Here is a 72,089-nt window from a genome sequence, read left to right on the forward strand (position 1 = left end):
TCTCGTCAACCTCTCCAGGTTATCCTCTATACACAACTCACTTAGAAAAGAAGGGTGAGTACGGGTACCACTCTTGTCAGTAAAGAGTGTGTTACCCAAAAGGACCCACATGTTACCAATGACCTGAACCGCCTCCAGCTGCTCCTCACTACGACACCTAGAAATAATCTGGTCAGTATTGACGCCACCGTTCCTGTAGATGGCGTTCTAAGTCTTGACCTGTAGCTCCTCCGTAGTCAACTGTAACAACCCAGCTATCAATGTCCTATACTGGTCACTAGGGAGATCACTGGCAACCATATCCCCATCAACTCGAATACCAAGTATATGGTGTACGTCGTGCTACATGATGGTCATCTCACCAAAAGGTAGGTGGAATGTGTTCGTGTTTGGCTGCCATCTCTCAACAAAAGCAGAAATCAGCAGAAAATCAAGGTGGTCGTGCATAATGCTCGGCAGGTGCGGCAACCCAGTCTGCCGTATCCGCGTACTAATGGCAGCCGTAAATTGCTCTAGCCATTCACTTAACTCTCTACACACACCAGCTCTAGTCTGACACCGCAAAAATCGTCGATCTTCCCCATCCCAAATATATCGAGCAACATGGGGCCCAAAACTAGGAATAACGCTCCCATCCTCGCGTCCACCGTTCATTGGCCCCTGAACAAGCCAATACGCTGCAGATCGAGGTGGTCGTGAACTCGTAAATCTCCCATCAGGACCTCTAGTCACGACAGTCGGTTGCTCCTCAGCATCAGCCTCACCCTTATCTTCATCGTCCTCAGGTCCATCATCCTCGTACCTCGAACTCGAACCCGAACTCGAACCCCGAGCTAGGTGTTCTCAACAAAGCATTAGGCCAACCACCAGCTCCCTCTTGCTCATCCAAATGAGTCCTAGAATCATCCACTACCCTGTCGCGCTCCGGTACTGAACTACGGTCCCGTATACTAATCCCTCTGTCTCTCCTAATCGACGCGTTAATACCACGTGATATAGCATGCCGTGGACCAGAACCCTCGACTACATTCTAAATTTAGAATAAATTTTAATATTAATAATAAAAACATAATAGGTGATGCAAACAATTGAAAATAAAAGATATAAAACTAATATTAATAATAAAAACTAATGAGATATAATAATAACTTGTGCTTTTTAATCTAATGAGTTTAAAATGGCATTGATATAAAACTAACAATCTACGACCCGTTCTTGACTAACTTTTATACTTAAATAATCCTACATTGTATTGCCACAACATACAGTAATCACAGCATTTGCAAGAATGCAAACTATAATTCTAAACAAAACTTTACATCCAAATTCACAGAAACAGTTGGACTAAAACAAACCAAATATGCTTAAATTTGTTTCTTTCCAAACAATTCTACAACAATAATAAACTCTAATAATAACTACAAGAATAATAATAACAATATAATAAACAACAATAACAGTAAAAAAATCATTAAAAAAAACAAATTTAAAAAAAAACGAATTAAAAAAAAAATTCAAAACTCAGGAAACGCCCTGTAAAAGCCTAGTTCGTTCGAACAACCATGTAGTTGTTCGAATTTTCTAGGCGTTTCATCTCAACCGCTCAGATCTTTCGTACAACCATATGGTTTTTTGGACGAACTAGGCGTTTGAGCCTAGGATGTTCGAAAAAAAAACAGAGCGTTTGAACCTGATTTCAGAAAATAAAAAAAAAAAAAAAAAAAAAAAACCTTGTCTCCGGCGACCGCCTTCCCCTTGTCATTCCTCGTCATTTCCGCAGCTATGTAGATTGAGAAACCGGAGGTTAAAGGAGGTGGCGGTTGGTGGTTAAAAGAGGAGGTGGTGGTGGTGGTACTAATGGATGGTAAAAGGAGGAGGTGGTGGTTTAGAGAGAGAATTGTTTTTAAGAGAGAGAAGAGGGAGTGAGGGTGGTTAGAATAATAATTTATTGTTATATTTGATTGATATACTCCTCCCTCTTTTTTTTTTTCCTTATATATTTTGTTTGGGAATTGATATAGTTATCTCCAAGTTCCAACATTAACTAAAACACAACCAGATTCCTTTAATGTGTTAGTAATTAAAGTTGTCAATTTGTCATAGAGACTTTTACCATATTATTCACAAAAATGATCAGATCTTTATTTTGTTTCCTTAGTTGAACAATACGAAGTACTCCATATAATTAAGTTTATCTTGTATGTTTAAAGTTTCAGCAATTTTTCTGTGTGCCTAGTCACACCGTGTGATAGGGTTACTTGTAGGGTTATTTATTTAGGGGTTACTTGTATGAGTTACTTATAGGGGTTACTTATTTAGGGGTTACTTGTAAGGGTTACTTACTCAGTTGGTTAGCTTGTTTTCAGCTGTGGCAGGGTCACTTGTACGGGTTACTTATTCAGGGGTTACTTGTAAGGGTTTACTCAGGAGTTACTTATAGGGGTTACTTATTCAGGGGTTACCTGTAAGGGTTACTTACTTAGTCGGTTAGCTCGTTTTTAGTGTGAGAGTAACCCCTGACCGACCGAGTAACCCTTGAATAAGTAACCCCTGAATAAGTAACCCCTATAATTTACCCCTGACCAAACGAGTAACTCCATAATAAGTAATAACCCCTACTCGTTTACAAAAAAAAAAAAAGTTACCCTTACAAGTAACCTCTGACCAAATCAGTAACCCCCTACAAGTAACCCCGACCAAACGAGTAATCTGTTGATGATTTAGAGTGTTGTATGGTGCGCGCCCGCGCAAGGTAGGCGCGGCCACGATGAGAGCGCACCTAAACCGCGCATCACTCTGGAAATCATCATGTTGAATGAAAGTGGGAGGCGCGCCCGCGCCACCTGGTGCGCGCCCGCGCTGCAGACCGCGCTAAAACTGCGCCCCTCACTGACTTCAAGTTCATTTCGTAGGAATTTTGGGAGGAGCGCCCGCGTCGACAAGTGGCGCGCCCGCGCGGCCAGGAGGCGCGCCCGCGCCTATTTTTGTCGTGCCCGCGCTTCTTTCCAGTTCTACGGTTATTTGCTGACAGTTGTTACTCTTATTAAATAGGATTTTCGTGAAAAACAGAAGAGATAGAACATTCTCTTTATTTTCTCTCCCAAAGTATTCTCTACAATATTAATTGAGAAATCTTGCAAACTTCTCATTGAAAATCTCTTGAAATTTAGCCAAATTTGTGAATTATTCATTGTTCTTCAATTCTAGTGCTGAGAATGAAGTTTTCTGTCAATTGTATCTCAAAGAGGATTTCCGGCCCAAGCACCGTGTGGGGGAAATAAACCTCTTTAGGAAAGTGTTTACACGCCTTTGACAGTGTATCAAGATTTGAGACTCAAGTGGTCATAATTTTCTCATGTTCATGTTCATCATCATCAAGGATTGGAGTTGAGGAAAGTTAGAATCTTTTACATTAGTGTTCTTGTTTGTAATTTTCAGAAAATATTTTATTTATTTGGTGTTTGGTTGTAATACTTTGATTAGGTATTTGGTTGTTGTATAATTTGATTATTATACACTATTTTGGTTTTGTTCCCACAATCTTAAGTAAATTCTTTGTTTGAATTGCTGTAAAACCTAACATAATCTACCCCAGAATAAGTAACCCCTACCCGTTAAAAAAAAAAAAAAAAGTAACCCTTACAAGTAACCCCTGACCAAACGAGTAATCCCCTACAAGTAACCCCGGCCACATATAAAAATTTGTATTAAAATTTTTGTTATTAATCTTTTAAAATCTTTCAGATCAATTTTAAATTTTAAAATAACACTAACTTGATTAAATTTTAACATTATAAACGCCTAAAATAACCTACTTCCTCCGTCCCTAAATTATAATAAAGAGAATTAAGCCACTAATTTATGGACGGAGGGAGTACTACTTACCTGAATCATAGTGATCAATTTTAGTGACCATGATCCGATTTTAGCCAACTCATTAATTATATTGACCCGCATTGATATTGTTTAGACTCAAAACTGACTTGGATGTCAATTTTTAATCAAAAGTTAATTTGAAAAAGTTATCAAATTTATCATAAATAAAAATAGCGGAAAATTATACTTTTTTATATAGGATAAAAATTATACTTTTAATTTGACCTATTTACTTCAATTTTGTATTATACTCAATTTTAAGAATGACTAGACGTGACTAAAAGTTGACCCACGTCTAAGAATGACCCGATTTGAAGTTCATTCGACCGATATTTATTTGCTTTAAACTTGTTTGTAACCCGACTCGACACAAACTGAACCCAAAACATTACCCGACCCAAAATGACTCGAATCGAATCCGAACTACAACCGAAAAGATTTAAAGCCTGTCAAAATCCGAATTGAATTCGACCCAACCTCGACCTGAACTCGGCTTGTAAGTGAGAAAAAACCAACATGATCCGACTTGAATTTGACCTGAAACCTGACATGACCTGACCTAAACTTGACTTGAATACTCAATTTGACATCCCTAGAGCAATAATGTTATATTCTACAAATAATTAAAAGAGGTAAATCATAGATAGAAATGATCAAGTAAATAAAAGTACATTAATCAAAGCTAAGCAACCCATAAAACAGAAGTAACATTACATAATACAAGTACGAGCTATGTTAGGATGGATTACGAAGATGAGCATAAATTATGAGACCTAGCTCATAACAAACTCACCATTATAAGTCCTAACATGAATCCATTCCCTTCTAAAAATTTAAAACAAGCTACACTTAAAAAGCGACAAACACGTTCTAAGCATCGACGACGTACTCCGATCGATCCTTACTTATTTATATTTCGATTACCATAACTGTTGCATGCAGCATAGACACCGCAATCTTAGAGGCAGATCTTCTCCGCATATTTCGACGTTCTATAACATATAAGGTTTTTGCAACATTCTCGTGTAAGGAGACAGGCCGATCCTGGTATCCCACATTTGTGTGGATTATATTGTTCTTCCAACCCAAGTTGTTCTTTTGCTGCCATTATTTGCTGCACGTAAAATGCAGCAAGTCGTTCATTTCCACGTTCCTGTATCATAGCCTTCATAACTAGAGGCTTTGTCTCAGTTGTTGGTTGCACCGTGCCCATCGTAGTACCTGTATAATATCATTGCAACCAATTTATTAATAATAATATCAACATATATAGCATGTTAAATATTTATAAAATAAAATTACTTTTTACACACTAATCAAGTTAATTTATTTTTGTGAAAAATATTAGAACCAGAGAGTAGGAAGGGAAGGGAAAGAAAATATACGAGAGATAGTGAGCATAAGAAATGCTAGTAGAGCCAACTTAGAAGTGGATGTAATTGATTGCTTCTCCATGCTTGCTCTTTTCTTTATTTAATTTTCTTTTGCTCTTTTTTTTTATGTGGACGAACACTTAGAACACCAATTATCATCTATTTATACTACTATTCTGCCAAACTACACGAAACAAAATATACTCAAATTTATATTAACTAGTGTTCGGGCCGGGCGTTTCTCCGGTGTTATTTTGAGTATTTTATTATTATTATTATTATTATTATTATTATTATTATTATTATTATTATATCTCAAAAACAGATAAAGTCATACAATCTACCAAAAATTATAATTATTATTACTAAAGAGCTTCAAAGAATTTTTTGTATTGTCATTAAATTATAATAATAACATGACAATAATAAATAGTTTTGTTAATTTTTGCTTTTATTTCTAATATGTATTTATATATTTATGTGCATAGATAAAATGTGATTAGTTGCTAGCTTAGAGGTAATAAGTTGGTCTTCATTCAATGAGGTCTTGTGTTATGCATTTATGGTTAACCATGACATGAAACAAAAATATGCTAGAGGTATACGTGGCATCTTAAATGATGATGTGACATTATGTTGGTGTAAGAATGAGATACACGTACATTGACATTTTTAAAAACGCTTTTTAATATATATATAAGTATAGATGTTAGGCGGTTATTATTGAGTATTTTTTTTTAATAAAGGCGGTTATTATTTATTACTCTTATTAAATTAGCCTTAAATTAAACATTGCTGTTTCAGGAAAATAAAAAATAAAATAAAAAATAAAAAAAAAGCAGCTAAAAATACTCTGTAGCTTATACGAGTACGAGTACTAAGTATATATGCTGCCAGGCAAATGTTTGCCTATTGCTCCATGTATCAACCATCAACATGTGCGTAACACCACAGCCATGGCTTTTTCAACAGAAAGTTCATGCTTTTTTCTGGATATCAATCACACTATTAAATAAACAGAGCAACCGAGTATAAAATCGTTCTTTCACCCACGTCAAGCTCCCCAACGTCCAACTACCCACGTCACTCTATACAAAATTCCATTTATTTTCAGCTTGCCGGCGACCAATCCAGCTCCTTTGGTCGCCGGTGAGCGTAGTAAAGGTACCAAGGAGCTCCGGCAAAGTCCCCCACGGGCCCCACCACTAGTTTTCTCAAGTTGGTCCAGCTTTGTCTTGGTTCGTTCGAGCCTTGGTGCGGCAGTTGGTTAAGCCGTGATGAATAACAGGTTCTTCTTCTTGTTTTAACTTGTCTTTACTTCATCTTAATCTCTTTTGTATTTGTTGGAACAACAAGTGTGCAGTGTGTGAATTTTGTGAAAAAACTCAAAGTCCCACATTGGTGGGAAATGAGAGTTTTACTCTCTTTATAATATAGAGAGTGGGCTAAAGGGGTGTGGCCCTTGGGCTACCCACATTTTGTGGAGAGGGAGGACCTATATGGTAAACCATGTATCACACACACGCGCGCCGAGCTGGGCTGGGTCGGGTTTGGGTTATTAAACAAACTTAATTTTTGTTACCGGTTTGATTAATATTCAGTTACAAAACGTTTTACTGTTTTGGTTTAAATTTTTCCGTTACATTGCTTGATTCTCGTTGCTGTTTTACTGCTAAACGTTGCACCGTTACACTGATTTAATGCCTAATTGCAGTAAACGTTGCTAATCTTTCTCCCGTTTTCATGCTTAAGCTGTTACGTATCTTTACCTATAAAAGGACGGTTCCAGCTTTGTTTTTAAAAACACAAAAAAAAACAGAAAACCACTTTGCAAAATATATTTTCTCTTCCTCTCAAAACAGTCGAGCAGTTTCTTTCTGATTTTCTGGTGTTCCATTGTCCGGTGGTTCGGTGCAAAACCGCCGGTATTTTATACTTGTGGAAGACTGTTTTATCCTGGGGGCATCCGGTTTGGTACGAGCTGCTTGCACAAGTTTGAGACAGTGCCGCGAATGTTCTAAAGAGAGCGACATAGTCCGCGACTCAGTCTTATTCTCGGTAACATTGTTCTTACTATTTTATTTGTGCAATTCCGTATATAACAGTATTCTAGGAGTCCAAGCTGTAGGTAGTTCCTCAAGTTTAGTGTATTTTGTTTGGGTCTTGTGTAGTAGTTGTTCTCTTTAGTGTGTTCTAATGTGTTCCTTGGATGTCTATAAGAAGTTTAAGGAAGAGCTCAATCGACTCCTCTCGGAAGGAGATAACTTGAATGAGGAAGATAAGCATTTTATCAATTTCATTTCCAATTCGAATACTCCCAAGGATGTCTTGAACCTTGTAAAAGAGATGAAGGAAGAAGGGAATGAGCTTTATAAACAGAGAAGCTTTGATGAGGCTTTGGAAAAATATGGTTTTGCAGGGGTGATTCTTTCCAGGATAGCCTTAGAATTGGAGGAAGATATAAGGTTGTTCCATGACTTGGCTAGATGTACTCTTCTCAATTTGGCAGGGGTGATTCTTTTAAGAAGAAGGACTTCAACCAAGTAGGCCATGTTTGCTCAATTGTATTAGACTCTAACCCATCTAATGTTAAAGCCCTATTTAGAAGAGCAATGGCAGCAATTGAGCTTCATAGAAGAGAATTGGCATTTTAGGATTTTAAGCTAGCCTCAAGTTTATATCCCTCAAACAAAGAGATAGCTAAAAAGCTAAAGGAAACTAAACCTTTGGGCACTTATTGGTAAAGGTGTGCATCGTGTCGGGCCGTGCCGTGTCGTGCCACCGTGCTAGAGGAGGCGTGCCGTGCCGTGTCACCCAAATTCGCAGGCCAGCCCGGCACGGGCACCTGGCGGATTGGCCTGGCGGGCCGCTGCTGGGCTGCTGCCTTTTCTTTCTTTTTTTTTTATTATTTATTAATAGTTTATAACTTATAATATTATATTATTATTTATCTAAAATAAATTAAGTTTAATATTTATGTTTTATTATTTTTTATATTTAATATTTATATTTATATATTTAGTTTATACCATTACTTTATAGTTTAATGTTTATAATTTATTATATTTATTTTTGTATTCTTAATTCTTAATTACTAATTATTATAATTTTTTTTGTTATATTAATTTACAAATTATAACTTAACGGGAAAAAAAGGCAAATTGGACTTTGGATGTGAATAATGCATACTTCATATTATTATTACTTGAAAAAAATTGTACAATGATAATAATGATAAAAATCATACAAGGATATTATACAAAAATTGGATAATGATAAAAATCGTAAAATGATAATATTGATAATGATAAAAATCGTACAATATACAAAAATTGTCTATTCTTCTTCTTCTTCTTGGTCGTCTTCGTCTTCGTCTTCGGCTTCAAGGTCATCGGCTAGTTGCATAGATTGGGAACTAGCCGAACCCGAACGGTCGGAAGCGGAGGTTCCTTCATCGTTGTCGTTGTCGTCGTAACAAAAATTGTCTATTCTTCTTCTTCTTCTTGGTCGTCTTCGTCTTCGTCTTCGGCTTCAAGGTCATCGGCTAATTGCATAGATTGGGAACTAGCCGAACCCGAACGGTCGGAAGCGGAGGTTCCTTCATCGTTGTCGTTGTCGTCGTAAGAACGGTCTTGTGAGCGATTTTCCGCATACAACCAATCTTTGAAACACACGCACATTTCAAGTGTTTCGGGTTTTAAACTTGTTCTTCTATTGTCTAAAACCCTCCCGGATGCGCTGAAAGCTCGTTCGGAGGCAACGGAGGAGTCTTGGATACCAAGAATGTCTCGTGCCATTGCCGCCAAAGTTGGATGCTTCGTGCTTTGTTGTTTCCACCATGCAAGGAGGTCGAGGCTGTATATCTCATCGTCGTCCATGCCCTTGGTGAAGTCGTAACTCATGTATATTTGCAACTCCGAGACATCGCTTTGCGTTCTCCTTATTGATGAATCACCTGAAAACCTTGAAATCAAGTTAGAAGCTTGTGAAAATAAATGTTTGGCCTTCTTACTTACATTTTTGGATGGTTGGGAAGGGTCTGAGCGAGGAACGGTGCCATATTTGGTTTCATAGACTCTATATAAAGCAAAAGACTGATCCTTCACGTTAGTCTTATAAGTATCTACATCATCGTCAAGAAGCATGCATTGAAAGTAAATGTCAACTAACATAAATGTATTTTCATACTTTTGCCTAGGATTTAATATGGAAGCAAAAATATAAATCAAAGGAATTTCACTATAATATTTACGCCACTTTGTTTCCATTGCTGGAAGATACTGATCATAATCACTTTGGTTGCGATGATTAGCGAAAAGTTGGGCGAGTAAACATGCATTTAAAAGAAAGTTTTGAGCACAAGGATTATAAACAGAAGAAAAACAATATGTCATGTTATATAATAACTATAAAAATTGCATATATAGTTCACTATTTATCCCAATCATCCTCATATATAGCAGTGTTTGGAAATCTTCCGTTGTAAAAAATTGTCAACGGATTTCTTGTACTCAATTGTCTTGGTTAACATGTCATAGGTGGAATTCCACCTAGTTGGGCAATCGGTTTTGATTTTTATTGCTCTTATCTTTTGTTGTCTTAGAAAACTCTTCCATTCTTGGTATCTCATGTTTGAGCTATTAATAGACATAATAGCATCTCTAATTTTGGTGTAGTATAGACCAATTGCTCTAATTCCATCCTGTACACACAAGTTAAGAACGTGGCAAACACATCTAGTATGAAGTGCGTCACCGTCTAATATTACATCGGTCAAGTTTTGTTTGACATAATTAGCAGTATATGTCATTGAGGTTGCATTGTCAAATGTCATAGACATGATTTTTTCTCGAAGGTTGTATTCATTTATTGCTTCCATTAAATGGTGAGCAATGTTAATACCGGTGTGGGGGTATTCCAGCATTTTGAAATGGATTATTCGTTTTTATAACAACCATTGATCATCTACCCAATAGCAAGTCACACATAAATAGCGATATTTATAACCCCCTATCCCAAGAATCGGCAGTCAAAGACAATCTACAATTAAGTTTACTCAATTCGTCTTGTAACCGCATTTTGTACTCTAGGAAGTTTTTTCATGGCGGCGGAACGAACGATTTTCCTAGAGATTCTTTTATGTTGGGGTTGTAATGCTTTGTTAATGTAAGTGTTAAATGGGTCACTTTCGGAGAAAAGAAAAGGTTGTTCGGCGTGTACTATCATTTTCCCTAATTCATCCCTATCCCTCTCATAGTTGTAGGTAAAGCCGTGTGGATGGAATTGGGAAACTTTTGGCTGGGTTGGATCACTAGCTGGTTTTGCACAATTTCTCATGTGTCTACTTAAGTGTTCCGTCCTGGATTTGGATTGTGCCGAGTATGTATGACCACATGTTTTACATTTTGCTCTTGTTTGGTCTTTATTTAAGAGGAAATAACGCCATTCATCACTTTTGTGGCTTTTGATATGTACCATCTCACTTTCGGTTAACCATTCATCATGTGTGTTTGGGAATTGGGTGTTTGTAGAATCGGGAATTTGTTGGTTAGTAGTAGAACCGGAGGCATTTAGGGTATCTTGTTGGCTACCTTGGCTAGAATAAAAACTTCGTGGGTTAAAGAAATTAGGTGGGAATTGACCGAATTGTGGAAATTGGTTTGGTTGTGGATTTGGTTTGGTGGTGGAAATTCAGGCATATTATCGATGTTATAGGGTTGAAAACCGAAAGTACCATCGTGCCTAAATTGGTCAGAGCCTAGGGAAACGTTACCGGGGTCATTGGTTGGAATGGACGGACTCGAAATTTGGGGGCTCATGGATTAGGTGATTCCCTAGAACTACTACCACGGACAAGTCGGGGCTTTCCCCCTAGATGATGGGTTGTTCAATTCCATAATTAACAATAATAATTTTAATAATAACTAATTAACAATAATAACAATTAATAACAACAATTTTAACAATAATAATAACAATAATAATAATTAATAACAACAATTATAAAACAATAACAATAACAACAATAATAAATTAAAGATTAGTTTAGATCTAACGACCGTGCTTCAACGCTTTCCACTACTTACGATTACGAACTTTTAATTTTTTTCGATATTAAGGAATAATATTTAGAGAATTTAAGAGAATTATTAGAGAATATAAGAGATTAAGGATTGAGAATATAAGAGATTAAGAGATGGGATTGTGAATTTGTGAATTTGTGATTTGGGAAGTGAATGAAATTTGGTATTTATAGGGAATTTGGGGAAGAATTTGGGCAAAAAATGGCCGTTAATAGCTGTTGGACAACGACATTATAGCCGTTGGCACACGGGCTGTGCTTGCGGGCCAGCATGACGGGCCAAGAGGCGGGCTCGTGCCGGAAAAACCCAATCCCTGTCCGTGGCACGGCACGCCCGGCGACCACCGTGCCAGGCCGGGCTAGCTGGCGGGCCGTGTCGTGTCGCGTTGAATATCGTGCCGGGCCGGGCTGCACGCGAGCCAACCCGGCCCATGCCCAGCTTTACTTATTGGCCAGAAATATCTCATCCTAATTGGATTACGCCTCTTGGGTTAGAGCTGGGATTATCTTCCCCAAAAAGGAAAGTAATGGAGGCCTCAGAAGGAAAGAATGTCATTGAGCATTGTCAAATTTCCAAGACGTTCACCACATGTGCTAATTTAAGCAAGCAAAAATCTCCAAAAAAGGAGCAGTGTACTTAAGAAGGGATGAGAGAGGAGAGCCAGTTGAGTGAGACAGTTGGAGGCATAATGGATGCCAATATGGAGGATGGTGCAAGATTATCCTCCCCAAAAAATTTCAATCAGGCGGAGCCTAAATATCGGTTTGTTAACCGAAGAAGGCCGGGCTCCATTATTTTTATGTCAAGAAAGGACTATCTATCAATAAAGCAAGGGAAATCCTACCATTTCTTTAATTCAAATCAAGGATCTTTCATGTTTGTTCGAATAGCAACCAAGGCAAAGAATTTCTCAAAAGATGAAGAAAATCAAGAAAATGTGCAACCACATGCCCCCTCCACATTCATCGCAGACCAGGAGCAGCCTCAAGGTGGTGAGGCTAGTGTAATCTCGGAGGACTCTGGAAAACGAGTAGGGGAGAACCAAGAGAGGAATGATATCTTCATTGAATGCAAAGGAGAAGCTTCAGGTGGAGGAACTCAAAACAGGATAGTGAATGAACAACAACCTAATATATTTTTATGCAGGTCAGGCAATGGTTCCTTCTCATTAGCTCCTAATCCCGAGCAATTTCCCAAGAAATTTCGAGTAGCAAAGGCAAGGAGCAGGGGCGGAAGATAGTAGGGGCCAAAGGGGCAGGGGCGGGACCAGGAATTTTATTTAACGGGGGCCAAAGTAAAGGGAACTACGATGACGATAAAAATAATGAACATTTTCACACATCAATTTATTAATCCACATATCACAACAACAAAAATATATTTTATATAAGCAATGAATATAGAGTTATAGAACATATTCCAAAAAAATTACCATAGTACTACATGAAGAAAAACATACCTTATCATTTATCTTATATCATTTTAGTTGTGCTCGTCTCTCTTTCATCATATAAAAAGCATCAATGATGGCACCTTCACTAAGTGTTTCCGCTATCTCCTTTTCTATATACACTATTAAGTAGTCCTTTAAAAAATCGTCCTCCATCTTACTTCGAAGGTTTGTTTTCACTATCTTCATGGCTGAAAAAGCTCTCTCAGTTGTTGCAGTAGATGCTGGAAGAGTTAATACGAGACGAATTAACCTTGAAACAAGAAGATAATCTTTTATTTTTTCTGTAGTCACTAATCCTTGACATAAATCACCAAGAGTAGTTAAGTTCTTCAACACTGGATGAATAGGAATATCAAGCTAATAATGTTGCAATTCATAACTCAAATGATCTTTCTCATGTTATGTGAAATCAATAGGATAAAAATCTCGAGCTAGCTTGCAAATATGCTCTATATTGAATGACTTGTAACCATCTCTTGGATTCAAGGCCGCACTTAAAATGAGAAGTTCAGTAGCTCGCTCACTAAATCTTGCGTTTAGCTCTTGCAATTGACGATCTATAGCAGCCATAAATATATCAACTCTATAGTGATGTTCCATTGTCACATTGTCTTTTTGTCTTGATTGTTGCCTTATAGATTTAAGCACATCAACATAAGGAGAGTCCATGTCGGGAACTGTAACACCATTTTTCTCACAAAAAACTTTAACATTATGTAGCAAACTCTCCCACCCATCATTCCTTAAAGTTTGAAGTAATGTCTTTGTAGTGCAAACTAAATGCATTGCATTTACAATATCTTGGGTCTTCAATTGTAGTGCTTGACAAAGTCCATCGGTGATGGCCATAATCTCCTTCACAACATGTATGTTAAATACGAATTCAAATGACATTAACAACTTAACTCCATTAAGAGCATCTCCTCTCTGAGCATAAGTTGTTCCTTCACTAGCTATGTTAGCAAGAACTAAGCGAGTAGCACAATACATTCTTAACAAACTAGATATTGACTTGTAATGCGAGCTCCATCTAGTATCACCTGGTCGTTGTAATGTACCAATTTGATTGAGACCTTTTCCCGTCTCAAGCCCCTCAATCTCAACTAGATGTTCAATTTCAGCCAATTGAGTTGCTTGTAACTCGTCATGTCGCTTTGAAGAGCTAGTGACCACATTAACAAAAAAAATCAATTGTTGAAAGAAAGTATGAATATGTGGCACTTCCCTAGATGCAGCAACAAGAGCTAGTTGTAGTTGATGTGCCAAACAATGAATGTAATAGGCATAAGGACACTCCTTCATAAATAAAGCTTGTAACCCATTCCACTCTCCACGCATATTACTTGCACCGTCATACCCTTGACCTCTAATATTTTGAAGGTTAAGGTTATGATGAGACAAGACAGCACAAATTTCCCTTTTTAATGTTTTTGATGTAGTGTCTTTGACATGGACCAAATCCAAAAATCGCTCTCTTACCAATCCACTTCTATCAACATATCTCACTACTAATGCCATTTGTTCTTTCTTAGAAATGTCCCTAGACTCATCAACAATCAAACAAAACTTTGCATCACCAATTTCCTCACGTATACTCTTTTGCACTTTTCTTGCATAAACATGTAGAATCTCCTTTTGGATTAGTGGAGAAGTGTATTTGGCATTCTTTGGGGCATTATCCAAAATAACCGAATCAACATCTTTATTATATGATGCTAAAAGTTTTAGCATCTCCAAGAAGTTCCCTTGATTAATTGAACTAGAACGTTCATCATGCCCTCTAAATGCACAAGCTTGGAAAGTTAACCATTTAACAGCATCTATTGATGTCTTAAGGCGTAAACGATTCTTGACAATCTCCTCTGCAGTTACTTTCTCTGCTACTTTCTCAATGTGAGCGGATTGATTTTTGAGATTAAAATAACACTTTGTTGAAAAGTTATGAGCAGAATTGGAATCTTTCCCCATGTGACACAAAAATGCACAATCCTTCCCATTATTTACTTTCTTCCAATTTTTAAAGCCCTTCACTGTGAATGTATCCGAACCACATCTTCCAAGAGGCTTTTTAGCAAAAAGAAAGCAATAGAAACAATAAGCAGCATCCATTGTGGGAGAATACTCTAACCAAGGAAACTTCACAAACCAACTTTTTTGGAACCTACGTGGGTGTTTTTCGGAACCAGAGTATGGATAATTATCAAGTTTAGGTTGATATGGCCCAAAATCAATGTAAGATCTCCTAATCAAATCTTTTTCATCTGAATCATATGTCTCAATTTGCTTACGCAACCCAGGATCACGCATTAAAAAATCAAGACCAATACCTTCTTCATTAGGCATTTGCTCATCAACATTGTCATTATTAATATTACGTTCGACTTCTTCATTATCAATGATAATTGGCTGATTTGGCTCAACAACAGGTATATCTTCATCACCCCTGCCCTTTTTTTGTGGAAGAAAATAAGAAGTGATAGTCCTCTTTGTCATTCCTAAATTACAAAAATTAACAACAAAAAAAGCATAATCAAATCTAATGATTATTGGGCAATATATCAAGTATAATTGCAATTGTATTAATTATTCTAATTATTCACAATTTTCATATAATTGTTTGGATTTACACATTTACTGATTTACATATACAATTAGAGTATTAAACCCCAAAATTTCTAATTCAAAATCTCACTCTAACTATTTATTCAACACACTAAACCTGTAATTAATATGAAAATTGAAGTAAACAAACAAGATTAAGTAGAAATTGATAATTAAATTACCTGAATTAAGGAAAATCAACAACAGCAAGCAAGAAACTTCAATGGTGATATGTACTGTTTGTTTCGTCACTTTGGGGGTTTTCACTGCTTTCCTTTTGTAATTTTGTGTTGAAGTGAATTGTAATGTTTGCAAGTTGTTATTTTTTTTATTAGATAATTCTTTTATCTTTTATTTTTATTTAGTTGCAATATTTATATTTTGTCTTATCTAACAATATAATATAGTAGAATCTAGAAATATCAAGTACCAAACTCATCACATGCGTTAATATTAGTACATAAAGTGTGAGTTTGGTTTTGTATTAATTTTTTTTTATTTGTTTGGCGGGGGCCACATGAATTTTTTATACTTTTACTTGTACTAAAATCCAAATATTACCAATGTAAAGCAATTCACTTGAGGGGGGCCTTGGCCCCCTACTGTCTTCCGCCCCTGCAAATGGTCATGAAATGGTCATAGGGTAATAGTAGTTGTAATAGCGTTCTAAGGGAGTCTGTAGCTCGTGAAATGGTCATAGGGTAATAGTAGTGGGCTAAGTTTGTTTCCTTGCGTTTAATTATGTAACCGTTGTAAAAAAAAAAAAAAAAAATAATAATAATAATTATAATAATAATAATAATGTGTGTAACACCATTAATACTTAGCCTGAGTTTGTTTGTTTATTTTTTCTTCTTCTTTTGCTCTTACGTACTTTGATAAAACCATTAATGCTTGCATATTTTTCCTTATAATTATGTTTTGCTCTTACTTTGATGATACAATTAATGCTTGCCTATTTTTCCTTTTAATTTGATTTATTGATGGGGATGCATGAAGGAAAAAATTACTCTATTTTTTTTTTTGAAAGGAGGAAAAAATTACTCTATAATACTCCTTATGTTTTTATTTTATTTTTTTGGAAAATTATCAGGAATAATACGACTTTTCAACGGTTTTTCAAAAATAAAATAATCTTTTTATTTTTCTGAAATAAAATGATTTTTGACATGTATTTGCTCAAAATAGGACGTAATTGATTGGTAACCTGTTTAGTAGGTAAATTCTGACACGTGTTGCATTGTAATTCGTCAATTTTATTTTTTTAAAAAAATTTGCTTTTTAAAAAATGATTTTAATTTTTTTAAAAAACACCTTTAACAGCCCCCACCCTGTCAAACCTAGCCATTCTCGTCCACAACCACCACTACTTCATCCCTCGCCAATAACAAAGCACCTAGCCATCACCCCCACCATCGCCGGAAACCCTAATAGTAGCCCCGACGAAACCTCAGCCCGCCTTCACCCTATCCTCCACAATACAACTCCGACATACCCCCACCCTAGCCCCTAGCAGCTTGATCGAAACCACCACTCCATTCCTTCCACAGAGCCCGAAACCTTCTACCCCTCCACAATATAACCAGCTCACCTTAGCCCTCCAATTCCAAGAGCCCTGATACCCCACCCCATCAATGGACGAGCCCCGTAACATTAAACCCACCCTCCACTATGGTTGAAACCACTCAAAACAAAGTCAGGGTCGAGGAAGGGGTCGGGGTATGGGAAAGCATGATCGGGTGGTTTGGATATAAGAAAGGGTCGGGTTGGAGTTAGGGTGGGGGAAGCGTTGACCACTGGTGGAGGGCAGAGGAAAGAGGTCGGGGAGGGAGAGGGGGACCGCTACTAAACGGGAATGGGGAGGGGATTTTTTTTAATTTAAGGTTATTTTTTTATTTAATTCATAATTATTATTAGTAAAAGAAAATTTTTAAAATAAAAAAAATCTTGATCAATAACAACGTGACAAGTGTCCAGTTTAACCTGTGAGATAGGTTACGGGTTTTTTATCCTATTTATAGCAGATGCATGCCAAAGATCGTTTTATTACGGAATAATCAAAAGCTCATTTTATTTTTAGAAGACCGCTGAAAGGTCGTATTATTCTTGACAGTTTTTTTTTTAGTCCTATTAGACTTTATACGGTCTCTAAGACCCGTCTTTCAATGCAACTATATTTCTCCGTGGGTAAAAATTATAAAAAACGTGATATTAATAAAATATACCATAAGAAGAATCTAACAAGATCCTACTTGACTATTATTTTGGAAAAGATTTTATTAGGATTTTTTTTTTTTTTTTATATATTTCCTTTCCAAAATTTTCTATATTTCCTCTCCAAAATTATAAAAACGTGATATTAATAAAAAAAAAAAAAATTTCTTTCTATTCATCACATGCATTTCTATCCTTCTCTCTATGATTAACACTCATAAGTCACAAACCAATTTTGCCTGTAAGTTTGTGTCAACGCCTTTCTTTCTTTCTTTTTTGTTTTTTTAAAAAAAAATGGAATAGGGATCGAACGGGTGATTTCATATAATGATAATAGCCATTTGGCACTTAAATCATCCCTTAAATGTTTTTAAATTCTCAATACAAGTAAACAACACTAAACTAATGGCATCGTTTCTGAACTAATCCTGAAAAATATAATTTTAAATGTATTTGCATCGTTTTTATGGAACTCCATTGATGTGTAGTCGTGAATTTGATAAAACTTGTTTGATCGTCAAGATCGGCAATTTTACAAGACGAATCATTGAAATTTGTAACCCTATGCAAACAGACATGGAATTACCTATGTTGCACGGATACCGACACGGACACGGACACGGACACGATACGGACACGGGAAAACGGCAATCCTGAAATAGGGGACACGGGTACGGCATATAACAAGGCATATAATATATCAAAAAAACGAGAATTTGACAACCTATTCAATAAAACACTAAATAATTAGCCTCAAAACACACAATTTTGTTAAAACAAGTAAATAAACAAAGTGTACGAACGTAGTCTCATACATATCAAGAAACCATCAAACCAAATACATGTCTTAATAATAGTTTTACAAATCATAAATAAAATAAACAAAAGTACTAATAGTTTCATTCTTCACCATCACCAAGTACATCATCAAAAATCATATTCTCCATCTCGGGTTCATCAAGTGAGAGCTCGGCCATCTCTAGAATACCAACCTCTCCTAGGTTGTCATGCTCATCTCCACCCACATCCCACAACTTAGATCTCCCCTTAGTGTATTCTTCACTTCTCCTAGAAAGTAATCGAAGGTTGTTATGAATGTATACCAAGTCTTGAGCACGTTTAGGAGTAAGCTTATTTCTAGTGCAAGAATGAATAAACTTATAGGTGCTCCAATTCCTTTCACTACAAGAAGAGGAAGAAGGTTGACCTAATAGCTTATAAGCCAAACCTTGAAGCATAGGCACTTGGGAACCATAAGTTGCCCACCAATTTTTAGCATCCATCAAAGCCATATCATGCATGCAATCAATGTTGAGAAAGATCCCCTCTGATTTTTGTGAGAATATTGCAAATTCCGTGTTGATCTTGAATCTTTCATCGGGACTTTGGAAAAGCCTTCGAAAGCATTGTAATCTTTGTGTGGAAATTTCATTGTCGGCATTTGGAGCAACTCGTCCCGGGACCTCATTAAGCCATTCTTCCGTGTAAAATCTTTAACAACAAAATAAGAATAGCCATAAGAAATTAAATAAAAAACAAGGAAAAATAAATAAAGATGAATTAAATAAGTAAACCTTACCTTGGATTCAAAGAATGTGCTAATGAATGAAGTGGAGTACTACCCTTACTCCAACGACTACTAAGAATCCCTTTAACTACATTAAAGAAGGTAGATTGTTCATAATCTAGTTTACCCTCTTTCTTGTAGATGGCATCTTTCACCTTTTGAACCATAATGTCCCATCTTTCATAAACCAAATGCAAGGAAGATTTGTCGGTGTCACAAACCCTAATCATCTCATAGATTGGGCGTGTAAAATCAAGAATGTAATCAACTTTTTCCCACCATATTTCATCCAAAATCTTTTCCCTTACATGTGAGGCTTGCCCGCGTCGATCATCCTTGTATAAGGACCAATTCTCACTAATAACCATTGATTGAAGTGATGTTTTAAGGAGTTTCAACCTTTTAAGCATGCACACAATTGAAGCAAAACGAGTGTCGGCAATGCAAAGTAGTTTTAATGGCGAAAACTTATTGAACATTGAAAGCCTCATCGAATGATTCATTATGTAATTTTTAATGAACAAGGCATCTGCATGAACTTCCGTTATCCAATGACATTCATCATATACTTCAACATTATTCAACACATTCTTAGCTGCACAGATGCTTTTCATTGCAAGATTAAGTGTATGAACAACACATGGTGTCCAATATATATGAGGATACCTACCCTCAACCAATTCCCCTGCAGCCTTACAATTACTTGCATTATCTGTGATTATTTGAACAACATTTTGATCTCCAATTTCATCAATCACCTCACTTAGTAAGGTAGCAATGAAATCTTTGTCCTTAATCTCACCCGAGCAATCAATAGCTTTCATAAACATAGGACCCGTTTCAGAAGCAATCATAATGTTAATCAAAGGCCTTCTTTGTGGATCACTCCACCCATCACTAACAATGCTAACACCTTTTGTTTTCCATGTGGCTTTCATAGGTTGTAATAACCTATCCACATTTTCTGTCTCTTTACAAAGCAAAGTTGTTCTAAGTTTGTTGTATCCGGGAGGCTTATAACCAGAGAGATTAGAATTGGCAGCCATTGTATATGAACTAACATAGTAAGGGTTTCTAGCAAGATTAAAAGGCAACCCCCCTGTGTAAAACATTCTAGCAATTTCAGAATCCAAGTGGTCACGAGATTTCACATTAAAAGCATCAGAAATTGTATTTTTTGATTTCCTCTTCTTTACATTATCAAATGAACCTAGTCTCATTGATGTAGCTTCAGTTGATGTGTGAGAAGATATGGGTTCATTTGAAAAAGGTGGAACTTTTGGTAACAAAGATTTTTTATAATCCTCGGATTCACGATGAAGCGATCTTAGTTTAGCAAGGTCATCAATTTTCACTTTATTACAAGTTTGAATCCCTTTCCCTTGTTCACCTAGCAAATGAGCTTTCACTCTAGTGTATGAACCATTTTTAACTTCGCCACAAAAGTTACATTTCCAATTATAATTTCCTCCACCACCCGATATTTTATCACCCTTAACAACAAACTTCCACAAAGGGTAGGGGTCTTTCATAGACTCAGATGAATTACTACTACCACTGACATTGCATGAAGCAGAGGAACTAGAAGACATTCCTGAGAATTTCAACAAGACAACAATACAATTTCAGTTTTTCATGCTTATATCAAATGCATTAAAGTTTAATTAAACAAGTCCAACAAGTCCAGCAAGTACCAGCAACTAGCCAACTATACAATATACATCAAAGTATCAAAAATCAAATTTTCAGTTCTTCATTTTCATTACAGTATACAGGATGTATACATGAAGGATCAATTATGCACGCTTGTTCCTGATTCTAATCAAGTTAAAGTTAAATTAATTGAATGTATACATGAAGGAGCAATTGAATTTCAGAAAATTAATTGAATGTATACATGAAGGAGCAATTGAATTTCAGAAAATTAATTGAATGTATACATGAAGGAGCAATTGAATTTCAGAAAATTAATTGAATGTATACATGAAGGAGCAATTGAATTTCAGAAAATTAATTGAATGTATACATGAAGGAGCAATCGAAAATTAGAAAATTAATTGAATTTAAAAAAAAAAAAACAAAGTAGAGAACCTCAGAACCATACCTGGTGGCTGACGCGCGACGGACGACAGGCGACAGACGACAGTGAGCTGGAGATTGGTGGAGATCTGGGCGGTGGCTGAGGACGAACAACGGTGAGAGAAGGCTAGCAGCCTAGCACGAGCAGCAGGTGACAAGCCTAAACAGCAACGAACGGTGACTCGGTGAGAGACGCAGCTAGCAGATCAGAGACAGACGTTTGAATGTGACAGCGGTTGTGAGACCGACGGCCGGCGGTGACGACTGACGGGCGACGACGACGAGCTACAAAGTACTTAGGGTATGAGTTAGTGAGAGAATGAGAGGATTGAGAGTTTGAGACTTGGGAAGTTGGGAGAGGCAGAGCATGAGTCAGTGAGGGTATTGTATTTCGCGTGTCCAATACAAAACGGGCCGTGTCTTGGGGTGACACGGTCCGTGTCCAAGTATCAAAATTTAAAAAAAAAAAAACGGACACGATTTTCTGCGTGTCGGACACGTGTCGCCCCGTGTCCCACCCGTGTCCGTGTCCGACACGCGTGTCGACTCGGACTCTCCTGTCAGGTGGCGTGTCTGTGCATCACAGGGAATTACACAAATTTGCAAGACAAATCTTCCAAATTTATAGCCTTGCAAGCATAAAAAAAATAACAAACAATATTAAAAATGTGTGTCTATTACATGCTAGTATGCTACATGTATCAACACGTACTCAACACCATTAATGCTTGCCTAATTTATTCTATACCTTCGATTCATATTGTGTGCAACATTTACTAAAAATGAATGCTACACTTTATGTGCAACAAATTTTTTATTTTTTTTTTTCCTTTTTATGTTGTCATTTTTTCTATCTTTCTATTCATCATATGCATTTTTATCTTTCTCCCTATAATTAAAAATCACAAACCATTAATATGAAATTGAGGTAGAATTTTTTATTTTTTTTTCTTGGAAACGAGTAACATTAGTACCATTAATGCTTGACTCTTTTTTTTTTTCTTTTGCTGCTCTTACACCATTAATGCTTGCCTGTTTATTTTACTCCGTAATTTTTTATTTTTCTTTTGCTGTTACTTTGATAACACCATTAATGTTTGCCTCTTTCTGCTTTTAATTTTCTTTTGCTATTTGATTTATTGAAACATGGATGACTCTATTATATTCTTTGATATTAAATTGTAATTTAGATGGTATTATATACCATGATACCAAAATACACAATTTACTCCTCTGTAGTATCAACAACCGCAAAATATTTGGTATTTAATAGAGTATAAAACATATTTATTGGTTTCAACTTTTAACCATCAGCTTAAGTTTTTAGTTGAGATGATCATTTGACATGATACTAAGTTTATTCTCTATCACGCCCCCTTTAGAGATTATAAAACACATTCTCGAGCTTATGGTTGAAGCCCGGGAACATTATTTATACTCTATTACTCCTCTCGCCATAATATAGTTCTCATTTGTGATTTTTCATGATATTTTTAAGCAGGGCCGTCCCAACTATTATGGAGGCCCTGTGCAGTTGAGATAAAAATAGGCATTTTTTCTAATGAAATGTATAATAATCTCGCGCTTTCTAGTAAGTGCTCTGCTTTGATTTTCACGAAGGTTTAGAGTAAAGAAATAAATGTATTATATTATCATTTAAGCAAAATATGTTGAAAAGCAAAAAAAAAAAAAATTATAAAACTATTTATAGGTTATTGTAAAGGGAAAAGAGAGAATGAAAAAATGTTTTTAAAAAATGGAATTGAGTTGAGGGACCATAGGGATAAAAGTATTAAAATATTGTTACAATCTTTCAAAATATAGGAATAAAACACTTATTAAAAAAAAGGCCAAAAATGAAAAATAGAGAACATATTTGAAAAAAGAGGGAGTATCTAAACCTTAAGGTCAAAAATGAAAAATAAAGCACACATTTAACAATAGTTGGGTATTTAATCCTTTTTAAAAAAATAAAAGAGAGAAAGAAATTCCTTAAAAAAAAAAATGGAAAAAAAGGAAAAAAAAACTGAAAAAATTAGTCAACAACCATGCACCTGCTAAACTAAGATCTGCACATTTACCACTGCGCCACAACACTCATACTAATATTTTTCTATAACATTTTTTATATATTGTATGCGTTTGAGGCCCCAAGCAATATTGGACCCCCTAAGGGTCGGGCCTGTATTTAAGATATATGAGGATAAAATACATGAAAAGGGGAGCACAATACTGTGTAAGACAAGGAGTGGGGCACAAATGTTAAGTACATATAAATTTGAAAAGTATATGAAAGTAGGTTGGTGAGGGCGCAAAAAATAAGAAGAAATTTGAGGGTATTTTGGGTAGTGTAAAGAATAAAGGCAAAAATAATAAGGGTATTTTAGATACTTAATCATGTAATAAGGAAAAGAAAAATTAAACAAGAACAACTTTATGGGAGACCCAAAAATAAAAACATGAGCTACATATGAGCGGAGCCGCGGAGGAAGTAATATTAGTAGAATTCTTGAAGTGAAAAGTGAAATTTATTAATACAATCTAAAATACAATTTAATAGGAACACGTATTATTAATAAGATCAAGTAAATTATCTAAAAATCCGAAAAATCGATGATCCGGTCCGCATTCGATCCTAAAATTATGGATATTCGATCCTAAAATGATTTTGGATTGGATAAACGAATATCAGATCGAATATCTGATATCTAAATATTGGATTACAAATATACGATATCTAAAAAAAGTCGGATATCGGATATCGAATATCCGATCCAATATTGGAAGAAATTACTCATTATACCGTATCATTTGTAGCATGTTATAAAACATATCAAAACCTAAAATTGGAGACCCCCAATATAAATACCTCAGACCCCCATCCGCCTATCTTCCTCTCTTTCTCCTCTCTCTTCTTCTCTTTCTCTCTCCTTCACCTTGGCACCTCTGCCCTTTTTCTTCCCTCATTCTTAAAACCTCCTTCGCTACTTTCTCTTTCCTGTTTTCAAAGAAGGCGTCTTCATAAATTCATATCATTTTTGCTTCATTTTTTTGTAACCTTCTTTTCAGGTTATCTCTCTTCTTTTTAGATCTATCATTTTTGCTTCGGTTTTTTTGTTAATTTCATGTTGTTTTTGTGAGAAATATGATGTTTATGTTGAGTTGAGTTCGTTGAATTAGGATTTTTAAACTGCATTTTAGTTTAATATTTAGATCTATGTTGTTTTATGCGATTAGTTATTAATTGATGAATTTATTTGATATTTGAAACTTGATTTCGGTTTCTCATTATATGACAATCTCGTCCTTTGCTCATACTTCCGTTAGTTCTCACAACCTCTGCGGCTTCACCTCACAACCAACACCTCACCGTCCGTTCTCAACCATTAGGCAACTTATCGGACGTTCTCACTCAAACTCTCAAGCTTCGCATCACTGGACAGTGGTCATAGGGATGTCAGTGGGGCGGGTCAAATAGGAGACCCACCCAATCCCGGCCCCAACACCTTGGTTTGGCGGGTGATAGGGGAGGGGTGGATTTTAGGTTGTACCTACCCCATCCCCGCCCCACTTCGTACCGCCTCATTCCATATCCATAAATTTTTAAAAACAAAATTGTATACTTTATACTATTTTATAAAAAAAATTATGTAAAATAAAATATTAAATATAATACTTGTACTTTGTAATACACTTATATTATAAACAAAAAAAAATGTGTAATATTAACAATAATTTTTTTCTTTTTGCAATCTTTATTAATTATAAAGGATTGTGTATTTAGGAGGCGGGGATTAGGCGGGTCTTAAGTGGGGATTAGATGGGGGTGGATATCCAAATAGGACGTGGGGCGGGGATGGAGATGAATTTTAGACCCGCCGCGGGGATGAGGATGGGGATGGTTATGAAATCTTAGGTGGGGATAGGGATGGGAAGGCCAACATCCGCCCCGTCCCGCCCCATTAACATCCCTAACAGTGGACACACCTAAAATATTTGCTGATTTTTTTTTAATTGAAAATGGGTTTAAATGATTATTTGTTCTATACACAAGCCTTGCAGTATTTTAGGTTCTTTATGCCAAAATAATACTTTGTATTTGGTTTGTCATTTGGGTTTTTTATGCGTTATACTTTGATTTTAGATTCTGAATTTTGGGATTATCATATTTTGTAATTTGTGGAATTAATAGATTAAAAAATATGTATAATTGTAGTTGGTAACTACAAATTTGATTTTGCAGTCTCTTTATAAAGAATTCAGAATAAGCCTAATGACTCTTGCATTTTTGTGTTCTATTAGAAGTTCAATTACTATCAATTAGCCTTTAAAAATAAATAGATTTTTCCAAATAATTAGAATTTTAACTATATTATAAAAAGGGTCGAATATTTGTTCAAAAAAAAAGAAATTAATAAAAAGGGTCGGATATTGGATATCTGGACTATCCGATTCGAGAATTTTGGATAGCCGGATATCGGATATTATCCGAAATTTTCGAATCAGATATCGAATATCAAATATTTGGATTTTCGGATACGGATATCCGATCCGTGCTCACCCCTAATTATTAAAGACGCTTATAATATTTAGAATCCTCAGCTCGTTAGCTAGTTACTCTATTAGAGCATCCACACTCGCTGATAAGAGGTCCTTGCTTGCTATTTCTAAATAGTTAGTTAGAGCTACTAGATAGCAATTGTGGAGCTACAAGCTAAGGGTTGTAATTTTGATAAAACTACATAACTCTATAATTAATGGCGGATCTAGAAAAACACAAGGGGCCCTGGAAAAAAAAATGTTGATCCAAGAGAACTGTTATTATGGATAGCAGGTCTCTTTGATTCAGCCATAGCAAATTAATCATACTCCGTACCAACTTCCGCTGCTATTAGCTTTTAACTAAAGAGCCTTATTGTTGTTCTTTTTCTCTTCTTTTCTTTTTTTTAATATAACTTTTGCTTCTACTTTATATGTTTGCAAAACACATTATGTATTAAATTTTTTTGTTTCGAGTCTTTCATTTAATTTATGAAAATAAAGTACTATAATTTATGATTTTTAAATTATAAAATAAAATAATACTTATATTTTAATTATTTTTTATTCATCATACATGATACCAATTTTTTTTTTTCTTTTTTTTTTTTGGAATGAGTAGGTTATTATTTTTAAAAACTTCTTCATTTGATGAAATTCTTTCCATTTTATTGCACTTTGTTTTACACATATTTAGTAAGTAATTTATTTACTACGGAGTATTTAGTTTTACGTGATGAGTGAAGCAATTAAGAAAATTTATAGTATATACTAGTATAAATTACCAAATACAAAGTAGTTTTTAAACTTATGATATACGAAGACAACAGAGTACATAGAAAGATAATTTATTGAACATATGGAGTACTTTTTAATTTAATCATTATATTATATTGATAACTAGTATATAAATTATTCCATATTTGTAAAATGAAAATTTATCAAACAAAATAAATTTTAAAAATTTAAAGGCTAATTAATTAACAATAATATATATAATTACTTGTTTCTAACTTTTTTTCTCTTATATTGTTCATTGGCTAAAATGTTACCTCTACTTAGAATTCTTGGATTCGTCATTGGACACGACCTGAACTCATTCCGAATCGAAATTGACCCAACAAAAACCCGATTCAATCCGTTCTGTTTTTTTTATCTGAACCGATAATAACCCGACCCGATTTTAACAGATTTGACTTGACATGATTTCAAACTAACCATAATTTTTAACCTAACCTATTTTTTACCTTTTTTTTACTTAAACATATATTAATGACACGATATGAAAAAATGACACATGAATAACTTGATATCGACCTAATAACAAGATAAAAACTCAATAATTACTCTAATTTTGTACTTATCTGAATATTATATTTGGTCACCAACCAAAATTCAGCCAAACATTAAAAATATCTGAATTGGAATTGACCAAATACTGAATCAACTTTAGTAATCAAACTAAACTTTACGGAACCAAAATTAATCGAATCGAAACCAACTCGATCCAAAGTCATCCGACCCGAGATTGACCTGATCAAACCCGTTTTGATCCCAATCCAATTTTACCCGAACTGAACATGAAATAATCTGAAGTTGGCCTGACCCAAACCCGACCAGGACTTGACAGATCTTGACCCAAAGTTAACCTGACCCGAAAGTAATCTGATCCGACCCGAAGCGGGTTAAAAGGGTAATTTTAAACCAAATATATCCGACACGAACATACCTGACTCGAATAGACCCGACTTGAATAGACCCGACCCAAACTCCATCCGATTATCCGAATTGATATCTCTAGTATTAGGTGTTTCAATTTCATCAAGATTATACATTAATACGTAGTATTAGTTTGAAGTTGTATTGGGACTATTCACAACTTTGATAATGTAGTTTGAGAATTTGGTTTGGTGTTTCACAGAATATAATTGGAATCGGACTATATTTTGAGATAATCTAAAATTTTTAAAATTTCATATTTTTTTTTTATTTTTTTTTATTTTTTAAGTTAAAACAGGACCTTCAAAATGTTTAAAACGACTATGAATGGGACACAACATATACTCTAACACCCTAATCGATGCCATATACCTTCACAATGGTTATATATATATATATATATAAAACTCATTACAATGAATAAAAAACCATGCTATGTAATTTTGAACGTGGCTAGAGGCCCTAGAATGACTCAACGTATCACCTAGATCAGTAACTCATGCATGGGATGACTAGTCTTACTCATATTTGGGTTTATTTGGACACATTGCCAAATATAATAAAGGTTGAGAAAAATACACTTTAATAATTTTAACTTTGCCCAATTTATTTTAAAATAATCCCAATTCTCAATTATTTTGCAATAATTTCAACTTTCACCTACGTTTTCTTTCTAAAATCTCAAACAGGTCAACAAAAGTCAACAACTCTTTATTCTAAGTTACCTAACACGTGTCAACACGTGATTGGCCTAAAAAATAAAAAAAATAAAAAGGAAAAAAATTAAAAAGCCCAAACCACCAGCCACTGCATCGGCCACCAACGGTGGCCTTCTCCCAAGCCTACCCTAGAACCAACCAGCCACCAGCCACCGATTTCCGCCGCTGTACCACCCCTTACACCGAAAATCGGCCCCCCAACCCTAACCCCACCTCGGACACTGCCATCACCCTTCACAACGCCGTCATTGTACCATTCCTCTCCCCAATGCAACCCCCTAAATGGACCTCCTCCCTTCCCACACCACTGAAACCGACACCTCCCTTTTCCCACACCACTAAAACCGACCCCCCATCCTTTCTCTTAACCCGGAAACAGACCTCCTCCCTTCCCACCTTCAAAAGTGGTCCCAATTTCTCCCGACGACTACAGTTTTGGGGCTTCGGAAATTGGTGGGGGCAGGTTTGCGGGGTGGGGGAAGCAATGGAGGTGTCGGAAATTGGTGCTGGGCGCCAGAAATCAAGAATCGGGGAAGGAAATAGGGCTGGGCTAGGGAGGCTGTGGCCACCGGCGGTGGTCATGGCTGGCTGGGCTTTGATTTTTTTTTTTTTTTTTTTTTAAAAAAAAACTTATTAATTCCCTTCCAAAAAAAAAAACTTATTAATTTTGGTAACCAATAAACAGGCAACACGTGTCAATTATATGTTTTTACAAAAAAATTTAACCTTTTCTCTAGGTTACCGGTAACGGGATTGAAGAAAGAAAACGCAAGCAAAAGTTAGAATTATTGCAATAATCAAAAGTTAAGACTATTTAAAATAAATTGAGCAAAGTTGGGATTATTAAAGTATATTTTCCCTAAAATCTGACCAAGAGTACCAAATAAAAGCAACATGAAAAACTTCAATCTAACAGCATAAGGTACGCTTAACAACATACATCAGTAGTCCTCCTTCCAGAAACATCAACATGAACTTTAACAATACATGGACACTTAAGTATAATGTATGCCACAAATTTAGTGCAAATAAGATTGGAAAAAATGTAGATTAATGTGCACAAAGCACATATTCTTCCACCTTAATCCAGGACTTGAGAGTCTTATCATCAGGAGTAATGTACAGTTCTAGGCGATCTATCGCGAAGCTCATGCTATCAATGGTGTCATCTAGGGTTTTAGCTTCGTCTATGGCTTCATTCTTCTCTTCATCCGTCAAGTCTCCATATAGAAGGCTCATGTGTGGTAAGTAAGCTACAAATTTTTTTTATTGTTAGTAACAAATTAAATGCAAGCAATAGTGAATTAGGCTCAATCTTTTAGTTACAGAAATGTAAAATGGTTAATAATGTAAAAATGTAAAATGATTAATTAATAAGCTCAAATACAACATTTCAAACTTACGTGTTGTACGGGTGTTGCCAAAGTGTTCATCGAAATGACTACTAATTCCAAGCACCTATGAGAGATTATGTGACAAATAACAAAAATTTAGATAAGTAAATAACTCAAAATTATATACGGTAAAAGTCAGAATATAAGTTTAGACAAACAAATGCTGAGAATCTTTATTTTTTATTTATTTATTTTTTTATTCGAAGATAGGATTAGAACTTATTAAGGCTACCCTTTATTTTGAAAATTTTATAATAGCCGTTTGAAATATAATTACCATATTTTTTTTACAAAATATAATAATTATGTAGTTCATAATTGACATAGTTTTCTCATAATAATAACTTATATGGAGTCTTACTTTATTTTTTGTATAAAATAGTATCGTCAACATTTTTATCTATAAAATTTCAATTTCATTTATGTAATTTTTAATCTTAATTTATAATTATCAGAAAATAAGTATTCACAAACTTTCATATGTGGCTGACCACACTGTATGACCAACCATCATAGGAGTTATTTTGTCACTGTGATAGAGATATCACTGTTATAGGGATTATTTTGTTTTTCTTATAAGTGACCATATGGTATGACCAGCGCACATAAAACACTTTGTTATTGGAATATAAATTTTCTCTATTTTGTTTTTAAATACCGCAAGTTTCTTTTATATTTATCACTAGATTAGACCCGTGTGATGCACGGATTACAAAAATTATTGAAATAAAATAGCTTATTTTCATTATTTATTTTCCCGCATATACTTATAAATTAGATCATAAAAGATATGTAGCTATCATCATAAATTACATGAGTAACAAAATATAAAAATGAAAGCCAATCTGATCTAATCAAACCATATGCATATCAATTTGTATACTCCATATCTAAGAGTTCAAAATCAAAATAAAAAATACTTGTAATTTAAAGATCCTAATTTAAATAAATAGAAGCACCTTGAAAATACAAAATAATGCTAACATTTACTACATAGAATCCTTAAAAAAATAAAATAATAATAACATTAAAACCTAAAAAAAAAACTTCGTAGTTACCTAAAAAGTTTTAGCTCGATATCAATTTATTTATTCCAACCCAAAAAAAATATTTATCTATTTATTTATTGACACAGTCAAAAGATTGAAATGAAAATGATTAATTATAAAAAAAATAACCAATTCCTGAGAAAAAAAAAAATATATGATATCATAAGTGCATTTAGCGGGAAATTTTTTTATGAGAAAGCGACACATATACAGTTTGGGAGAGAGGATAAGGACAACAGTTTTCTGTTTTAGTAATAGTTAATAGATTTGTTTTCTTAGTTTTCCATGCATGTATAAAAGAATTAATACATTCACTACACATTAGTCATTAAGGGTATACAATATTTATTGAAAATTGTACCCGCTATTGACAGATTTTTGATTTATTTTTTGTTGGTCAAACATATAAAAGATTTCCCTAAAGTTCAAAAACTTATTCCCACAATATTGTCCACGTAGGATTGGTAGAAGCTTTTTTTTTTTCTTTTTTTTTTACAAAGAACCGCTAACGGTGATAGCTTATGAAACCGCTAACAACGTTAACGGTTCTTGTATTAGGAAACCTCACAGGTTAAAACCTACTTCCTTTGTTCTTTTTCACTTGTCCCGCTTTGACTTTTATACTATTCATCACCTCTCCTTTGACCGTCTTTAATAAATAATATGTAAGGAAAAACATATTCATGTGGGATCTTTTTGAATTCGTCTCAATAAGTACTATCATAATGTATAACTTCATAATTTTTACTTATGGAAAATTAAGTTGTTGATCGTTAAAGTTTTGCATTGACAAGCGTGATAAAAGAAACAGATAAAGTAAAAAAGAACAGAGGAAGTAATACAAGAAACCGATAACGACGTTAGCAGTTTTATAAGTATAGAATCGTTATCATCGTTAGCGGTTCTTTACTGAACATAAATAAAAAAAACACAAAGTTTCTACCAATCCTACGCGGACCATATTGTGGGAATAAGTTTTTGAACCGATGCAAATAAATAGGAAATTGATTTACAATTAAGCAATTTCTAGGAAAATCGTTCATAAAAATATGAATTTTCTTTTTGAAAATTCAGTTTTTTTAGAAATTAATTTTCTAAATTATTGAAATTTTTTTAAAATTAAATTCTTGAAAAAAAATATATTTTTAAAAAAGAAAAAACATTTTAAATAAGTTTGGTAAAGAAAAATATACCACTCAAAATTAAGTATAGTGATAGTCATTTTAAGAATGACTACTATATGTCTATATATAAACATTCAAATTTTATAAAAATACTAGATTAGTACCCGCTCGTTGTATGGTCGTGATAAATAATTTCCATATTTTTATATCTTTTGTTGATAACTCTTTAAAATAACTTGCTCACTTAATTATTTATATATTAAAAAAAACATGTGTATAGTCATTTTTAAATTGTTATTATTTAATACTACATCATAATATTTACTATGTTATTGAAAATATGCAAAAATAATGGTTAGACAAAATATATTTAATGTTGTATTATCTATTTGAGCATAAACGTTTAGAATGGAAGCTAAAGGAATGAAATACTCATATAATTAGCAATCAATATCTATATTTATTAAATATTAGAATGGGAGAGAAAGCCAAGTTTCATACCTAACAAAGTCCTTATTTTTAGCAAATAAAAGGGAAGGAAAAAAATAATAAAAATAAATAAATAAATGATGACATCATATATGTAAATTTGGAGAGAGATTTTTTAACGAGAGTTTGACACGTAAGACATTCTAGGAATTGATGACATCAACATGTTTTGTTTTAGTAATAGTTTATACATATTATAAAAATATATATTGAGAAGAATACAATAAGATTCTATAATCCAATGAAATAGTATTTGTACCTCGGGGGTGGCGTCAAGGCGGAGGTAAACAGACTGCCAGAAAGAATTACCGGTAGAAATTTCCTGAGCTTGAGCAGGATAAACTTTCAACCCCCGGCAAGCTGCCCGAAATTTCTCTGTTGCATCTTTCCCCGTTAAACTGATTGGCCCTACAACAGTAAGATGAGGATCAAACTTGGGCCCACCGAACTTCGATCGTAAGCCGCTCATCAACTTCTTCAGCCTGATCTTTGCATCCTTTGATGGAGTCGCCCACACCGCGTACGCCCCCTCCTCGTCACCTGATGGCTTCCGATCTATCGTATGATGAGACATTGACGGATACGAATGAGGTTAATCTTTTTGAAAGAGAAAAATGGTAACGAATTTGTGGACTTAGGAATGATATGTTTTTTTAAGTAGGAATTATACGTCATGTTTTGTATTTATATAAGCCTGGCAAATGTTATTTTTTGGAGTATGTCTATCATGCTTTCACGTTTTACGTTATATCCGCACATAGGGATATTACAGGGTAGCAGATTAGAGTTGGATCATCTTGTGAGAATATATTTACCGAGATATATATTTTATTATAAAAAATTAAATTATGAAATTAGGCATTTCAATAATATGTTATGTTTGGGTCCAATTTAGTCCAATTGGGCTTAGGCATTAAATGATCCAATTAAAAGCCCAAGGTCAAGGTTCATCTCTCCAACTGTGCTAAAGTCAAAGATCAGTCCTCGAGGTTAGCCAATTGGGCTAAGGCCCAACTTCTCCATGTATGCAGAGGTATAAAAGTCATCAATATTACATTTGTACATTCATTCAAGAAAAGCCTCAAGCAACTAATTCTCTTGCATAGTGTACTCTTTCTACGCACTGTACTGACTTTAGCATCGGAAGGGCCTTCCTCGGCAGCACCCCCGAGGCTAGTTTACGTGTGTTTACTATGCAGGAAACCTTCGGCCCAACATTACTTGGATCGAATCTAGTCTTCTCCACTTCATCGGACCTTCGACAAGGTCCCATTGTTTTCACCCGAAACATGTTATATAATAACACGTATTCATTTCACAATAGTAAAATAATAAGTACAAAAGAGTATGGATAATGAAATAAGTCAAAGTAATGAAAAAATTAAAAATGGAGTGGGAGTTGATTATACAAGTCTGTTTATTACAATATCTTTTTGTAGGTGAGAAGATGACATAGTTGATAGACTACTATTGTCACAAGTGGGAGTGGAATATAACTTTGTGTTACGTTGCGTTGTCTTTACGCGGCTAATTATCATAATTAAGCGTAGAATAACTCTTTTTGGCCACTTAATTCCAATGGAATCCCTTATTATCTTACCTGTCCATTTGTCCAAGGAAAAAGCATATTATTGCCAGATAATCATCATTTTATAAAGCACATTTTTATTTGGAAGGATTGAAATTGGGGAATTACAAATTTACAATGCAATGTGTTTTCATACTTTCATAGCGTATAACTTCAAGTTCATCCTTTCACTCTTTCCATCATTTCTGTGTGCTATATACTGTATAATTCTATTTTATGACACTAGTACTGATTGCTTAATTTTGATATTATCAGATCATTTTTGTGATTAATAAATATATAATGCACTTGTTAGAATATGTCTTTGAAGAGTATGCCCCTACTATACGAATATAATGACCCAAACATCAAGATTTTGGGGCAACATGCATGGCTTGAATTGGGGATTTAGAAGCAACATTGTTGTACGGTGTTTATGATCCAACCTCCTTTAATTTATATACCTTAAGATTGAAATAATAATAAAGACTTTTTCCTCTCTTAAGGGTTTGGGCCGTTTGGCATATAAATTTGAATTGAGTTCACTAGTGTAAAGTTCGTTTCAATAAGACCTATCATCTAAATTATTTACCTTATTAAAAATAAACCTAAGTTAAGTAGTACGTAACTTCATATAGGTCTAAGAAGCCGATTTTATTATTGGAAGCAAATGTTTACAAATCACAATCGCAAACATATGCAAGGCGTCTACAAATGACAGAAACTTATTAATTACTAGCTAATTAAAGATTTTAGAAGTTTACAATTACAAGTAGTAAATTATACAAAAGCCTAAATGGCTTGGAGTTCAAATTCAGACACCTTCTTCCATGATTTGAGAGTCTTATCTTCATCAGTTATGTAGAGTGCCAGACGATCTATCGTAAAGCTCAAGTTCACGATGCTTTCATCCAAAACTATAGCTCTCTCTTCTGCTTTCTTCTTCTCTTCGTCTGTTAAGTCAGCATACAGAAGGCTCATGTGTGGTTTATAAGCTGCAAAATTCGATTATTGTAATGAATCAAAGTAATTTATAGATGTAATGAACTAAAAAAAATTCCACTATTGTACATTTTCCGTTCAAAATATATGTCACATCCCCATATGCCGCCAACTAATGGGTCTAACTTGTCATATCAAAACTTCATCCATCTATTATTGTTACTTTTACGAATTGGTTGTTAGACCATGGGCCAAGGCCCATGATAAGATAGACTAGCAGACCACCAACTTGTTGGATATAATGGTAAGGAGATGTAAGACCTTACTTTGTTTTAACCCTGCTATTTAGAGGGAAAGTTTTTGTTTTGTCCCCACATTATTTTCTCTATTTAGTAGAATTATACGATCCAACGATCTGGTCCTAAACTCCTAACGATCCAATCGTACTCCCCTCGTATGTTTAGTTCCCTTTATATATATGTTCAGAAATCGCAATCGCAAATGTTTCGGGGTTTTCTGATGTCCTGCGGGAGAGTTACAATTCCGAGACTGGAACCGGACGCCTGTACCTGCAAAATAACGGAGACTCCTGAGAGCTCCGCCTCCAACGGTCAAGTTAGTACCTGATTAAGGAGTAATTAATACGGAAATTAAAGTAATAAGACCTCTCTAGGTGAGAGTGTTTAATGTTGGTAATCTGCTTTGTTAGCGAGATTAGCCGGTTATTAGTGTTCCGTAATGTTTCTGTTCTTCTCTGTTCTTCAGGTGAGATTAATTGCTTCTCAATTGCTTGATCTTTTCTTGAATTCTTGATCGCTTAATTAATGAGGATTAATTAAGTATTTATAGTCTTGAGAAGCGTGCCACTCTCTAGGTTTAGGGTAAACCTAGGGCTGACCGGGCCTCTAGACAGGATTGGGCCTTGTTGGCCGGTTTTCCCATTTGGCATGGGTGGACACGTGGCGTGCCTCGATTGGTCCGTAGAGGACGTATCTGTGATTGACACGTGGCAGGCTCCTATTGGCCTTCGTGAAGGACACGTGGCGGAACCTGGTTGGTCCACTTGTCAAACGGTGATTGGTGGATAAAAATCCCCTAATCATTTGCCCCTCACAGGTGGCACGTGACTGGTCACGTGTCGCCTGTGACAGGTGTCGCACGGTGACAGGCGACGGCCTGCTACAGGTGTCACCTTGCAAACGGCCGAGAGATTTTCCCGCCCAAATTTTGAATTTGGAAGCGACCCTTCGCCTTCTCACTTTGCCTATATAAGGAGGTGCTGACTTCGGTCATTTTCACATTTGAGAACTTTGCGAGAACATTCGAACCCCTGAACTTGCTCTGACATTTCGGACCTTTTCTGCCTACCGCCTGTTCTGACAAGCCGACTGCACCGGATTTCCAGAACTTCATCAACCGTCACTCGTTCAGGTAACTCAGTTCTCTTACTCTTAATTTTCTTTTTATTTTTTGAAATGGCACCACAGAAGCACACGACACGACCTAAGTTAGTGATCAGCCGGTCACCGGGGACGGCTGAATCTAGGACTAGGAGTGCCGCCTGCCCTTTTCTGGACCCATCTTTGCCCTTTATACAAAGTCCGACTGTATCTGTGTCTATGCAGAACGTGATGGCCAGAACAAAAAAGACTGCTATGATATCAAACTCAGACGGCTCCTCCCAAAGGGTGCTCATTAGTGAAACATCTGACCAGGCGCCAGATGTAGAATTGAAACGAGGCGGCTGCCAAGCCGACAGTTCTGAGAGAGGGGCCAAGGTGGTCCCTTCCCATCTTACCGTTGATATGTCTAATTTTCCTCCTGCTCCTTCTAAGGGAGAGGAGGCGGGCCCCTCTAGGAGAGGGGAGGAGTCGTCCTCTTCGAATTCGTCAGAGGACGAGTCCGAGTCCAGCTCTTCTGGCCACAGTTCTCCAGGCTCAGAAGAAAGACATAGCCGCCTACAAGAGGCGAGACTTTCTCATGCAGTTGAGAAGGGGGACAATTGGGCGGAGCCGTCCGCCTCTTACAGAGAGGAAAACGCCCCCTACTACTGCATGGTACCCCGGGGCCGGATCGCAACCATGCAAGACAAAGTGGAGAGCTTTATTGCTAACCACAGAATGGGCCCGGAATTTTTACTGTTCGTGCCGGATCCAGAAGACACTGTCGTCTGGCCGGCTGGTACCAGCTATGATGACGGCTGCTTTGGCTGCTATGTGGCGGCCATCAAAGCTGGACTGCGCTTCCCATTACATTCGGCTGTTCAGCGGATTTTAGATGGGTATGATTTGGGGTTATGGCAGTTAGCCCCCAACTCTTGGGTAAACGTACTCGGCTATGTGGCCGGGTGCGAAATGTACGGGGTGGAGCCAAGCTTTGAGGCTTTCGCCCACATGAACTATCTCACCCGGACCCCTAAGTCGGGAGGTACCGGCTGGTATCAATTAACAAGCCATAGGGGTTACCTCATGACGAGAGGTAAGGCGAACAAATGGAAGGATTGGCGGAACACCTTCCTTATCATTGAGGGTTCAGACACGGAGCTGAACCAACGTTTTAACAAGTGGAACAGGGATCCGCCTCTTCTCGCAGGCGGCCGCAGCATGCCGCCTGTTCCCCCAAAGGCTAAAAGAGAGATCCTAGACAAAGGACTCTTCAAAGTAGAGACTAGGGTGAACTCTACTTTAGGGGTACGAGAGCAAGTACCCCTAAACTGCGTCCCGAGCTTCAAGTGGCTCTATGACGAGTACTTTTTGGCCGCCTGTGGCCTCAGCAGTCGGTGCTCTAGAGGTAGCCGGCCTGACAAATACTCTGTTTTTTTCACGCCTTGTTTACTTGGGATCTTTACTAACTTTGCTGTTTATTTTTTGCAGCTGACGCCATGAGTAAAATAACAGCATCCAAGACTGCGGCGGCCATGTTGCGGGCCTCTCTCATGCAACAGTCTTGTGCCGACTCCCCCAACAAGGGGGCACCCTTGGTAGGCTTCGAAAACTCTTCCTCTTTTAGGAGTTGTCTTGTGCATATACTAACTCTTTTTGTTTTCAGTCTGGCACTCCAAGAGCTTCTTCCTCGCAACAGCCGGACCCCAAGGCCCGGAGGACGACTGTTGCAAGCTCTCCTGGGTCTTCCAGGAAAACAGTGGCGGCTGAGAAGCAGCCGGCCACTTCTTCTAAAACCCCGGCGGGGCCGCCTAGAAGTATGGACAATCACTTGTAAAAACTCACTTGCTTCCTTCTTGACTAGGTCTAACTTGCTTTTTTTTACGCTTGATGCAGCCGGCCCTCAGGGGCTTGACTTGGTTGAGGTAGCCAAGTCCATGATCAAAGTAGTTCCTCCATCTGAAAGGGAGGCGGTCAGGGGTGCCGGCACCCTTGACCTTGATGGGATTTCAGGGGTCCTTTCTGAGGTATACTTAGCATATTTTTGAGTATTTGAGTTCCAGGACGCCTGTTATCTTTTTTGTTTGGAAACTGACGCCTGTTTTTTTTTTTGTACTTAGGCCCTGCTCCGAGTTCACAGCCTTCGCAAGCCGATTGATCGGAAAAACAAAGAGGTAAAGGCCGCAAAAGCTATGGCCGCCTCCAACTGTGATAAGGCAATGTTTCAAATTGCCCAAAATGAAGTACTGACCATTGACCTTCTTTATTATCAGGCGCAGGCTACCGCCGCTGTTCGGGCTCAGTTAGAGGCGGCCCAGAAGAAGAATGACGAGCTGGAGGCGACCGTCACAAATCTTAAGGCCGAGCTGAAACCTCTTCGCCAAAAAATGCACTCTTACGAAGCCATGGAGAAATCTTTGGCCAACGTAAAAGAACGCCTGGTGAGCCAAGAGAAGAGTCTTACCCAAGAGCTCTCGGAAAAGGCCGAGCAAGAGAAGAAAGAGCTCGTCCGGGAGATGGTGGAAGACTCCGCTCAAATCCAGCGCATGACCTGGGGCCGCCTGTTCCCCAATGTCGACTTTGCCTCATGGGAAAGAACGTACCGCCAGTGTTCGGAAACATATAATCAAGAGATCCTGGCGGCTGCTGAAGAAGAGGCGTTGGGAGATGCGTTGGAGGAGGAGGAAGTGCCGGTTGTGGCGCTTGTGCCACTTGGGGGTAAGGCATCAAAAGAGGATGCAGCTGAAGCCGAGTCTAGCAAGAAGAGTGCTGACCAGGCGGCAGCTGCTAATACTGAACTGCCCCCTTCTTAAGCTTAAAGTATTTTTTCCACGGCCTGCGTGCCGTTTGCTTTGTATTTACCCGGCCAGGGGGCCGGGGTTTTGAATATTTTGCTGGTCTTTAATGACCGGCTTATTTTTAATCAAATTTTTGTTTTGATTCAAATTTGTCTAAGTATTCCATATCTAATATCCCATTGTTCACTAGACCGACTGTTGTACATGGCCGAACGTTGCAGACAGGTACAAATAGTAAGTACGCCGCCTATGCCCCTGGACGACTGGTTGTCTGTTTCTAGGATAGACGATCAGTCGGCCATTTATTCAATCGGTATTCGAACTATTTATTCAATCGGTCTGACTAAGTAAAAGAATATTACCTAGTCGCCAAGGAATTAAGTAGGATAACAAGCGGCGGGTACCGGTTGTTTCCCTTTATTGCCAATGTTGGTTTTTAACTCGTAATTTGTTAACCTAGTAAGAGTAGTGGTTGAGAGCCCTTGTTTATTAAAAACAGGCGGACGACTCATACCTTTTAGGCTCCATACTAAGTTTGAGTGACTATTAAGTTAACATAGGAGTTACTTAGTCTTCGTCACAATCTAGATTGAGTAGTAGAGGTACCAGGCGGCGTAGGCCGGCTAGACCCCTTGATTCGCCAATGTTTGTTGGCTATTAACTCAATAGGTACCCCCTGCATTTATCCCAAGTAATACAGGCGGTCATCTGACTCAGATGTCAACTGCTACCACTGGTTTGGTTAGTGATAGAGTTATCCTTGTCTCAAAAACGGCTACGTGGTTGCCCTTGGGGACAGTCGTATAGGTGCCGTGTAATTAGTTTATAGAACAATGTTCCACCCAAAAGGGAGCTGCTCTCTGCGACGAATTTCATCCGGAGGGATGCCGTCGGACGCCTGCTATGATGTTGGGACAGGTCGTATTAGTTTTGTAGATTTGATCAGGTGGCTTGGCGCCTGGTCTGATCATTCGGCCGGTGGCCTTGGTAAGTTCTTGGTGAACGTAGGTGCTAAGTAAAAGAAGGGTAGCCGCCTGTTAGACACAGGGTCGGCCAGGCCCTAATCTTTTTAGCTAAATATTGTGAGTAAAATACTCAATGGAGAGTAGCCGACTGTAAAGGTACAGACGGCATGCCCCTCTGAAGATAGAGTGAAAAACTCAATGGAGAGTAGCCGACTGTAAAGGTACAGACGGCATGCCCCTCGTAATACTAAATTGAATAGTAAGTGCAAACTTTATTAAGTAGCTCTTTACTTTACATCATTCAGAAGAAATATTTTTTAAGGTTATCTACATTCCAAGTTCGAGGCAACGGTTGTCCGTCTGGTGTTTCCAGACGGTAGGTACCGTCTCTGACTTCCTCATAGATTCGGTAGGGTCCTTCCCAGTTGGGAGTTAGTTTGCCAGACTCATTAGCCCTACCAACTGCTTCCATTTTTCTAAGTACAAAGTCCCCTACTTTGAGTGGACGCCTGTGTACTTTTTTGTTGTATGATCTAGTCATTCTCAGGCGATAGATCTCATGGCGCAAAACAGCATTGCCCCTCTTTTCAGGAAGTGAGTCTAATGCCAGGCGCATGGCTTCCCAGTTTGCCTCTTCGTCATATAGCATTACTCGAAGAGTCGGCTCGTAGTGTTCTATTGGAAGAACAGCTTCCGCACCATAAGTTAGGAGGAATGGAGTTTCTCCAGTCGCCCCTTTTTCAGTCGTCCTAATGGCCCAGAGAACATGTGGTAGTTCATCCGCCCATAGGCCGCCTGCTCGTTCAATCTTTTTCTTGAGACCGTCTGAGATGATTTTATTAAAGGCTTCTACCTGGCCGTTTGCTTGTGGACGGCCGACAGATGCAAAGTAGTGTGCAATTCCTTGGTCCCCCAACCAGCTTTTGAGAACAGGCATCTCAAATTGGGGACCATTATCAAAAACCATAGACATGGGAACCCCGAACCGAGTGATGACGTTTTTCCAAATGAATGAAATTACATCTTTCGTCTTGATTCCCTTTACAGCCTCCGCCTCTACCCATTTAGTGAAGTAGTCAACGGCAACAAGTATATACCTTCTGCCGCCTGTAGCAGGCGTATATGGACCCAGAATGTCCATGCCCCACTTAGCAAACGGTAGTGGGCTGTGAATGGTAGTGAGGTCAGTAGCCGGACGGTGAATTAATTTGCCAAACCTTTGGCACTTGTCACATTTTTTCACCATCTCCATTGCATCTGCTTCCAAAGTAGGCCAAAAGTAGCCCTGCCGCCTTGCCCTTTGAGCAAGCATCCTACCACCTATATGAGAAGCACAGAAACCAGAGTGAAGATCATCTAGTATCTCTCGTCCCTTTTCAGGAGTAACACACTTTAAGAAGGGTTGAAGGTACCCCCTCTTGTGAAGTTCTCCCTGTATCATTTCAAAACAGGAGGCTCGTTTTTTCAGTGCTGCCGCCTGACTTCTTTCTTCGCCATGGTTCCGCTTCTTTTGCCGTACCGGCTTCTTTTTCGGATCCACATCGAGTTTATGTACTGCCAGATCAGGACTAATGCCTGGCATTTCATGGACTTCAAATGCAAAGATGTCCTTGTATTCTTTCAATAGGTTGTGAAAGTCGTCACCAAGGTTTCTCAGAGCAGTCGTCCCAACTTTGACTGTTCGGTCAGGACGTGAGTCGTCTAAAATCAGGTCCGCATGCTCACCAGCCGGCTGAGGGCGGAACTCATCCGGCCGCTCCTCTGCCAATGATTGCTATTTTCTTGCTTTTCTTGCGGACTCTGTCTGGGACGCCTTTCTCTTTTTGTCGCCTGTTTCTTGAACAGGCGCACTCTCCTTGACATTGTCAAGGTCTGTTTTTTCTCCACTTGACCCAGTGGCCATAACAGTGGGCTTGACATCCGAGAGATAGCACTCTCGGGCCATCCTCTGATCTCCCCTTAGGGAGCCGACTGTTCCATTATCCCTCTCAAACTTAAGCAGCATAAGAGACGCGATTATAACAGCCTTGGAATTATTCAGGGTTGGTCGACCCAGAATCATGTTGTAGGCCGAGAGTTCCTCTACTACTAGGAACCGGACTACCATGTGTCGTCCTTCCCCTTTTTCGCCCAGGCGAATGGGTAAATCTACTCGTCCCAGTGGGTGGACGACTCCTCCTCCAAACCCTATTAAAGGGTGGGAGGCCGGATGTATGCAGTCCGTCTGATATTTCAGTTTTGACAGACATTTGCTGCTGACGAGATCTGAGGAGCTCCCGGTATCTATGAGGATTCGGCCAACTCTCTGGTTGGCCACTTTACATTCAATAACGAGAGGGTCGTCATGCGGCCCCCTTACCCCTCCTAGATCCTCTTCAGTGATGACAATCTCAGGAAATGTATATTTGGACGGCCGTTCTTGGTGAACGGAATTTACATCTAACCGCCTTATATTATCTTTGTTGCCCCTAATAGTGGGGCCGCCTCCTGAGAAGCCGCCTGCAATGGTGTAGACGACTGCATCATCTGTATCGGAACTGTCGGCCTGTTGATTCTTTTTGGCCGACTGCTTTTTTGAGGAAGTGTTCCCCATAGATTTCTTGACATAAGTGTCAAGATCACCTTGCTCAGCCAAGCGGTCTAGGTACCGCATGAGACTGATGCAGTCATTGGTGTGATGACCAACGTCATCATGATAAGCACAGATTTTGTCTTGGTTCCGGTTGTTTGCAGAACCCTTCATGGGGACCGGCTTCTCAATTGAGAACCGTCCCTTTATTTCTTTTAGGATAAACTGGTTATCCTTGTTAAACACATACTTTGGGGAGTATGGTTTGAATTCTTTTTTCTTTTTCTGGGCCGGCTGTTTAGAGGAATCAACCGCCCAGACCTTTTTTCTTTTCTCATCTTTGTTAGACGACTGTTTCTGTCGTCCTTCTCTTTTGTCGAACCTTTTCCCGTCCGACTGTTTTATCGTACACAGATCAGTCGCCTGTATATAGGCTTCTGCTTCAATCAAGGCCTCTTGAAGAGTCGCCACCCTTTTTCGAACTAAATCAAATTTGAAGGTAGACCCGTCTTTGAGACCTCTAAAAAAGTCAGTATAAGCTACCTCATCCGGTAACCCTTGAATCTGTATTCTCATCAGGTTGAACCGCCTGATGTAAGAACGAAGCCCCTCCTTCTCGCCCTGCTGAATTGTTCCCAAATCAAGGGTCGTTTTCTTCGCAGGGATGTTCATGGCGAAGTTGGAGGCAAATAAGTAAGCAAGCGTCCTGAAGCTGTTTACACAACCAGCCGGCAGGTTGCCGAACCATTGCTGTGCGATTCCCTTGAGAGTCGCTGGGAAACACTTGCACCAAGTGGGATCATCCAACCCTTGAAGGTACATCAGGTTGGTGAATGCCATCAGATGGTCTTCTGGGTTAGTAGTGCCGTCATAGGCGCCTACTAGTACATTTTTTACTTTGGCCGGCTGAGCGGCTTCAGTAATTTCCTTGGAGAAGGCCGACGGCTGTTCACCAAGTCTAAGCAACCGTAGCTGCCAGTCCATAGGTTGGACGTTTTTTGCTGCAGGTCCACCAAATGGAGGTGGCTGCATAAAATACTGTTGTTGCGGCACAAATGGTAAGTTTGGTACCGCCTGGGCACTATGAAAGCCGGACTGACGGGAGGTGCCGCCTGACTGACTCTCATGGTACGACTGAGTATGCCTCATCGAGGCATTTCGCAAACTGTCTTGAAAATTTGAAGTAGAAGCCGACTCTGACAATCGGTCACTCTTCTTCTGCTCTAGCAGAAGCCCAGCATCTGTGAACGTTTGCTTTGACCCGTCCGCCTGAATATGACGAACCGGTTTCCTATTTCCCGTAGGATAACGGAATTTTGTGAAATCAAGAGCAGGTGGCTCCCGCTTCTTGGATTTAGGATGAGGAGTCGCCTCTCGCCCTTGAACTGGCTTCCTCTTCAGTGAAGTGGAAGGTTTTTTGGCCGACTGCTCTTTGACTGAAGCAGGCGGCTTTTTGTTGATCAACTCTTGAATCTCTCCCTTGAAGTCCCTCATGAAGGTCATGAGTTCGTTCCTTGTGATGGGAGCAGACCCATCAGTCGGCTGTTGCCGAGCAGGCTGTGCGCCTGCTGGCTCGCTTCCTGTTTGAAGATGCTCCCGTTCCCTCCTTTCGGTATGACGGGTACGTCGCGCCCTTAGGGTCCCGTCTGGAGCTGTATGAGTTTCCACTTCAAATTCACTTTCGGTGTCATGGTCCGACTGAACTTGAGGGTCGTTTAGGGGACGCCTCTCTTCAGGAGTCGGTACAGACTTGGATGCCATCTCTGAAGTACTCTCCCCACAGACGGCGCCAAATGTTTCGGGGTTTTCTGATGTCCTGCGGGAGAGTTACAATTCCGAGACTGGAACCGGACGCCTGTACCTGCAAAATAACGGAGACTCCTGAGAGCTCCGCCTCCAACGGTCAAGTTAGTACCTGATTAAGGAGTAATTAATACGGAAATTAAAGTAATAAGACCTCTCTAGGTGAGAGTGTTTAATGTTGGTAATCTGCTTTGTTAGCGAGATTAGCCGGTTATTAGTGTTCCGTAATGTTTCTGTTCTTCTCTGTTCTTCAGGTGAGATTAATTGCTTCTCAATTGCTTGATCTTTTCTTGAATTCTTGATCGCTTAATTAATGAGGATTAATTAAGTATTTATAGTCTTGAGAAGCGTGCCACTCTCTAGGTTTAGGGTAAACCTAGGGCTGACCGGGCCTCTAGACAGGATTGGGCCTTGTTGGCCGGTTTTCCCATTTGGCATGGGTGGACACGTGGCGTGCCTCGATTGGTCCGTAGAGGACGTATCTGTGATTGACACGTGGCAGGCTCCTATTGGCCTTCGTGAAGGACACGTGGCGGAACCTGGTTGGTCCACTTGTCAAACGGTGATTGGTGGATAAAAATCCCCTAATCAGCAAACACCAATATATGTCTGGCTTGTTTAGTTTCCCTTATTTAATTTTACTTATTTCAGATCAGATTAGAAAAAATAAGTTCGATTAGAAAAAATAATTTCATATATACTTTATCATCATTTATGTGCGGTTTTTTGACGTTGAAGATCTTTAATTTTATAATAAAAAATTAATAAAAAGCTAGACACATCATTCTAAATATATCAATACTCCACTTGATATATTTTTTCTATATATATATATAAGGCTGTAACAAATAAAATAATTTAATTAGATCAAATCTATCTGAAAAATCATATCAAATCAGGCCACAAAAAATAAATTTAGATCATATAAGACAAGCAAAGATAAGGTGAACAAAATAGACCTTTATTAATTATTAATTTATTGTGTTATTTGATATTGTAATCCACTCTTCATTGCTAAGGGCTTGTTTGACATCGTTTTTTGTTTTCAGTTTTCAATTTTTTTTTTTTTTTTAAAAAAACAAAAAACAGCAATCAAGAAAAAGGTGTTTCCACTTTTTTATTGTCAGTTTTCAAAATTATCATGATTTTAATAAGTTTGACTAATTTTTATAAATGTTACATATAAAATTAAGGAATATATTCGAGTCATTGTATTTGTACACTTCTCAAGTAGGATTACTAACTTTCAACTTTACCATTATTTGGACCGAAAATTCCCAACAAATACAAATGTTTTATCAGTATTGAAGTTTACCTCTTAAATGTAAATTAAACTAATTAGTTAGAAAATTTAACTAGCCACCTTTTATTTCCAATAATACGCCTAGTTAAAATTTGAAGTGTAAAAATGAACTTACGTGCGGTGCGGGTGTATCCAAAATGGCCACAGCAGTGATCACTAGTTCCAACAACCTGTAACACACATAGTTATTGTAATTAGTTATCGTAAGATCCAGATCCAAAAAAGTTACTTGATCCAAAATTTGAATAGACTACTAATTTTTTTTAGATGTAAAGTTTGGGTGGTAGAATTATAATAAGATTCTACTATACAAAGACGATTCAATAATCCGATCCAACTTATAATATGTGGTACATCGATAGTTTAACATGAAACTAATTTTAGGATGATTTCTGTTACAAATCTGTTTAATTTTAGTCATGCATTATTAAAAAAAAAAACAATATAAAAATAAAACTCCATAATAATAATAAATGTTCCAAAAAAAAGAAAAAAAAGAAAAGTGAAGATTTGTGTTGATGATCATAGCAAAAGTTATAATTTTGACAACTTTGCATAGTTGATATGTCTTATCAATTACGGAGTACAACTTATGTTATGAATTTTGACTATTTTCTTTAAATGAAACCATGACGTTTAACTTTCAAAACAGTCTTTTTACTAAGATTAGCTGAGAAAAGGGGATGTAGTTTTGTATATCAAGCAAATAACAACATAAACACTTTCATTTTCATATTTAGTTTGATCATATATATAATCCTAATATCCTATACATGGGGGGGGGGGGGTGGGAATTCCAATCTTGTTCAATTTTTCATTTGGATATGACTTATGAGAAGATTAAAAAACAATAATTACAACTTGATAATTAACAAGGGAATCTCAGTTTCTCATCATGAGGAAAACTTTTGTTCCTTATAATGGCATTTTGGAAAATAATGTGATGTTTTTCACTAGTGAGGACCGCCTGTCAATTTTGGGTGAAGTTCTCTGCTCTTGACACATACCCTATGAGGAACAACCTCACAGTGAGGAACAGAGAATTACTCATTATTAATATTAGCTAGGTTGAAAATCAACCAGTTGAAGGTTGAAAAATAATTTATAAGAAAAAAGACTTGTGTATAGTTTGTCAATTTTTAGGATTACAGAAAGGCTTAAAGAACATATGATGCAAATGGGATAACTAAGCTAATGGCAATAACAACATAGCATTAGATCGATGTACCTCAGGAGTAGCGTCGAATAGGAGGTAAGGGCAAGTTCCAGTTGAGATGCCACTAGCTTGAACACTGTAGGCCTTCAGTCCATTACAAGCTAATCTGAATTTCTCAAGTGCATCTTCCGGCGTAAGGGTAACGGCCCGAACAACTGTAAGGTGAGGAACCAGCTCGGGGCCACCGAACTCTGATCGGAGTGTGTCCATCAGCTTCTTCAGTCTCTTTTTCACGTGTTCCGGCGGAATCGCCCACACTGAATACGCATGTGGTTGGGTTTCCATGGACCTTAAGGATTTTGGTCTATACGATTGCAAAGTCTAAACTTTAAAGTAACATATATATATGCATACTTTTATAACACTATAATATCATTAATTTAGCTTAACCAAGCTACTAAGGGGCCCATCTTTTCGTTTAATTTGTTCTCTGTTGATTAATGGTCAACAATGACGACTACTTTGTAATAAGGTTATGTTTAGTGTTACTTTATTAGTATTGACCTCGATTAAGTATTGGAGTATAGCACTGTTGTGCCTAAATTTTCATCATAGATTTACTTGTTTGCAAGTTATTAGGTTGCAGGTTATCACGAAGTCAGCAATCTGGTTCTAAGTAACTCAAAGAAGGCAAATGAAGACTTTTCCAAAGAATATTTCAAGAGTATCCCAATTGAATAAGAGTGCCAAAAGAATCGAAACCATGAACCCTAGCTTGCTATTGCTGAAGTCCAATTCAAACTGTAACGAATAAGTGCACAAGGAAAATGACAAGGAAATTGGAACTAATCTAGCCAACTAACTCAGGGAGGAAGCCGTTGAAGCTTTTCAAAGATGATTATCTTATTATAAACAGGAAGAAGATCATTGTATAGAGGCATCACAAATATTCAAGCCTTAGCATTCATAGCAATTAGCAATTATTAGCAATCAATAGCATCGTTACAAATCTGTTCTAAACCTAGAGTGTACTTGTATCAACCTATCTACCTAGTGGATTGGTGGACTTATAGCCACCCGTAGTTTTTACCCTTATTCCTGGGGTTTTCTGCGTCATCATCTTGTGTCTCTTCTCCCCTTTCCCCTTAGCTCATTTTCTGCATATCATTCATCTTCATTTCTTGAACCTGGATTGCCATTCACATCCTCATTAATCTAGCTGTTTTCCAATTGAGCCTGGTCTTATCTGGCAGTCAGATTTTTGACCTATACAAGCGCCTATATGCTTTAGAAACAAATAAGATGACATTTTTGTGAATAATGGAAACATGAGAAAAAGCATTGGTGGAAATGCGCCAGGTGGGAGGAATAGGTGACATGTAGAAGGTATTTTGGGGGAAAATATTCAACGATATAATAAAATATAGGATGACGAAAAGTACCACTACATGGTGAATAATACTATTATAATTCTATTAAAACAACTTATACTTTAATGGTAAATTATACACATATAATAGTAACAAAAATGTACCACTGTACCATTAAGAGAGAGAAACATTAAATGAAAAAGTTAAAATAAAATACCCAGATTACCCTCCTATGTGCATGCGAAATAAATAGGCGCTATGCGCCTAGCGCCTAGATACACTCATACAAATCTAATATATATCTTGTCTAGTTAATCTTGGTAGATAACTATTTGTCTAAATTTTAGTTCAAGGAAAAATTGCCCACAATAATCCGGCCTTTGCCTCCATCCGCCCAAAATAATCTCACCTTTCGATTATTTTTTAATAATCCGACCTTTAATGTCAATTCGCTGAAAATAGTCCCAAGTGACCGATAACCTGTTAAATAGGTAATTTTTTCGGTTTAAAGTGTACATGTCACCACATAATTTGTCTAAATTTTTAAATAAAAAAAATTGAATTAAATAAAAAAAAAAGCAGCCCCCAGCCTCTGCCACCGCCGCCGAGTTGCAACACCAGCCACCGCCAATTTCAAGCCCTAAAAACCGCGAAGCCTCGACCACCGCTGATTTGAATCCCTACACATCGCCGAAGCCCCAACCTTTGCCGATTTAAAGCCCTAACCACCATCGACGAATTACAGCCCCAGCCATCGCAATGTTGCTATTGTGGGTGGTTGATCTGAAAAGGGAGGCCAAAATCAGGGCACGGGAAGGTGAGGGAGGCAAAATTCGAGGCGAGGAATGGGAGGGAGGCCGGAATTAGGACAGGGGAAGGGGAGAGGGGCCGGAATCAGGCAGAGAAGGGATTTTCGAGGGTGGGGAATTGTTTTATTGGTTTTTCGTGGGGGAGGGAGGGGGTTGGTGGTTCGAGGGAGGAGGAGGGGGTCGGTCACAGCGCCGACGTCGGTGCTGGGGGAGTGGGGTCTAGGTGGCCAGAGCCGCAGGTAGGGGAGTCAGGCGGCGGGGAGGGTGGTTTGGGCTGGTGGATTTTAAATTTTTTATTTTTTTTATTTTTTTAAAAAATTTCAACTTTTTTTTTAATTTCAACTTTTTTTTTAAAAAAATTATTTCATTTTATTTTTATTTTTTTGACCAATCACAGGCTGACACATGTCACATATGTTATAACAAGTTACATGATCGATTGGGACCATTTTTAGCATATTGAAATCAAAGGTGGATTACTAAAAAATAATCAAAAGGTGGGATTATTTTTGGTGGATGAGGTAAAAGTTTGATTATTCCGGGCAATTTTTCCTTAGTTTAATCATGATCTTATATCGTTTGAAGTTCTAGATAGCTATAACAAGAGGGGGGTTGAATTGTAGTATGGGTGAAGTAATGAACTTTTTGCGGAATTAAAACAATGTAAAACAATAGAGAGAAATGATATGGGCTTTTCTGAATTTCCACTATGTAAATCAAACTCTTTTACAAGTGAATAATAAACCCGGACGAAGTTCCACAAGAACGGAACTTGTTCCCAACTCTCTTAGAAGTTTCGACTCTGAAACTTCCTTCACCTCACAAGTTACAACTCTCACAAATACCCCAAGATCACAATTACAATAAGTAATACAAGACCTAATGTACTAGAGAATTTAAGAAGTATTTTGGAACTCTCTTCACGCTATTATATATTTCGCTCACTGGAATATTTATGCTCAAGAATTCTGTACACCTTGCTGAGATCGATTGCATGAGTTTATATAGTGGAAGCAAAGTCATTAGACACCTCCGATCCCATAACTCCCATATACACATGTCTCCAAGTAGTGGAGAGTAAGTGACAAGTGGTGATCATGGGTGTCTTCCTTTGCTTGCTCACCAATCCACAACAACCTCAACAAAGTCTCTTATAATTTAGCCATGAAATAACCGGATGAAAGTGTATGATAAAAACCGGCTATTTTGACTTATTCAAAAAAGATATTTTATAAATTACTTTATTTGAAAGGCAATAATATAAAGTATATATTTTTGTTAAAAAGATAATAACTAAATTAGATTTATTTATAAAATGATAGATGTTTAAAAGATAATATATAAATTTGATTAATTTATTTATAAAACAATAATATAAAATATCCTTATTACTATTAAACAATCTTATTAATACAGTGTTTATCATATTCCTTCAAAATCAATTTTATCCTTATTCCAATTGAAGTTGCATGAACCTTTCATTTACCAAAGATTAAAACACACATTAGTCGAGTTTGTTAGTTTGTTCATCAAAACCATAAAGGTCAACAATATTCCCCCCTCTTGTAGTAGCTATCTAGAACTTCATCGTTGGACTAGCTTAGTTGCCGGCTTTGTTAATAGTTTTAAGTTGTCCCCGTGGTTTAACCCTTTACATACCACTAGACTTTTTTAGGGATTAGTTTAGGATTTATAAGTTTGTTTGATTTTAGGAGGTTAGCTAATGATATAACATTCTCGCTGTCAGAGTTTACTCAGGATCATTCTCTAAACTTGACAAGAATTTGCTAAAACCCAGACTTGCCCAACTCTCAAAATTACAGTCGCTTTGATGATTGGTTTAAATTTAATTTATTTATTTATTTATTTTTTTGGGTCAAAAACTATTTAATAAAATCTAAATTTTTGAGAAATTACCTAATAAAAAAATGTTGTAAGAAATCACTTAATAAAAAGCAAAATGTTGCAAAAAACTACCTCTGGCCGGATTTTGCTGTTGACCCACCTCAAAACTCCCTTGAAACCACTGCGAGGGATGGATTTCAAGATAGTAAAGCTACTTTCAGGGTTGTGGGAGATATTTCGAGTTAGTGAGGTAGTTTTGGACAACGAGATTGTGGTTTTTGAGGTGAGAGGTGGTGGTTTAGGGCCGGGGTTGGAGGGTGGTTTTGGTGTGGCGGAGACAATTTCAAGCGGGTTGTGTTGGTTTTGAGGATGGAAGCGATGGTTTCGGGGGTGTTTTGAGGTAATTAACGCTGTAAAATTTACTTAATGGTGGAAATTTGGCAATAGTATTTTACAATATTTTAACTTTTATCAGGTAGTTTCTTACCACATTTTTTTATCAGATAATTTTTCACATATTTAGGTTTTATTAAATAGTTTTTGACAAAACAATGTGGTAATATATATTAACTAGTCGTCTGTGTCCAATTTGAACATCCAATAAAGAATGTACAATATGATAATGGGAGGGAGTAATATAATAATCCTTTTTGGGCATTTTGTGACTGTAATGGCATGTCATTTCTTCTCTCGTGCCCTCGTACTTCATCACAAAATGATAAGGCTGAAAAGTAAATTCGATCTCTAAATTGCTCATGCATCTCTTTCACCTTATTTTGGCATTATACCTTGCAAATGGCAACGTATCATCATAATATTGATCCAAGAAAATTATTGTTGGACATCAAATCCCCTGTACAAATACTCTATCAAAGGGAACCATCCTATTCTCATATTCGGGTTTTTTGTTGCTTAGGTCGCTTGTGTTACCATCTCATCGCTTTCACAACTATTCATAATTTACAAGCTTGGTCTACACCTTGTGTATTTTTGGAGTATCCACCAAACCACAGGGGCTACAAATGTTATGATTTGTCTTCACTTTTTGCTGATGAGAATGTGTTTCCTTTGCTAATTTACATTCATCTGCTTCATACACTTATGATATTTTGGATGAAGACTAATCTCCATACGTAATCCATCAATTACAACAGTCTGCCCCTTCTCCAACACCGAACACGCAAGCTGCCAGCCTAGTCCACTACCCATTGAATTGCCGGTCACATCGACTACTGAGCAGCTAGGCAGCCCGGCCACTCAGCCAGTCACCTAGTTTTGCCTCCCCCTCCTATCTATCTACTACCTCCGTTTTTTTTTTTTTAAGTTGACACGTTTTGACTTTAGCACTATTCACACAATTCCCTTTGACCGTGTTTTGTACTTTATATGAAATGAAAAATATAGTCATGTGTGATCTTGTTAGATTCGTTACGATATATATCAAATTTTCACAATTATTGTTTATCGGCAATTAAAGATATGAATGATTGAAGTTATGCATTGACAAACGTGACTACAGAAATGTGTCAACTAAAAAGAAACGGAGGAAGTATTAAAATGGTTCGTGGAGGCGGATGTACTATACGCATGGTACATACGTTCCAAAAAAAATAAAATTAAAAAGCAAAAAAGAACATTGTATAGAAATGTATAGAATATTTAGTTAAAGTGAAAAGAACATGTTATAGAATTGTAAAGATCATATATTTAAAGGGAAAAGAACATATTGTTAAAATGTAATGAACGTGACAGTTACTGAACGTCTATTTTAAATGAACATGAAAAATATATTAAAAGAACATAAGAGATATAAAAAAGCAAATAGAGCTATTAATAGCAATGAACACAACAAGATTTTATGAAGCACATCATTTTCAACCTTAGCCATATTGATCTCAAATTCAACATCCAGATTCATCGAATATCAAAATTAAATTGAAAATAAACAATGAATTTTATGATTGCAAAATATTCTAATTAAAATATAAAATAACATGATTAATGAAAAATAAATACAAAATCATCCAAAATTACCTTCGATATTTGATCAACAAATCCACATATTCACTTTCATTCTCAATCACTCCGTTAACAAAACAATATGATCAAAACCATGACGAAACTCGATCTAAATGCGCAACCATCGTCTTCTATTGGTAGAATTGCTCTCTCTCTATAATTTTCTATTTTTCTCTCTAAGTTTTTTATTCCTCTCTAAAGAATTCAAAAAGTGAAAATATGGAGTAATATACCAATTTCTAAATTGAGATCCTATAAAATATGGGAAATAATTACCAAAATTCTTCAATTATGGAACTAATAATTCATTTAAAGATTGAAAAACTGGATATTCTTTACAAAATAATGTTATGTTCATTCCATTTTTTTTTCTTTTTTAAGATTGAAAAGATGGATGTAATTCCACCTTAAAAATTTCATCTATCTACACCTACTGTATAATAACACAAACCAATAGCGCCACATATTGCGCTCACCATTTACTTAATAATCAACACTGTTCATTTCATATTCTCAATTCCCAATATTATAATTTAAACAAATGACTATATACTAAAAGACACACCAGTAATGACAATGACATGTGTCATCTCTTGGTGTGTCTTTAGCTTTTTTTGTTTTTTTATGTAGGAAACAAATATGATCTTATACATAAATAAAAGAGGAAAAAAAAATCAATTTATCCTTCCACAATATGTATTGATACTATAAACTTAATTTGTGACATACATAGTAACTTAATTATGTACTACCCTATCATTAATAACAAGGAATTTTTTAAAGACTTTTGTATTTAATTGTGTATGAACAGCTTGCCAGGAAAGTATGAAAAAATATTTTAAGTTAGTTGATTATTGTAAAAAAATATTGCATAAGAGAGAATAAATAATAGTGTGTAAAAAAGAAATTTATTTATGGGTTATTTACAAATTGTTAAGATATTAATTTGATTAACAAGAAGAAAATGATATATATATGTTGGTGAAATATATTATTGTGCATAAATATACATATATGACCATTTTTAAATATCTATTTTGTTAATAATAGACTCTTTCATAATAAATTCATTTTACAAAGTAATAACTAGGCAGATTCATTTTTGAAAATGATCGTGCATGGCACGGGACCTAACCTAGTAAAGATTATATAACATTAAAGATTTTAGGCATTCTCTAACTTGCATAATTTAAGTAAGAAAATGATTTGAAGTATTCATTTTCTCATATTAAGTAGAAAAAGTTGAGCTAATTAATAGTGCACATTATATAAACATACATATTAAAATCTACAACTTTAAATATGAACTCAACGAAAGTAGTCATTCCATTTCCCAATCACCTTAAAATATTACTTAAACCAATGTGTCATTTCATATCTCACAATCTTTATATATGTATACGTACTTAACAAACTTTCTTCATTTTCTCCACCCTTCTATCTTTCTTTCTTTTAAATTTTGGAAATCAACTCCATCACAATGGTCGTGGAAACAATGATACCAATATTAATATTTCGTATTTCCCTCCCTTTTAAAAGTATGAGATAACTCTTATGAATAGTGTTTGTACAATTATACCATCTAAAATGTTTATTTACTTAATTGCCCCCATTAGTGTTAGTTAGCTCTTTTTAGACTCTTAAGAATAGAGTATGGATATTTATACCCAAAAAAAATATTTATTTACATATTTTCCCTCATTAATGATACTAACAATAACTAAATTTGTGATGTAAGGCTAAGTTGAAAGAGCTTTCCAAATATTGATAGCTATGACGCGTGCATCACGCGCGTTAGCCACCCTAATTATATCAAAAGTTTCAACTATTGAGAAACATACCTACATATACAAAACATTACAATTTATCATCATAACATAAATAACTCAAATGGGTTTGGTTTTTTAATCATCAATCTCTATGCAAGACTTTACCAGATTAGTCAAGGTGAGCAAAAGCGGTTTGGCGTTAAGGAAATATGAAAAGCCGTGAAAACTCAAGCTATTTACTCGAATTTCAGGTTAGAAGTGTGACTTGATTGAGTGTTTGCCTTACTCTCAAACGTATGTTTGGAGAATATTTTTCTCTGTATTTTTCGTGAAAGCGGCGCTCAATCCTCTTGGGGATTAGCAAACCTAGTAGTGTACAATATATACAGGAAGCGAGCCACTAGCGAGCTTACACCTAGGATATACAAAAGAACAAAAACCAGCTGAGGGCAAACTTTACACTCAGCAAGAGAAACAGAGGAAAAAGAATACAGGAGACCTTTACACTAAGCTGTACATTAACAACTAATCAAGGGAATGAGTTTTCTTTATCCCCTCCTCAAGTTGGACTTGGTTATGAGAAACAAGACCCAACTTGAAAGGCAGAAACTTATGTTGTTGTTCTGAGAGAGACTGTGTCATGATGTCTGTACGCTGAAGAGAGGATCGAACAAAAGCGGTGGAAAGAAAACCTTCCTCAAGTCTTTCACGAACATAGTGACAATCTTTAGAAAGGTGTTTGGTGCGTTCAAAAAATCAGATTGTCAGCTATGTGCATCGCAGATTTGTTGTCACAATACAAAGGAATTGGTTTTGGGATGCGGAAACCAAGATCTTAAATGACACCGTACCATTCATCCATACAACATCTCTTGTGGTATGAGACATGCTTCTATATTCTGATTCACATGAAGACTTGGACACAGTTGCCTGTTTCTTAGTCTTCCATGCATGAAACTAAGCCTCCTCCCAGGAAGACACAATACCCTGTTAGTGATCTTCCATGACACCATGTGCATTTACCCATACTACTTCACTTGTGGTTTGAGACATGCTTCTATATTCCGATTCACATGAAGACTTGGACACAGTTGCCTGTTTCTTAGTCTTCCATGCATGAAACTAAGCCTCTTTCCAGGAAGACACGATACCCCGTTAGTGATCTTCCAGATAAGACACAAGATCCATTGTCAGCATCACTATAGGCAACAATTCTCATAACAGAATTGTTGGGATTAAATAAACCCTAATCTGAAGTACCTTTCAGGTACTTCACTATATGTAGGGCTGCTTGCCAATGGGGTTCTCGAGGGCAGCTCATAAATTGACTTAATTGCTACACAGAGAAAGAAATATCGGGCTTGCTCAAATTGAGATAAAGTAGCTTTCTTATCAAGCTTCTGCACTTCTCAGGATCAGACGTGATTTCCCCTTCCTGAGTAGAGATTTTATTGTGCTTTGGAAAGGGAGCCGTATCAAGCTTGCAATCGCTCAAGCTTGTGTAATCCAACACATCCAAAACAAACTTTCTCTGATTCAAGAGAGGACCTTTAAAGGTGCTAGATACTTCCACACCTAGGAAATGTCTCATTTCACCCAAATCTTTTATGGTGAATTGATGATCTAGCTGCCTTTAAAGTATCAATGTATTCCTCATCATCTCATGTGATGAGCAGATCATCTACATATACCATAACAATGGTTTGCTTGCCTTATTGCTTCCTTGAAAATATACTGTAATCACTTATTGACTGACATACATTTCTTTCGTTTAGGAACATTGGAAGTTCCTTATTCCATTGTCTCGAGGCTTGTTTAAGCCCATAAAGACTTTTCTTCAGCTTGCAAACCTTCCCATTGGGATATCCCTGAGGTAGTTTCAAATAAATATCTTCATCAATAAAGCCATATAGAAAGGCATTATTGATGTCAAGTTGATGTAACTTCTAATTCTGAAGAGTGGCAAGACCAATGAGGATTCTCATAGTGGCAAACTTTGCAACTGGAGTGAAGGTATGTTTGTAGTATTTTTCTTCCAACTATCTATCTCCCCAAGCCACAAGTCTTGCCTTTAACCTTACTACCTTCCCAATCCTGTCAAATTCACCTTATACACCCATTTTGAGTCTAAGGCCCTTTTATCAGGTGGCAAGTCTATAAATTCCCAAGTGTCATTACACTCTAGTTCTGCTACTTCTTCTTCCATTGTTGTTGTCCATTCTTTACTCTTTGAAGCTTGTGTGTAACTACTTGGTTTAGTGAGTCTCATTACATTGTTGAGGGACACTTTGTAACCATTATCATAGAACTCTTTCTCAGTAAGCTTATGAGCACTGCATGAAGGAGAGTGATCATTATGATCAACTGAATTGCTTAGTGGAATATCCACCTCAAAATTCTTGAATTTAATAGGTATCCTTTTATCTCTGGTGGACTTCCTAGCTGTAGGTGTTAATTGTTCTTTTTCCTGCACAAGATCCTCCAGAGTATTCTCATTTGCTGTCTGCTCTTCTGTTTCTACACTTTCAGTAGTATTTTCTTCTGGATTTTCATCATCCTCATTGTGATTATCTTCAAGATCAACTTGAATATCTTGATTAACCAAAGGAATGCTATTGTACATCCCTTTGTACTGATTTTCTTGCCTTTTAAAGTGTAGGAAAGGAAAAATCTCCTCCTTGAACTTTACATGAACACTAGTAAAGGTCTTTCTTTTTTTCAGGATCATAGAGCTTGTATCCTTTCTGCCCCACAGGATATCATATGAGAATGCACTTGATTCCCTTCTCAGCAAATTTGTCAGTATTTTTCCTTGCTTCTCTAGCATAGCAAAGACACCTTATAGTTCTTAGGTGTCTATAATTTGGTTTCTTCTTCATTAACCTCTCAAAGGGTGTCTTCTACCCTATTACTGCACTTGGCAATAGGTTGATGAGGTGTGTAGTTGCAAGGATACATTCCCCCTTGAATCTTTTAGGGAGACCTACATGAATTCTCAATGCTCTTGCTGTCTCAACAAGGTACTTGTGTTTCCTCTCTACTCTTCCGTTTTACTAAAGAACACCAGTTATACTTGTTTGGTGTGCTATTCCCTTATTTGCAAACATCTTGTTGCACTCAGACTGAACTATCTCGGTTCTATTGTCTAATATAATGGTTTTCACTCTTCAACCAAAATGATTCTCAGTATAAGCAAGAAAGTTTTCTATCACATCTCTTACAACTTCTTTACTTTTCAGCAAATGAACCCAAGTGGCTCTATTGAAATCATCTATGTTGAACCATCTATGTTTGGGGTTCTAAAGGCCCCCACAAATTAATATGCAACAGATCAATAATTCCAGAAGTTATACTAGCACCAACAGGCAAAGGGAGCTTATGATGTTTAGAGACTAAACATGTATCACAACAAAAACTTTTAACAGATTTGCAATTACAAAAATCCAAGTGTTCCATCTTAGACAAAGATCCATATCGAAGTTTAGCATGCATAACATCTAGAGAAACTGTATTATTACAACTCTAAACTTTAGAATTATTTACCAAGCTTGTTGTTAAGATAGTCTTGTTGGCTGCTCTTTCTTACTTCAGCTCTCTCTTCAAACAAAACTTGTTTAGATCATTTGGTACTCTCCCAAAAGCCTAGCTTTCTCTACTAATAGGGTCCTGAAACACACACCCATTTTCATAAAAAATGATCTTGATGTTACTCGACTTTATTATCTTGCAAAAGATCTAATAACAAGTTGTTCTTGAATTCAGGATGATACATGACATCATACGAAACAATTTTTGTTCCCAATTTCACTGTTCCTATTTGAACCACCCTTTTGATTGTTCCATCTGCTAGAACAACCTTTATAGGTCTTGTTAACTTCTTAGGTTACTAAACAACTTCTTATTTCCAGCCATATGGTCTAAAGCCCCCAGAGTCTATCTTTCCCTGCTTTCTTCTCCTTCTTTCCTCTCAACTCTATCTGCCTCTTTCTTCTCTCCTCTTCTTTCCCCTCTTTCATCACCAACAACAACAACCAACAACAACAGCTACCAAGATCCGTTTTTTCGAGCAACGCAAACACCGAGCAACGCCATCACCAACAACAACTACCAACCACCGAGCAACGCTGGGCCATATCCCCTCATTTTCGAGCAACACCGAACAAGCCAAATCCCCTCATTTTCGAACAACACCAAGAACCGTTTTTTTTTCTTTTTTTTAATTAATTTGTATAGAATACGATTTTTTTGTTCTGATTTGTATTCTAATTTGTATTTTGTTTCAATTTGTATAGATCTGTTTTTATTTCAATATTTTTCGTTCTTTTTGGTTGGTTTTGTTTCGAATTCGCCCAATTTCTATTTTTTTTTTCAATATTGGTCGAATGGTGGTGGTGGGTGGTGTGGGAAAAGGGGTTGGACGTGGTGGTGGGTTAGGGGGTGGTGGTGGGGTGGTGAGCAGGGGTGTGGGGGTTGTGGTTTGGGTGGTGGGTTGTTACGGTTGGGGGTGGGGGTGGGTTTTTTTCGTTTTTTTTGGTGGTGGGGGTGGGTGAGGGTGGTATGTTGGGTGGGTTAGTGGGGTGGGTTAGTGGTGGGTCAGGAGGTGGTTGGGTGGGTGGGGTGGGTCTGGTCAGGGGGTGGTTGGGTTGGTGGGGGGGTCTGGTCAGGGGGTGGTTGGGTGGTGGGGTGGGTCTGGTCAGGGGCTGGCTGGTTGGGTGGGTGGGGGAGGGGGAGGTTTGAACAGGGTGGATGGTGGTGGGTGGTTATACGGTGGTGGTGGGTGTGTTGGTTAATGCTAGGGCTGGTGGTGGGTGGGGCAGCTTTTTTTATTAATTTTTTTTAATAACATTTCCGACGGAATATTCTGTCGGAAGAGGGAGATTCCGACGGAATTTTCCAAGTCGGACAATTCCTGTTCCGACGGAATTTTCCGTCGGAGGTTAACTTTTTCGACGAATTATTCCGAGGAAAAATCCGTCGGAAATTTGCGACGGACTGAAGTTGAAATTCAAATCTTCCTTCGACGGAAATAATTCCGTCGAAAATTCCGTCGGAAAGCCCCTTTCCGACGGAATTTCCCTCGGAAAACCCCAATTTTCCGACGAAGGGTTTTCCGGCGGACCCTTTTCGACGGAATTTGGCGCTGATTCCGACGGAAAAATTCCGTCGGAAATCAGTTGTTATCTTGTATTGGATCTAGGAGTTGCAGTCAAAATTTTCATGAAATCTAGCAACATTTGAAAAGGAAATTATACCTACAAAATTGCTCATAATATTTCCTCTTCCTTGAATGCTTCTTGCTCCTTGGTTCTCCTTAAAAGCCTTTATGACCTCCTTCACCACTACAGAAACCATCTATGGGTCTAGTCAGCTACTTGAGCCATTTCCAACCTCATACTTTTCCTCATCTAAAGGTGAGTCCATCTCATCTTCAAACTTACCCTCATTTGCTGCAGATCTCTTGCCTTTTTACCAATCTGGATATCCATATATCTCAAAACACCTAGACCTGTCATGCCTTTTCTTCTTGTAATAATCACAAGTAGCATCTGATTTTTCCTTCCCTTCTTTGAAATCCATTCTCGTTCCTCTTTCCGGGCTTAAAACCTTTAGTTTCTTTTTGAGCTTGAAAAGCTGAAGATTCTGCTAACTCTTTCATCTCAGCAGTTACTCTCTTCTGCTTCTCTGTTTGTTGCACTAGATGGAATGCCTTGTTGACACTAGGTAATGGATCCATGCTAAGAATGTCATGTTCTCTCTAACATTCTGGTATCCTTTATTCAGTCCCATTTGAAACTGAATCACCATATTAGTCTCAACCATTCCTAGCATCTTCTTGTCCATACTACATGTAAATTTAGCCACTATACCACAGGTACATTCTGGTATCGCTTTGATATTGTATATCTCATCCCAGAACTTCTTCAACTTACAGTAATAGTCTCCTACAGACATTTCTCTTTGCTCAAGCTTTCCTAGATCATTCTTGAGCTGATACAAGAGAGGTATGTTTCTCTCTGAGTATCTTTCAACAAGTTCATCCTACAGTTGTTTGGAAGTCTGCACAAGGCTTAAACCTCAAGCAATTTGGTCTGTCATGGATCTGAAAATCCAGCATCTCACCATGTAATCATTCCTTTCCCATTTATTGTAGTCTTTGTGATCTACAGCTGGTTTGGGAATCTTTCCCTCAATGAATTTCTTCTTGTTCGTAGCTCCTAGAGCTAACTTCACGTTTCTGCTCCATATCATGAAATTGCTCCCATCAATCAACATTAGTGATAGAGAAGCAACATGATTATTAGAATGTGATAAGAACAAAGGGTCCTAATAGTTCATTTGAGCATCAAAAACTTCTTTTTCTGGCATTTTAGATGAAAGAGAACAAGGGAATCGCAAGAAATTTGATTAAAGTTTTAAACTTTCAAGAAGATTAACCTGGAACCTCTGATACCATGTGAAAACTCAAGCTATTTACTCGAATTTCAGGTTAGAAGTATGACGTGATTGAGTGTTTGCCTTACTCTCGAGCGTATGTTTGGAGAATATTTTTCTCTGTATTTTCTATGAAAGCGGTGCTCAATCCTCTTGGGGATTAGCAAACCTAGTAGTGTACAATATATACGGGAAGCGAGCCACTAGCGAGCTTACACCTAGGCTATACAAAAGAATAAAAAACAGTTGAGGGCAGAAAAGGAATACAAGGGAGCTATACACTAAGCTGTACATTCAACAAGAGAAACAGAGAGAAAAGGAATACAAGGGAGCTATACACTAAGCTGTACATTAACAACTAATCACGGGAGTGGGTTTTCTTCAAAAGCCTAACAACAAACACATGCATGTAATACAGTAAGACTAGAAGGGGTATGATTGTATGAAGTTTTGATTCTCATCAATTAATAATCAGTTTATCACCCCCCTTTTTTTTATTCTATTTACATAGAATATGGGATTCGCAATAATGTTATTATAAAATCAAAAGCCTTGATGAATTCTTAAGGAAAATTCCTATAAAGTTTTAACGACAATGAAATAAGGCCGTTATCTATGCCTACGCTTGTTTGCAAATTTGTTAAACTGAAAAATACTTAAAGACAAACATTTAAAAAAAATTAGATATACAATAAAATATTGTACATCCGCTTCAAAGTTACCTTTAAATGATAAAAAATTACCCTATAATTAATTAAAGTTACCTAGCATATATAAGTTATCCTGATATAAATAAAAATTATTTAAGCTTTATGGATGAAAGATACCCTAAATTCAACAAAAGTTACCTCGATGTATAGTAATATTACTGTACATCGGATATATACAAAAGTTTTTGATACTTAAAAGATATGAATATATATTGACTTAATATAACTACAATTACATATATAAGAAAATTATACATTACAAAATATAATTTCAAAATACTAATGGCTAAATTATTAACTACTCCGTATATAGGAAAATTTGAAAAATACCACCAACAATTATACCCATTTTTTAAAAAACCACCAACAATTTTTTCCTTTTTTTTTAATTTACCACCAACTATTCTTCAAAACCTTAAAAATTACCACCTGCTTGCCCAATGACGTTATAGTGGGTCCCACTCTTCAATTTTCCTACTTTTCCCTTTCTCTTTTCTCCATTCTCACCTCTATTATCACCTTTTTAATAACATAATCATGGAATTGGTGTTGCATTGTTGTTTAGCATGAGTAAGAATGGTGAATTTAAACCCTAATTTCCTCACTAATCGCAATTTTTTCCTAAATTAAGTAGAGAGAGGGAATAAGAGGGAAGAACAAAGGTGAGAATCGAGAGAAGAGAAGGGGAAAATGAGGGAAATGAAGAGTGGAACCCACCATGACGTCACTATAGAGGAGGTGGGAAAGCAGGTGATAATTTTTAAGGTTTTGAACAATTGTTGGTGGTAAATTAAAAAAAAAATAAAAAAAATGAATTGTTGGTGGATTTTGTAAAAAATGGGTATAATTGTTGGTGATATTTTTCAAATTTTCCCCGTATATATTAAAGGAAGTTATTTAAATCTTGCATTGTATAAGAAGTACAACGCATAACTAGCTAGCTCGCGAAGCAAAATTTTAAAAAAATTTCTTCAATAATGCACTAGTGTTACCTCGGATGCAACTCACTTATTGTGTTTTGATTTTCAGTAAATGGTGTTGACACATTAGCACTGCTCGTTGTCGTTGAATGTCGACTTAACCTTGACACAAGAGATGATTCATTACTACTTTGCAAAAAGGATCGAGGGCATTGAGGTATAGGCATTGTGTTGATAGAAGAGCCGTTATTGAGCATGTGGACAACTGTTGACATGGTTGGTCTCGCTTGTGTGTTCTCTTGTGTACACAATAAGCCTAAGTGGATCGATTTTATTACTTCTTCCATCGAGTATGAATCTTTCAATGTTGGGTCCATGAATTCCAAGGGTTTGTCCTCTATTAAGCTTCTCCAAGCCTAAGAAAAGCATTTTTATATGGAGAATGAATTTGATTTCTGGTCTCTTTTTAGTTTGAAATCGAATCAAATATGAATTGAAATAGCACAAATGAATTGCTTGTACTCACATAGGTTAAGAGGTCTCCGGTTGATGGATGGAATCTTGCACTAACCTTCTTACCACTAACAATCTCCAAAACTAACACGCCAAAACTATAAACATCGGTTTTTACGGAAAATTGTCCATGCATCGCATACTCTGGAGCCATGTAACCGCTACAAAGCAATGTAAACAATTACTACACTTATAATTTTTTAAAAAACTGTAATTTTAATTTCTTTAGAACAAAATAATACTTATTCTGCTTCTTTAAAAAAATCTTAAAATAAAGTGAATTAAGCCTTCTTTCTTCTTTTTTTTCCCTTAAAAATGTGACGTACTGTTATCTAGTATTGCAATAAACAATTTTCATACTAACATACTTACGTACAAAAACTAAATATTATTATAAAATGAGATATTAAATTATATTATGCGAGATGAATTTATTTTTTCAAAAAGGAAAAGTAAATATAAAACTAAAAAAAAAACTTACTATGTACCAACAATTCTGCTTGTGTCATCCACAGTTTGTTCAACCTTGAAGATTCTTGCCAAACCAAAATCAGCAATCTTTGGGTTCATATTTGCATCAAGTAAGATGTTTCCAGATTTAAGGTCACGATGGATGATTCTTGGCTGAGAGTCTTCATGAAGGTAAAGTAGTCCCCTAGAAATGCCTCGTATAATTTCATAGCGCGTACACCAATTTAATTCTCCCTGCTTTTGTGCATCTACAAGGTAATGCAGAATATACCGTTACATACTTGAAATTAGCAAGGTTGATCAAGTTTTATATTTACATAGAGTACGTGTTCATGTAACATTATAAATTGCATTGTCACAATAACAAGTCTCACAGTTATGCTAATGAATTAATGATCATCACGTACACAAAAATTTAACAATGAACAAGGATATAGAGAGTACATTGAGTTATTCATATGAGATTGATATTGAACATACCGAATAAAAAGTAGTTGAAGCTTTTGTTGGGAACATATTCAAACACGAGTAACTTCTCTTCTCCTGCTAAGCAGAATCCCAATAACTTAACCAAATTTCTATGCTGAAGATTTGCAATTAATACAACCTCATTCTTGAATTCTTCTGCTCCTTGGCTAGATATCTTTGATAGCCTTTTAACTGCTATCTCTTGTCCATTTTCCAGAGTTCCCTATGAATCAAAGGCATTCAATTAGAAGGTCATGAAAAATAAATAAAATCAAGTAAATTTCACAAATATTATTACGCTATACTCATTATAGAACATCATGTTCACACTATAATTTTGTTGGAGATTTTGAATTTTCTTTAATAGTATATATTGTTGAAAAATATGTGAAATTTTGTTAAATAGTAGTTGTTGCACTATTTAAAGAACGAAATAAGTATTTCTCTTCTCCTTTCCCCACTCAATTTATTGTTTCTTTAGTCTCCACTTAAAAAAATATCATTCGAGGATCAAGGAGTAGAGGGATGGTTAGTACCATCCATCTCTGATAAATCAGAGAAAATCAGAGAAAGGCTTTTTTTGATTCTTGCCCTCGTTTGATTGAATTAAGAAGATATTAATACAACTTGTTAGGATCAATCTAGAATAATTCTCTAAACAAAAATATCCTAACAATCCTATAATCAAGGGATAAATATTCTCAATTATCTCCTTGAATATATTCCTCCTAAAATTAATCCACAAAATATTCTTAACATATTCCTAACAATCTCCCCAGAGTGACAGGGGTTCGATCCTCACCTCCCCTCCTGTAAAAAGAGGGCCACCATATCTACCTTAAAAAATACCACCCTACCTACATATACTTTGTATTATCCATTTAAAAAGAACCTGATGGAGTTCCTTAGTTCAAACTAGTAATGTGAATATGTGATACCTTATAAACACTGCCAAATCCGCCTTGACCAAGCTTGTGGTCATCAGAAAAGTTGTTAGTGGCAGCTTCAAGTGTTCTCAAATCGAACATCAAAGACTCCGCAGTTACCAAATCATCAAGCACTATATATAGCAACATGTGAGACATTTGCCAACTTCATTGTATTAGTCAAAGTTCAATAGAAATTCAGACTATGAATTAATTGGATTAGTACCATTTTTAGCGTCCGGAGAAGGGTACTTCTTTGCTTTCTTTCGAAAGACACAAATGCCTGTTATTAACAACGCTAAAACCGCTAACGGCACAATGGTCGCCACAGCTATTTTCTTTGCAGTTGCCTTCTTCTTTCCTGAACAAGTATAATATTTTAATTATGTAAACGTCTTTGAAAGTGTAGGTATCTTTAACTTAAAATTTTATAAGATAACTTCCATCCTTTTTTTAGTTTTCTCCCAAATTCTTCAAACATAGGAGTGGAAATTATGGAATGCAATATTTTTTTTTTAAATGAACTTTTGGGCCGCACGCAAGCATACTCCACTCCATAGTAGTATGATATTGTCTGCTTTATGCCTAGCTTGTACAGATTTATTTTTAAACATTTTTCCAAAAAACATCATCATACTAATAAAGTGTGAATCCACTTATAAGAAAGTCATTTCTTCCTTATTTCTTCCATGTGGGTCTTGGAATGAACAACTCCAACACTTCAAAAGGCATGTAACATTCAATGATATGAAAATTCCCATAAGATATTAATGTAGTATACATGAAGCAAATGAGCACTTATATTATTCAACCTTTTTTTTTTTATTTTCTGACTTTTCAACCAGTAGTCAAGTATATAAATTAGCTATACATTTCTTATACTTTTGACTTTTCCAAGATAAATTGCCACTAATTTTGACATATATTTAATTGTTTAGACCCAACTAACACTCACATAGAACTATACCCCTTTACCATCGGACTTAATTAGCTTCTCTCAACCACCCCTATTATACAAACTCAATTTACATAGTATAAATCCGAATAAATTTGTAATGATATGTTATCTTGGGTAGTTTTCAAATTTAGATTAAAGAAAAATATGTATATGTACAACCATAAAAATTAGGTATCTAAAGAACAAAATTAAAGTTAAAAGAGTTATCATGAAATAAACATAACTATAAACCGAATGTAGGTTAAGTACGTATAATGTGAAAGATTAGTCCATTTGTCATAAACATCTAACTTAATTATGCCATTGTAGAAAGTACATTTAACCCTATTAACCCTTAGAGGTTACAAGCTATAGTTGTATGCATCTGCGTGTATCACAACTGTATAATACTCAGTAACAACATTCCCATCTAATTAAAACAATTCAACTAATCAACATGGTAACAACATTCCCATCTAATTAAAACAATTCAACTAATCAACATGGTAACAACATTCCCATCTAATTAAAACAATTCAACTAATCAACACGACATAGTTTTAGTAGTAATATAATAGTGATACAGTTAACGCTCTTAACCTTTATTGTTTGAATTTTGAATTTCGGACGACCAAAAATCCTAAAGTGGTGAGTGGGTGATTTTGGAGGTGGCTAGATGATTTTTAGGAGGCTAGGTTAAATGGTTTTCATTAGTGTTTGGGTGGTTGGCCTGATTGCGAGGGAGTTTGGGAGGGTTTAGGAGAGAAATATTGTAACAAAACTCAAATACATATACCTGCTGGTTTTGTTCTAGCAGTAGGAGAAGGCGCTATGCTCTGTGCTGGTGATAGCTCCAAACCTGTTAAGTTGTAAAACTGATACGCTTCATACCTTAGAGTACAACTAGGCGTTAATATTATTCCTCCTCGCGCCAAAGCATTAGGAACAAGATTAATGGCTACATTGAAGCACTTGGTACAATCAACCATCGTCAAGTTGGGATTACATTGAGCCAAAGAGTATATATATTTTGCTAAGGGTGAAAAATATTCTTCCTTAGTGGCATACTTGTTACTGGACTCAAAAGCTGCGTCAGACGCTACATTACTCAACATATCCCTGAACAATGACAAAGTCCAATCTTCGACATGGTCCGTGACATTGTTAACATTGTATAGCGCTTCGTTGGGTTCCTCTTCAAGGAGATTAAAAAAACGACGTGTTAGAATAACGAAGCATGCAACGCTCCTTCCAAATTATGGCTTGAGTTGCCCTCGGACACTCATTTGTTACCTCCTCGCTAGCCATCTTAACACAATCGTTACAACCATCACGATCAATGTCACCTCGACACAAGGCAAGGCCATAAGTAGTATCTTGATTTTGTAAGCCTTGCTTTTTTGTAATGAAAGTAACATTGGTAGTAGAGATTTGGGAGACCAAATCAGATAGCAGATTTTTGAGATTGGTGTCATACGAGCTTTTAAGAAGGTATAATGACGAGTTGTAACAATTTGATCTCGTGTAGTTTAGAATTGGAAACGAATTTGAGGCATTAATTAGCAAAAATAATAGTATTAAAACAGACACCATGACGAATTGAAGAAATTAATACTAGTATTTTTGAGTTAATACACATTATCTAAATATTGATAATAAACCTGGTGGGTATTTAATTTCAAAAGAGAAAATAAAATGTTGGATGAAATAATTGACCACAATAAATATGGCAGCTTTCCAATTCATAACGTGCGTAGGGCCGTACGGGGGAGTCTTGAAGAAAATTGTGATATATTTATACCAACTGGGACAATTGAATAGTTTTGTAAAAAGATTGAAAAAAAATAATATGAGTAATAAACTCATACCCAGAAATTATTTTCAAAATAATCTATACTAATCTATTAAGTTTTGGCCTTGGCGGAGATTGATTTGATGTAATTGGTTTCTGTTTTAATAAAGTTTCCCCCTTCCTATTTTTCTCAAAAAACTCATACCTAGAAATATTAATTAAGTATTGAAGTTTATAAATTTAACCATACAAACTACTTTCAAAATAATATATACTAATCTATTAAAAGGTGTTTATAAAAACATCCATGTGACAGTAGATCCTTTTAAATATGCCACGTCACTTAACAAACACTTCATGATGCCACATCACTTACCCAACATCTCTTTATGCCACATCATCACTGAATTAACCTTAATCGTTATGACACGTCACCCAAGCATCACATTCATTCAAAGAAAAAAATATGAAAAAGAAATGTACATAATTTGTAAATCAAATGATTTAATTAATAAAAATAAAAATACAGTCATTCAAAGAAAAAATAAAACAGACATGTAGACATTTCCCATATAAATTATTTAATAAGGTCGGTATTGAATTACCTTAACAATTTGACTCTTTATTCCCAATTATTCAACAAAAATATAGAAGACTAGTAGCAAAATTGAATTGCCACTTGCTAGAGCTAGCTCTATATTGTATAAAATAAATTGTGAAATTAGTTATTTATCACTATTTATCATAGCAAATTATGCTTTGACATATATTCTAACCTGTAACCTCTAACACATAAATATACACTTACCATCTCAACCAACTTTTATTAGTGATTTAAAAGTTCACATAAAACTATTTATTCATTTCATTTAATAAGTAAATTAGACAAGGTCTTGAACATATGACCTTTGAGATGAAATGTGAGATATAAATTGTCAATCCACATCTTCATTGGTTAATTAATATTTTAAAGAACTATAATAAATTCTCATGATAATAACTAATTAAAAGGGTGTTCCTCTTCTCATATATATAGTTGTTTATATTAGTTGACCAGGGACATCGTCCGGCCCAAAATACTAGTTATTCTATTTAATAAAAGTATACAACTTATATCTAATGTTACAACAAGTGTTTTAACTTGCATATAGACTCAAAACCTTAAAGTGTTTTAATAGTATTCAATAATTATTTATACAACTTTCAAAATAATTACCCTATTCAATACAACATCTATTTATTGTTGCAAAACGTGTTTTAACATGTATATAGACTCAAAACCCTTTGATGATCAGAATGATGTAATTTTTGGGCTCAGTAGCCCTCTAACTTAGCTTGCTATGCACTTTCTTTTGATGGTCTGTAAAACTAACTCTATGGAAGGTGGTGCCTTCCCAACTCTGGTCACTTAAGGTTTGATGTATGATTAAGTAGGATCCCTTTAAATAAATAAATAACTCAAAACCATAAAAAGTGTTTTTAATAGTATTCCAATTAAAATATCTTGTAATAACATATTCATTTTAAAATAATACAAAATCTTATTGTAATACTTTTTACGTGACAACTAAATTCTAAATTTATTATAGCTTCAAATTTATAAATCAAAGTCATAGATTTCTAAGAATCTGGGGAAAAAATGAGAAATAATTAATTACATTAAGAATTTCAATATAATTTGTAAGGGAAAATATAGATATATTTATTGACAAAGTGTTACTAATAAACTAATGGAACTAATTATGAATGATATGTATGTTTTGATCAAAATCTATTAATTTATATGATATATTCTTAGTAAAAAAAACTATCAATATCACGAGAGACGTACGTTGCTATTAATTGTGGTTATATACATGGCCAATGAATGAGTAACACATAACCTTTAATCTAATATATTTTATCTCAAGAAATAAACCGTTGTTATTATTCTTTCCCATAGAGTTTAATGTACAAACCAGTGTATGACTCAGGTTTTGCTCCGAATAATAACTTTGAATAATTTCTTTTTCATATTAAACGCTTTAAAAGAATTATTAATTTTTTTTAAGGTAGGTAAATAAGAATATATACAATGACAACAAGAACTTATTTGTTTTTTTTTTTTTTGTTTTTATTCTACATTCTAATAGTTGTACGTATTTATATATAAATGTGAATTGATAGAGCATATAGCATGATTTGATTCTAGCTAAGATGGTAATATACGCGGTTTTCCTTCAATGAGGTTTGGTTCAAATCTCTTTGTATGCATTTTTAATTAAGGTTCTTGAATGAAAAGGCATCGTGCTTAAGGTTGTTGAATAATGATATGGCATTATAGTAATTTTGCTAGGCACGGTAAGTAACTTTTTTAGAAAATTAATTATATTTAACAAATAAAATTTGATAAAAATACACATCAAATATATAGAAATTATAATGTCATTAATGTATATTAATAGGCAAAATAAAAAGTTAAACAAAAATGGATATTTTTAGCTGCCCAAACCCTAGAATTTTTTCAAGCGGGGCTTGGTTTTATCCGGTCTAGTTGCCATATTAGTAAATACTTATTTATAAATGTCTTAACATCAAAAATTTATCAAACAACAAACTAAAATCTCCTAAAACTATTAGCAAAAGTGCACAACATACACATTTATATTAATTACAACTAATATACTACCTCCGTTAGCTTTTAGTTGCAACAAAGGGGTATTTTTTGTGTGATATAAAATTTTCCTTTGCTGCAAAAAATTAACGGAGGTGTATCGTCGCTTATATCTGAAAAATCGTTTCAATGGAAATAAATACTACTCTGATCATTAAAGGCAAGAACAATCAATAATTGGGCAACACTAATCTATATTATTAATATTTTTGCTCATTTATATATTGGACCTTTTATCAATAATGTCTGACATTATTAACTTGACTATTATTGATTTCATTTACTATCCTTACTTATTTTATCCAATTAAAAATATGCAAAAATTTTGTAGGGTAGGTTGATTTAACCTAATGTTGAAAATTATTTCATGTTTGAGAGAGTATAACTTTAAAGTTAAATGGTTATAAACTAGCTCCATTTTGATATATGTTTAAACTGGCTGTGAAAACTTTAACAAATTACTTTCACTATAAGATGATTTCAAAACGGGGTCATTTTCATTAATGTGTTGTTATATGGGACACGAAGATACAAGATATTCTGCTAGGACATTAGTGGCTTGTTATGAAGAGGCTTATTTTGAGGCTTATCACACAATTTGCTATCACCAACCTGTGAAAAAAAGTACCCTTGATAAGAATGAACAAGTGAACGTGGATCAAACTATAGTGGACAAAAGCAATTATTGTTTGCAATTAATAATTACACAACCATTATTCAATGGTTGCTACTATGCCATGCTACACAGTTTTTGGTTTGTCTTTAGACTATCAACAAACAATAATGGTTGCGATTAGTGAAAGATAACTCTCAATCTCAAAACTTAAATCATATGGAGTACGTAGTAAAAGGACATAGTTTTTTGTCTACTTGGATGGAGAAAAAAAAGTGTCGTACGCAGCACATGGCTAGAAAGGTACAACTACTGTAAGACATTCCACATATGCCTAATCCCATACAAGATACTTACTATCTATGATGACTAACTCATAATCAATATCTGATGTTTACTTGCAAAATACAGCATGAAATTATTGTAATTGTTAACATAAGTATAAGATAAGAAGTAAATTATAACTGGTGCGAGAGCGTGTCTTTTAGAATTACGTATCCTAAAATGGTGTGTCTTGATTGGCTGATACTGGACACATGTTCCATGGTTGTGCACTTGTGCCGTCATGGCACGTATTTTTTGGGATTGGCCTTTTCACGTTTGAACATAGCCCTTTCCACTCAAATGTTTGTATGTTAGCACATCATTCGATCATTTGCACACGTAGTGTTTGTCTATTGGTTCCCGAGACAGTATGTGATTGGTTCTCCTAAAAGGCGTATTTTTACCGTAAACAAGTACTCCGTAAGGCCCTTAACATGTTGTTAATGATTTTGATCAAATATATCGATATATTTGTAAATTTTTTATATTAATTAATTATTTCTATTTTTTTCTTTCATTATACTTCAAAACCTATGACTTTAGTATTTTAACTAGATTAGTCTCGTGCGATGCACGATTTGATTTGATCAAATAATATTTTCTAAACTTATTTATATTTTCATACCAAAATTAAAAAGAAAAATATTTCCAAAACAAATAAAACATCAAATATTAAAAAAAAAATAAGTTATAGAAAAATTGAATGATGAAAGAGTATTCAAAGAAGACAAATTAAATTATTATTGTTAAAGAG

The 72,089-nt window shown here is 36.1% G+C and overlaps 4 protein-coding genes and 1 pseudogene across 4 annotated transcripts; all 5 read right to left on the bottom strand.

Moving 5' to 3' along the window:
• Positions 1-13,184: 13,184 nt before the first annotated feature.
• Positions 13,185-15,278, bottom strand: LOC110728884 (zinc finger MYM-type protein 1-like). Its single transcript, XM_021908553.1, has one exon. It carries the CDS (start codon positions 15,276-15,278, stop codon positions 13,185-13,187), a length of 2,094 nt encoding a protein of 697 aa, XP_021764245.1.
• A 2,913-nt stretch (positions 15,279-18,191) lies between these two features.
• LOC110728848 lies at positions 18,192-20,600 on the bottom strand. Its single transcript, XM_021908521.1, has 2 exons — positions 19,180-20,600; positions 18,192-19,091 (listed from the first exon to the last, which is right to left on the bottom strand). The coding sequence occupies exons 1-2, from the start codon at positions 20,385-20,387 to the stop codon at positions 18,500-18,502; spliced, it is 1,800 nt and encodes a 599-aa protein (XP_021764213.1). The 5' UTR covers positions 20,388-20,600; the 3' UTR covers positions 18,192-18,499.
• An 8,447-nt stretch (positions 20,601-29,047) lies between these two features.
• Positions 29,048-33,050, bottom strand: LOC110728849 (cyclic phosphodiesterase-like). Its single transcript, XM_021908522.1, has 3 exons — positions 32,539-33,050; positions 29,627-29,681; positions 29,048-29,476 (listed from the first exon to the last, which is right to left on the bottom strand). Exons 1-3 carry the CDS (start codon positions 32,851-32,853, stop codon positions 29,274-29,276), a joined length of 573 nt encoding a protein of 190 aa, XP_021764214.1. The 5' UTR covers positions 32,854-33,050; the 3' UTR covers positions 29,048-29,273.
• Positions 33,051-34,479: 1,429 nt separating this feature from the next.
• LOC110728850 (cyclic phosphodiesterase-like) lies at positions 34,480-47,138 on the bottom strand. Its single transcript, XM_021908523.1, has 3 exons — positions 46,837-47,138; positions 45,724-45,778; positions 34,480-34,841 (listed from the first exon to the last, which is right to left on the bottom strand). The coding sequence occupies exons 1-3, from the start codon at positions 47,107-47,109 to the stop codon at positions 34,639-34,641; spliced, it is 531 nt and encodes a 176-aa protein (XP_021764215.1). The 5' UTR covers positions 47,110-47,138; the 3' UTR covers positions 34,480-34,638.
• Positions 47,139-61,767: 14,629 nt separating this feature from the next.
• Positions 61,768-67,951, bottom strand: LOC110728851 (annotated as a pseudogene).
• Positions 67,952-72,089: the final 4,138 nt, after the last annotated feature.

Source organism: Chenopodium quinoa, unplaced genomic scaffold, assembly GCF_001683475.1.
Source record: "Chenopodium quinoa cultivar QQ74 unplaced genomic scaffold, ASM168347v1, whole genome shotgun sequence".
NCBI lineage: Eukaryota > Viridiplantae > Streptophyta > Magnoliopsida > Caryophyllales > Amaranthaceae > Chenopodium > Chenopodium quinoa.

Excerpts from the sequence above, each read along its gene's own strand:
- LOC110728884 (XM_021908553.1), bottom strand. The coding sequence starts at position 15,278 with ATGACAAAGAGGACTATCACTTCTTATTTTCTTCCACAAAAAAAGGGC.
- LOC110728848 (XM_021908521.1), bottom strand. The coding sequence starts at position 20,387 with ATGAGACTAGGTTCATTTGATAATGTAAAGAAGAGGAAATCAAAAAAT. Across the intron at positions 19,092-19,179 it reads GCACATTCTTTGAATCCAAG|ATTTTACACGGAAGAATGGC; the intron begins GTAAGGTTTACT and ends TTGTTGTTAAAG.
- LOC110728849 (XM_021908522.1), bottom strand. The coding sequence starts at position 32,853 with ATGTCTCATCATACGATAGATCGGAAGCCATCAGGTGACGAGGAGGGG. Across the intron at positions 29,682-32,538 it reads GCCTTGACGCCACCCCCGAG|GTGCTTGGAATTAGTAGTCA; the intron begins GTACAAATACTA and ends AATCTCTCATAG. Across the intron at positions 29,477-29,626 it reads TGGCAACACCCGTACAACAC|CTTACTTACCACACATGAGC; the intron begins GTAAGTTTGAAA and ends AAAAATTTGTAG.
- LOC110728850 (XM_021908523.1), bottom strand. The coding sequence starts at position 47,109 with ATGGAAACCCAACCACATGCGTATTCAGTGTGGGCGATTCCGCCGGAA. Across the intron at positions 45,779-46,836 it reads TATTCGACGCTACTCCTGAG|GTTGTTGGAACTAGTGATCA; the intron begins GTACATCGATCT and ends TGTGTGTTACAG. Across the intron at positions 34,842-45,723 it reads TGGATACACCCGCACCGCAC|CTTATAAACCACACATGAGC; the intron begins GTAAGTTCATTT and ends CGAATTTTGCAG.